This window comes from Spermophilus citellus (assembly GCF_964194105.1).
Source record: "Spermophilus citellus genome assembly, chromosome: 4".
NCBI classification, from domain to species: domain Eukaryota; kingdom Metazoa; phylum Chordata; class Mammalia; order Rodentia; family Sciuridae; genus Spermophilus; species Spermophilus citellus.
In genome coordinates, this window is record NC_138185.1 from 48,554,271 (window position 1) to 48,626,359 (window position 72,089).

Below are 72,089 nucleotides of genomic sequence, written 5' to 3' on the forward strand. Positions count from 1 at the left end.
AAACACACTTGCAATTCCATTCAATGTCCATTCATTTTCCTTCCTTCCATCTATGCATCTAACTTCCTTCCTTTCACCCAATCCATCTATCTCGGTTTCCTTAATTTGTCCATCCATCCATCTATGCATATCGTTATTTTCTCCTTGCTTTCTTTTTATCGTTTCCCAAGTTTCTCTTATTTTTTACTCCATTTTTATTCCATAATGAAAATCAATATTTTAAATATATTTTGCATATGATTGATTATTATTTTTTGGGAGGTCTGATTCTGTTTTTCCTGCTTTTCACTTGGAAGCCTAGATGTAAAGGGTGAGGCTTACTTTTACATTTTTCTTAAAATAGAACTCAGCATACTAACTCCACCAATTCAGTCTCTCTAGTAAGAAAGTTTAATTTTTAAAAATTTGACTTTACTGTTAGATTAAGTTATTCTTTACAGAAATTTTATGATCTTCCCTGGGGAAGAACCAAAGAAGACTTCCTTGCTAGATTTTGAAGAATTATACATGTAGAGCATGAGAAGGGAATCCAGGGATGGACACATTTCTGTGTTGAGAAACTTCAGACTATTATAACTAGGGTGACCACATAATTTATGAATCAAGCAAGGCCATGATATAAGCAAAAGGATATGCTATTAAATGATTATATTAAAAAGTTGTCATAAGTCAGGACTCTTCTAGGCAAAGAGGGATATACAATTATCCTAGATTTAATTCTTTTGGATGAGTAAGAGATCTGGAAGACTACTGAGACAACCTTCCAGGTCTTTCTGTACAGAGAACTGACCCTAACTCTGCACACAGTAGTGATGGTGTGGGCCAGTGTCTGCCCAGCCTCCTTCAGGTAAACAGTGCTAAGCAGGAATGAAGCATGCTGATGACTGAGCAGACTTTGGGGCAGGAGGCCACTCAGCATATCATACACACATGGGCTCATTCTCCCCAACCCAGCTCTGCCACTGGCCGAATTATTTTCAACTTGTTTTTTGGTCTTATGCTTGCCAAACACTGTTGGTTGAAAGGAAGAAGGACAGGAGCTCAGGAATTGCACATTCTTGGTGTGCTGATGTTCAGATATTCAGCAAGCGCTGGGTCCCTCTGGCTGCTAGAGTTTTACTAATAATTTGACTGTTTCCTGTTCCCCTGCAATTTAGCCATCTCTATGGCTCCTCTGGACCACTTCAGCCTCTTTATAATCCTTTCAGCAACCAAAGAGTGATACCTTGGTCATTCCCATCTTTGCCTTTTCTCTCTGAGAGAGAAGGTATCATTCATGCATTCTTTTCAAGCAAGCTTGAATGAATTTTTTATATATTTATTTTTTAGCTTTAAGTGGACACAATATTTTTACTTTATTTTTATGTGGTGCTGAGGATCGAACCCAGTGCCTCACGCATGCCAGGCTAGCGTGCTACTACTTGAGCCATATCTCCAGCCCCTCAAGCAAGCTTGAATGAATCCTAAATAGTTCTGCCCCAACCTCATCATACAGAAAAAAATAACCTACTGAAAATGAATTCTCTCTAAGTGAATGCGTTTTACCAAGTACCTTGTAAAGTTTCCCATTTTGAATTTCACAGTTGCCCATCTTTGGCTTCAGGCAGACAGTTCTCTGCATCTCCACATGTGCAAGGATCTCCATATGGTCGGTTATCTGTGGGCATCAAGAGACAAGGAGATGCAGAGCAACCTCTTCTCCCTTCTCTGCTGTTTCTGCATACAGACATTCATTTATACTTTGTCCTAGACTGATTGGTGGTCTCTTCTTGTGTGATGCCTTGCCTCTTTTTGTCATTCAAAGAGAATACACCAGAAGCCACAAGAAACACTATGTTTCTTGCTTCATAAGCAAAGTTCCCCATTGTATAATAGAAGTGATGCAAAGGGTTTAAGGCAGAAATCTGTAAAGTTTTTCTGGTAATGGATAGATTGTAAACATTTTAGGCTTTGTGAGCTATCTAGTCTCTGCTACAACTTGTCAGTTGTGCCATGGAAGCATTACCACAGCCAGGTGGTATATATGTGTAGGTTTGGCTGGGCTTCAAAGCAACTCTATTTACAAATGCAGGCAGCAGGAGATTTGGCCCTTGGTGTATAAATTGTTGACCATTGATCATTTTTTTAGTATCTTTAAAGAACAACTTCATTCATTCTAGAGAATGTATATTTCTTTTAAAATGCCTGCTTCACGTGAATATACTGCACATACAACCAGAGATATGAAAAATTGTGTTCTATCAGTGTAATAAGAATTGTAATGCATTCTGCTGTTATTTATAAATAAAAATTAAAAGATTAATATGGATGAGGATTGAAACATTAGAATTATTCTGAAAGAACAAGCAATAATTGTTTTGCATTATCAAGTACCATCTATTGGCCCCACTTATACCTAAATTTGGAGAAGGATCTCAGTGAGAAATAAAAAATTATATTGAAAAAAAAAAGCCTGCTTCATGTGGCACTAGATTTCACTGGAGTAGGACACACCCTGTAGTATCAGTGGGTCCCTGGAGGTTGGGTGTGGTGAGGAGAGGACGGAAGCCACTCACTGACCTTCTTCTGGATCTTTAGGACTCGAAGGATCCTGAAGTTGTATGTGTCATCACTTTGCTTGTTGTATTCATTGTTGATGTACTTTAAGGTGTCTTCTACGAAGTTTTCCACTGCAGATGCTTCGTAGATACTTATCAAGGATTTCTTTACTTGGTAGGTGAAGGCCACCAGGGACATTAGAATGGCCACCAGGAGCTGCGGAGACTGCCAGAGTCTGGTCATCCTCCTTTAGCTAGATAGGAACAGGAAAATCCCACTCCTATCCCTCCCAGGAGCCAGCTATATCAGACTGGCAGCCCCATCTGCCCTGGCTGGATTTAAAAGCAACCCATGGTGAACACCCACACTTCACCTCTCCTCCTCTTTTCTCTTGCCTGCTCTGGGAAGAGTGCAATGATTGGCAAGCTCACTCCAATTTCCGTCATTCTTTTCTTATAAGCTCTTGTTTTACACACACACACACACACACACACACACACATACACACACACACTCACACACACCCCTTCTCTTTTGCAGCTGCTTCCTCAGCAATACACACTCTTCTGTGGACTTAGTACAATCTTAAAGGAAGCCAGGCCAGGAGCCTTTGTCCCCTGAGCTCACTTGAGCATGTTCTGTAGGAAGTCTGGAGTACAGGAAATTATGAAAACATGAGGGTATTGGATTCCAGGAAGCAAGTCAACACCAGGTGGGCCTGGGAAGGAGGAGTCCCTGAAGGTAAGGTCTGTACAGAAAGCATTCTCCAAAGAACAAAGGAATAGGTGACCAGACAAAAGAGTGTGAAGTCAGAAAGGCTCACCTGTGAGGCCAATGGCACCTGTCCCCAAATCCATGTTTTGGAGGAGGATGGGTCGAGAAAGAGACCAAGGGAGAGGTTCTATATTTTCAGGTGGGAGATGCAAAAAGCTTTCTACGTGGAAACTGCTCTCAGCAAGATAAGACCACATGGGAACCCCAAGCTTGGTGTGCAAGTAGAGAAGGAAGAAATCTTGTAGGAGAAGGCTGGCACACATGTCACTGGCCCTCAGTGCAGGTGCCAGCTGGATGCACTGTTAGGTATTACTACTAAGAAAGCCTTTTGAGGTGTTATTTGGAAGGATATAATTCAATGATGTGTAGTGACGTTTCCTTCCTGTGTGTGGGAACCCAGGGGAGAATGTGGGTGAGTACAGGGAAGACCTACCTGGGAGGACAGGATGCCTGTTCCAAGTGTTGTTCTTAATGATCAGCTTGGTTTTCCCGTGGGTGGAAGGCCCCATGACAAGGAAACAGCATCTCTCTCCTAACACCTCCCACCTAGCCTTCCTTGCAGACACATATAGTAATCATCCACTTATCCACATTGATGTTAACACAGACACATGCCTGTCTTCAGGCATGCCACAGACAGGCACATGTGTCTACACTCCTGTTCCACATACACACCTACACTCATACTGACACACACATACAAGTGCATATCTACACACAGACTTGTGCACCTATACCCTTGCTCCACATCCATATCTAAACTCACACTGACACACCCACACAGACATGGCCCATGTACACACCCACACTGACATACACAAGCACAAAAGATACACGGAGACACTCAACCACCTCAATCCCACTGTAATAGGTGAAAGGATCTTTGAATTAAATACAAAGGAGAGATGGTATCTTAGAGTGGTCTTGATTTGCATTTCTCTGACTGCTAGAGATGGTGAGCATTTTTTCATGTACTTGTTGATTGATTGTATGTCCTCCTCTGAGAAGTGTCTGTTCAGGTCCTTGGCCCATTTGTTGATTGGGTTATTTGTTATCTTATTGTCTAATTTTTTGAGTTCTTTGTATACTCTGGATATTAGGGCTCTATCTGAAGTGTGAGGAGTAAAGATTTGTTTCCAGGATGTAGGCTTCCTATTTACCTCTCTTATTGTTTCTCTTGCTGAGAAAAAAGGAGATGGAGAAAGGGCTGAGGACAAGAAATACCCTTCCAGGGTACACCCTCAGTGATCTACTTCCTTCAATTGTGCCACATGCCTACGGTTTCCTTAACCTCCCATTTAGCTCTCAATGGATCAATCCACTGATGAGGTCAGAGCGCTCGTATTCCAATCAATTCCTGAAAGTCCTATCTCTGGACATTGCTGCACTGGGGGACATTCCAGATCCAAACCATGATACCATTTGACCAAGAAATAAGTAAAATGATAGTTAAGACATAGAAGGACTCATTCTATGAAGAGCTGACTTAGTTGGGAAGGGTCACATTTGCCTTATTTGCTATTGGGAATAAGCAAATGATGAGTGGAGCCCCTGCAGCTGTATTGGAAGAAGAAATAAACTAAGGACAAAGACTAGCTCTGAGAATGGAACAGCAGAAAGATGAAAGGAACTTGGTGCCTTGTGCCCTCATCAGTTTTTGGAGTCACCATTCCAAGCCTATATTGCTATCCTAACTTCTTTTATAGAAGAAAATGAACTCTTGTATGTTTAAGTCACTTTATTTTTGGCTTCTGATTCTCATGGCCTCATATGACCAACACATGATGAGATTATTGTAAGGTGTTCTAAACAATATTTATGAAATTTTGTCTTCTGTTCTTTGGTCTAGGGTGACATGGCAGAGACACATTCATTAATTCTCTCTTGCAGAGTTGCTACAAGATCAGAAATAGCATATATAAGCATCCAGCATTGGTATTTCATCATGGTTTTAACATTTGTCTAATTGGTAATGATGTGGAATTTATTCCCTATTAGTCATTGATCACTTTATGATTTTTTTCTATTTATAAATTTTTGTTAAAGTGTCTGTTTTTGCCTTTTGACCATTTATTAATTGTTTTTAAAGTGTTGAGTTTTAAAGATTGTTTATATATTCTCTGGACACAAATTTTCTCTGGGTATGTGATTTGAAAGTGTTTTCTCATGGATGGAACTTGAGAGCATTATATTGAGCAGAATAAACAGACTCAAAGTCAAGGGTTGTATGTGGAAGTAGAAAGAAAATAGAAGAGAGAAAGAGATAGAGATAGAGATAGAGATAGAGATAGATAGAGATAGAGAGAGAGAGAGAGAGAGAGAGAGAGAGAGAAAGAGAGAGAGCTCATGAAAATAGAAGGGAGACCAGTAGAATAGAAGAAGGGGGAAAGGAGAGGGAGGAGGATGAGAAATGGGAGATAAAGGAGAATGAAATTGACCAACTCACATACACACATTACATACAAACATGCAACAATGAACCCCACAAATTATTTATAATTATAAGGCACTAATTAAAAAAGAAAAAGAAAGTATTTTCTCCCAGGTTGTAGCTTGTCTTTTCATTTAGTAGTATTTTTATTAGAGTAAGGATTGTGGTTTTGGGGTCGTGTTTGAAAACTTTTTGCCTAACCTCGATTCATGAATCTTTTGTTCTAAAACTTTTATCATGTACTATTTTTTGCCTCTTACTTCATTTGGTGTTAATTTTTGCATAAGTTTTGAAGTTGAGTTTGCAGCTCATTTCTATTGTGTATGGAAGCTCACTGGTTTCAACATCAGAAAGACTATTCTTTCTGTACTGAATCATTATTTCAATAATGTCAAGTATCAGATGGGTATGCTTTATTTTGTTTTGACTATTCTATTTTGTCCTGATATATGATCTATCATTTTTGTTGTTGGTGTTTTCATGGAAATGTCTAAAAATCTTTCATGTATTTCAATTCAATTTTTCTGATATTGGAAATTGGCCATTAATAATAATTCAACACATCATATATATATATATATATATATACACACACACACACACACACACACACACACCGGGAGAGAGAGAGTGAGAGAGAGAGAGAGATGGAGGGAGGGAGAGAGAGATCATTGCAACATACATTTGCAAAGATTTTGAAATAACATAGATATGTTCAACAACAAGGACATAAAATTGCACATTTTTATGCCTTGATACAATGCAATATTATACAACATAAGATAGAATCATAAATAATTTTCAACTTTAGGAAAATGCTTGTTTCCTAAGGTTAAGTTACGCACAAATCAGAACACAAGTTGGAAAAAATACAGTCCATGAGACGGCACCACACTGAGCTGCTAGGAAGGCCTGCTATCTGTCCCAGTGAGTCATGCCCCAGCCTTAAGAGAGACACCAAGTTCTTGGGCCAGATGCTAACTGCCACCATGCAATACTTATAGCCACCTCAAGGACTGCCTGATGGCACATTGCCAGCTGCCCTGACATTACCACTTTGATCTTCCTGGGAAGCCACCACTGCTCAGAGAATTGCCTCTCAAACTGCTACTAAGGAGGGCTCATACCTTGTCCTGCATGCTGAATAGTTAAATTATTTAAAACTTTTGTTTGATTACCACCCCCCTTTCTCAAAGAGACTTCTAGGATCAATCCCATTATACCTCACACCCCCATTTCCTTTATGACTTACCATGATCTGATGGATGCTCATCCTCTTACACCTTTGTCAAATACCTAATTGCACCCAATTGTCTAATCTCTTCATCTTCTCCAATTCACCATCTTTCATTAGCAAAATCCCTCATTATCTCCACTAGTATTCTGAAAATTCTCTTCCCTTTCTTGATCTAACTGAAACTTGGCTGGCCCTGTAGAACAAGTTTAAACTTTGATAACTAAAATTTTTCCAGAGGCCATTGATTTAGATCAGACTCTTGCACTAAGCACCAACACACCAATCCTATATGGAGTTTTATCACAGATGTGTTTTCTCTTTGTATTGGGTGTGGGGTTGGTTCAGTTGTCCTACTCTGGGGAATTACTATCCTGAGGATAGGCCAAGCCCATAGGTTCAGAGTAGAAAACACTGTAGAGACTCAGCCCTTTGCTGCTCACATCCTTGTTTAATGTTCATGGCAGATCTGTGGGTGCTCCAAAAAGACCGTGACTTTGCTTGAGGCTTTCTCTGGCCACAAGGCTTGTTTGCCCACATGGAATAGGCCAAAGGTGCCAGTAATTTATTTTATATACCTATAAGCATCCTCTAGAGGCAAGAACCAGGCAAGAATCAGGGAATCAGCATCCCAGCCTCTATGCAGTTCAGATGGGCCACCTCCAGAGCAGGTACTCTGCAAGTCTCCTTGGGCTCCCCATTGGGAAAGAGCTCCAGGTGCCCAGAGTCACCTGCTCATTAACACACCCTAAGTGGGTTTTCTTCCTTACCTCTCGTTGTACTTCCTGCGCACTTTCTGTTGACAGAGCATGGAGCCTTCATGGGCCGAATGCTAGGCCAAGCTTTGTGCTCCTTTCTGATGGCCCTGAGGGACTTTGATAAAGGCAGAAGCACCACATGGAGCAATGCCTCTGCATTCTCCTTGTATCTCAGCCTTCTAATCTGCAAAGAAATGACCTTCGTCTGGATTGAAGATATTTGCAGCTGCAGTAATGTGTAATTCTTTCTCTGAAGAAACAAGATATTTTCCTATTGCTGAATGTGCAGAGCTGGGTCACAGTACTACAACCTGGCCATATTTGTGCCTGCATTTGATGTCCTGCTGGATCACCTCTTTGCCTCTCTTACTCAACTCCAAATGCTGAGGAGACTGCTGTGTCCCAGCACTGCAGCATTGCTGATTTTTTTTTTTTTGGACAGTACTGGGGATTGAACTAAGGGGTGCTCTACCACTGAGCTACATCTCAAGATCTTTTTATTTTTTATTTTAAGACAGGCTTTTGCTAAGTTGTGGAGGCTGACCTTGAGCTCATGATCCTCTTGCCTCAGTCACACTTCTTGGGATTCTAAGCACGTGCCTGGAACACTGCTGAGTATTTTTTTTTTAGAGAGAGAGAGAGAGAGAATTTTTAATATTTATTGTTTAGTTTTCGGTGGACACAACATCTTTATTTTTATGTGGTGCTGAGGATCGAACCCAGCGCACCGCGCATGCCAGGCGAGCATGCTACCGCTTGAACCACATCCCCAGCCCCCTGAGTTTTTAAATGTAAGTTTTATTTTAAGAGAATCTCAAACTTGCAGAAAAATAATGACAATGTAAAGAGATTTTCCCTCTTAAACTTCATGGGGAAAGAACCTTTTTCTAGCTTACTAATAAAAGGACACAAAGTTACCTGTTACATTTGGCCTTCTTCCATGAAGAATACCATCTCAGTCTTTCCTTGATACCTTTGAAAGGTTATTATATTCTAGAATCTCCTTGAATTTGTACTTGTCTAATGCACACATGAGGATGGCATCCTGGTACAAGTGATATCCCATAACAGAAGCAGGTTCTTGATTCTCTCTTGGTTTGTGCTCCTTGGCCTCAGTAAGTGACACCTTCCACATCTACTGGAAGCCCAGTTTCAGGTTATTTTTCTCTGCAGACCTCCAACTGCTTTGTTCTCCTGCCTGAGAACAGTTAAGCTTGATAAAAGGAACCTCTGTTTACTGGGTGCTGTGCCAACTGTCTTAGTCCCTCCCAACTTCTCAAGTAGTAACAATTAGAACTTTGAGAACTAAGGGACAGAAGTGTCCCTGAAATGAACACATTTATCCATCAGTTTACCATTCAGGGGCATTGTTGAAAGTGTGGGATGGGGCAGGGGACGAGAGACCCATGAGACTTGATATGAGTTCCTTGGCCATTTGGACTCCAGGAACGACTATAATTGGCAATTCTGTTTCCTAGCACCTACCTTCCCTTCCAGTAAATTTCCTTAAGCCACTCATAAAAGAATTTTGCCAGATTCCAGAAAGAAAATTCCTGTTTTTTTCAAATGATGAAATATGTACATTGATGCTTGATCCTGTTTCTGATTTATGGATGCATTAATTATTTATGGATGAATGATTGAAGAAAAGCCATTTTTTTAAAAAAATCCACAACTTTTCTTCAGAGCACTCAAAAGGAAGAACTATCCTAATACCAGATAGCAACTCTGTTGTGTTCTCCTGGGTTGCAATTCTTCCCTGGCTAAATGATGATGTCAAATGTCACACAAGAATCAGGCACCTGGACAGAGGTGTTCTGAGAAAGCTGAACTCTGCCAAAGCTCAGTGACTAGAGAAACTCCCTCCAGAGTGGCTACCATTAGCCCCCACTGCTCCTGGACAACACAATGCTTCAGAAATATCTAAATATCCCAAACAGCTGGGAGACCAGAGTAGACCAAGAAGGTCAGGAATGGGGCTGTATTTGGTAAAGGACATTTTTTCCTTTGGTCTCTCCTACCCCATCACTGCCAGACTGAGCAGCAGAGGACAATGCCAAAAGATGTTGTAAGTATCAGCTTGCCCTTCAAACAATGGGCTTCTCTGTGGTGATTCTGAATTCTCCTGAGCCCTTTTGTGGTAAAATACAAGTAACATAAAATTTGTCATTTTAATAAATTTTAAGTACAGTTCAGTGGTATTAAACACACTATCATTGTTGTGCAATCACCTCATCATCCAACTCCAGAATTTTTTCATCATCTCCAGTGGAAACTCCATACCCATTAAACTATAACTCGCCATTTCTCTGCCCCCACATTAGCCCTTGGCAGCCACCATTCTACTCTCTGTGTCTGTGAGTTTCACTGCTCTAGGTACTCATATAAGTCAAAGCATTTAGTACTTATCTTTTTGTGACTGACATATTTTACTTAGTATAAATCCTTTAGGTTCATCCACAATGTAGCATGTATCACAGTTTCCTTCCTTTTTAAGTCTGAATGGTATTCCATTAGACATAAATGTCACATTTTATTGATACTTTTATCGATTGATAGACACTTGGGCTGCTTGCAACTCTTGGCTATTGTAAATAATGCTGCTATTAACATAAGTATACAAAATATTTTCAATTATGAGCCTCCCTGACAATGAAGCCAAACCCAGGAGAACTTCTGGGAGTTCCCACAAATCCCTCAGGGACCTTAGCCAGGAAGGCCTCTTCTTTGCCCTGGAATCTCCAGAAGATCTAGCCACATAATCCTGTCCCTGGGGTCCTGGACAGTCATTTGATCGACAAAAAATCTTTTGCCAGGACCAACCTCAGAAACAGCAGCTCAATTCAGCATGCCCTGATCTCCTTGACGCTAAATCCTCTGACCTAAAGTTGAAGGTCAATTTAAGTTGACCTGAGGACCCAGCCTGGTGTCCATGGTGAGAACTCTGGCTGCAGACACTAATCACTGCCCCTGGGAGAGACATCATGGTGATGGACACTTGCCTGATGGGCAACAGTCTTCTCTTTCTCCTGCCTGACTCAGAGAAACTCCTGGAGGGGCATAGAGGAGAGAGTGGGAGGGTATTAGGGGTAATAATGGAGATAAAAGGCTGTGATTTTCATGGCATTTTAATTTTTTGATTTAACTGAGGGGATTAAAAGTAGACAAACTTGCACCTGCCAAGGAAGAAAGGCTGGGGCCAATATCCCATGATTTCAGCTTAAATCATCAAAGGTCAAATCCTAGGAGTAAAAATGAACTAGAAATAGACCACTTTAAGAAGCCCAGTTTTGATGTTTCAAATAACTAAAAGAGAATGATTAAAAAACCTAGAATTCTTTTTTAATTGATTTTTTAAAAATAAATGACAGTGGAACACATTACAATTCATATTACCCATATAGAGCACAATTTTTCATATCTCTGGTTGTATATAAAGTATGTTCACACCAATTCGTATCTTCATACATGTACTTTGGATAATGATGTCCATCACATTCCACCATCATTGCTAACCCCCTGCCCCCTCCCTTCCCCTCCCACCCCTCTGCCCTATCTAGAGTTCATCTATTCTTCCCATGTTCCCCCTCCCTACCCCACTATGAGTCAGCTTCCTTATATCAGAGAAAACATTTGGCATTTGTTTTTTGGGGGGGATTGTCTAACTTCACTTAGACTTATCTTCTCCAACTCCATTCATTTATCTGCAGATGCATGATTTTAATTCTCTTTTATTGCTGAGTAATATTCCATTGTGTATATATGCCACATTTTTTTTATCCATTCATCTACTGAAGGGCATCTAGGTTGGTTCCACAGTTTAGCTATTGTGAATTGTGCTGCTATAAACATTGATGTGGCTGTGTCTTTGTAGTATGCTGTTTAAAAAAAAACAAACCTATAATTCTATAGCCAGCAAAAATATTCTTCAACTTAAGCCAAAATTAAAGCATTTTCAGAAAATCAACAAGGAGAGAAACCTCTCTGATTCAGAGTATGTTTTTTGTTCAGAGTAGACCACTACAATGAAAGTATAACTTGAAAACCTCTAGATACCTGAAAATTTAATAGTACATTTGTGTTTTTAATAGTATATTTCTAAATGACCCATGAATCAAAGAAAAAAGTAATAAAGGAAATAAGAAAATTCTTTGAATTCAAATATAATAAACATACAATATATCAAAATATACAGGATGCAGCCAGAGTAAGGCTTAGAGGACAATTTATAGTCTTAAATTCATTAGCCATGAATGGGGGACACCCAGAAGAGAGAAAAAAGAAATTTGGATAAACATGTCAGACAGGGGCTTTCCTGGTAATATTGTTTAGTGAGAAGACAACTTTAGGAAAAAGCTAAAAGATATATCAACAGGATCCAAACAAAAATAAATACAAAAGAGAGTTCTTTAGAGGGAAAGGGAAATGATCTCAGGAGGAAGCAAAGTAATATTGAAGGAATGTGACAGAAGGTCCATATGTAGGTAAATATGAATGAATGGTGAATGTATAAAATAAAATAATATTGTTTTATTGGCTTTCAAATGCACTCATGCATGCATAACATTTTAGTCCGTGATGGACCACATATGCAATAGTGGTACTTTAAGATTATCTAGCTTAATGAAATTGTAGCCATCTTGTTTTGAGTAAATACAATCTGATGTTCACACAATGATGAAATAACTTAACAATGAATTTCTCAGGATATAAGAATAGTGACGAAATCCCCAATGTTAATTGATGCACAGCTGTATTAAGAATTTAAATGCACCATGGCAATAACATAAACAACTAGAAAAGCACAGTTTTAGTCAGGGTTTTTGCTACTGTGTTTAAAAGACCTGAAAAAAACAGCATAAAGGAGCAAAAGTTTATTTGGGGCGCAGGGTTTCAGAGGTTTCAGTCCATAGATGGCATACTTCATTGCTCTGGGCCCAAGATGAGGCTGATCATCAAGACTGAAAGGTGTGATGGAGGAAAGCAGTCAGATCATGGCAATCAGGAAACTGAGAGAGCTCTGCTCAACAGGGACAAAATATATACCCCAAAGTCATGATGCCAGTAACATACCTCCTCCAGTCACACTCTATCTGCTTATAGTTACCACCAATTAATCCATTTGAGTAAACTAATGTACTAATTAGATTAATGATCCTATCATTTCATCTCTAAATTTTCTTTCATTGTCACACAATGAGCTTTTGGGGAACAACTCATATCTAAATCATAACAAGAGCAAAGGAGGTATAGTGTCCTAAGGGTCCCCCTACATCCTCGAAGAGGTAAAAGTACTTATTAATTGGAGACTCAAGTCAAAGATACTTGTTATGATCACTAGAGTTATGCTCACTAAAGGAAGAGTAAAATTGAGGATGGGGATAATAGACATGAAGGAAGAAGTGGAATTATAAAAAGATCTTGAATAGTTGAAAGCAATATAAGAAAGAAGAAAAGAAGAAATAGTGACAAATAAGATGAATAGAAAACAAATAGTAATATGGTAGATTTGAACCCAAACATTGCAGTAATAGTAATATTAGTCATCATTTATCAGTGACATGAGCAATTGGAAATGGAACAAATGCTCCAAATAAAAAACTCTTAGTGGATTGAAAATGCTTCTGAAAACAAAGACAGATATTAATTAAGATACTATTTAGTAGTAAAAATATAGGTTAAGTCATATCATAAAAATACTAATCAAAGCAATGTAGATATACTTAACTCAGATATCAGACAAAGTAGACCTCAGAGCCAGAAGCTTTACTCCACATTAAAAACATATTTCTCTTTTTTTTCAAACTTTATTTTTATTTATTTGTATGTAGTGTTGAGAATTGAACCCAGTGCCTCATACATGATAGGCAAGCACTCTACCACTGAGCTACAACCCTAGCCCTAAAGATACATAGTGAGATAATGTTCAGCCACCAAGAAGCTGTGACAGTTCTACTTGTATAAGCACTTAGTGACAGAGTATCAAAATATCGAGAGCAAAATTGTCAGAAAAGAAGGAGAGACAAATTCATAACCAAACCCATAGAGATTTTAAGACTCCTTAGTAACTGGCAGAAAGGAGACCAAAACTATACCAAAGCTAAACCCTACCAAACAACTCAATAAAACAAAATAAAAATAAAGGGTGTGTGTGTTGGGGGGGGGGTGGAGGGAGGGAATACACACACACACACATATATGTATATAAAACAAAATGGCTTTTCTATGTAGATATCTAACTGTATACCAAAAAATTCAGAATATACACTGTTTTTGAAAAGCATAGAGAATATTGTTCATATTCCAAACAAAAAAAATTCAAAGAAGAGAAGTTAAAGAATGTTCTTTGGACACAATAGACTTCAGTTAAAAGTTGATAAAAGATAATTAGAAAATCAACTATGGTTGAGAATAAAACAATACAACTATTATAGCCCACAGGTCAAAAAGGATATCTGTGGAAATGTTTAGAAGAAAGGGAAAACTAGGAACTGGCACAACAGATAGGGAGGATGGAGCTATGTGTACCTTCTGGCAGAGGAGAGTCAGGGCATGGGGAAGATGGCCTCTCATAGATCCCCACACCCCCAAGTCTTCATCACTCTTGGCTGCACACCTTGTACTCCTTTGAGCCCAGCTGGTGGTATGGGCTCTAGTCAAGGTCATGAGCAGAACTGACAACCGCTTCAATTCCCCAGGAATGGGCTCATCAGAGTTCCTGGGAGTTCTGTCAAACCCTGGCAATCCTTGCCTGCACTGTGCAAGGGCAAGCAAGGCAGGCACTGGGCCTCCAGGAATGGGGCTGCAGTAGCAGGCAGGAGCTTCCCTAGGAGCTCTCTGGTGGACCTCTTGGGAGCAGTCCTGGAGATATACAGGCCGCAGGCAGGTATTTTGCATGCATGCCCTTGGGTGGGTTCAAGGCTATGAAAAATGTGACCTTGGCTCTGCCTTCTGCTTGGTGACTACAGGAGGGAAAAGCATGGGGGTGAAGATGAGGTGATGGATGGAGGTGCTGATGAGAAGGAGGAGGTCAGAGCCTCTGGTGGGCGGGGCTAATGTGGGCTCCTGAGCTGGGGAGGGCGTCGGCTACAGCTGTCACCTCCTTCTCCACCCATGTATTCCTAGCCTCCAGGGCTGAGGCCGAGGACAGCCATGTTGTGGAAGGTGCCCCTGCTTATGGGACTCATTGTGCTGGGGACCCATATCTGGACCATGAAAAAAGAATTTGTAGATATTAGTAAGAATCTGGATTATTTTGTGGCATCAGTGGAGTTTGCTGTGGCTCAATTCAATGATGACAACACGGAAGAGAATACATACAGGTTGCTAGAGGTTGGAAGAGCCCAAAAAAAGGTGAGTGGCAGTCACTGTGTCTGTACCCAAAGTATTGTCTCCCATTAAAAAAACCTGACCAGGTGGAATGTCAGCAGGGACTGACAAGGAGGGTTTCACATCTGCAGCACTCTCCTGTAGCCGAAGGTCTGCAGACCCATCCTCCTGCTCAGGGACACACTTTCCCGATCTTTCCTGTTCTCTTGATAATGCCTCCTCCTCGGACTGATTTTTAGCTGTAGGCGCTTGGATCCACAGGAGCCCTCAGCACCAACCACTCTTCAACATCTACTGCTGCTGCCGCTGCTTAGTATTAGAGCTCAAGACGGGCTCAGTGTGTAGAGTCCAAGCAAGGAGGGAGGGGCAGATGTGAGAGAGCCATGTGAGTGCTGTTAGTTTGCACACTAACAGTAACTGGCGGTAACTATTACCGTATTTGGCATGAATGTGTGAGTGTTGTTGATCTGTGTTGGGGCATGAGCATGCGAATGTCTGGTGTGTATTGGGCATGAGTGGATATCCTTGTCATCTACGGGGAATACTGAGTCCCTGACTGAATCAGGTTTTTAGACAATTTCCAAGTCAGTCCAGTGAGATGTATGTTCCACCCTGAGAGGATTTCCTAACTGGATTTGTTTTCTTTCTCTCTTTTAGTAATTTCTGAGTTTTCATGGACTTCTATTTAAGGAATTAAAATTCATTTTACAAAAGCATGGTGCACATATATACTCGCCTCAATGAATGTTTGCAAGAGGAACATTTTTTACGTGGTCAGCCCCGACATGGGAAACAACATTCATGACCTCCAAGACACCCATGCTCCAGTTTAGACTTCCTCCACCAAAGAGAGAGTGCCATTCTGATTTCTAATAGCAGGCTTAGTCTTACCTTTTTTTCTTACTCTATGCCGAACGAGTCACTCAGCAGGCCTTCCCTGTTTCTGGGTGGTGCTTCTTAGTCATACTTTTGAGAATAGTCATATGGTCAGGTATAACTGTAATGCGTGCAGGGCCCTTGTTGTATAGGATTTGATTGTGTGAATGTGCCATACCCTGTATACCTATTTATTGTTGCCCTATGTACTACCACATCTTAGCCATTGGGACAAGTATTAAGGAAAGACTCCAGTCTTAAGTTCACTTAGGACACATTTCTACTGACTTACAGAAATTGCATTTGCCTTCTTTTCTACTTGGTTCTCTTTTTATTTTATATTCACAAAAAGCAAATATTTAGCTGATCATTTTATCATTTCTTCTTGACAGACATGGACAATGATATTTTTAATGGACTTGGATATGGGCCGCACAATTTGTAAAAAGCATGATGAAGACATTGACAATTGTCCTATGCAAGAAGGCGCAGAAGAAAAAAAGGTTTGAGAAAGCATTGTGAATACTCGGGGAATGCAAAGTAATATCAAGAAGGCCTTTGGGTGGAGCCCTAAGGAAAGTTGTTGGGGTAGTCCAGGGACAGAATGAGGGCTCCTGACCCCTCTCCCACCAGCTCTCAGGGCTCCCATACTGGCTGGAAAGGGGGCATCTTAAACAGACAGAGCTTGGTTCCCAGCCCTGGGAGCAGCCCTCTGCTCACAGATTTACTGGCTGACCACAGGCAACCTGCAGACATCTGTGAGGCCTTTGTCACAAGATGGAGCCCTTCCTGTGGTCCCAGCCCCGTACCTTTCTGAAACCCTTGAGGTTCAGACAGATGATGTTCTCCCTGTGGTCCTCACTCTTCTTTTGCTCATGTCTGGGGACTGGAGGACTGTTTAGTTATCTATTCACCCACCTTTCCTACTTGTAACTGGGTTGTAAGGACTATTTCTGGTGGGCTTGAGTTCTGATGTGGCCATCCTATGACTGACATGTGATCCATGGGATGTGGGAGCTTCAGGATGGTTGTCTGTCAGAGGCATGCCATCAGTGGGGCGTCTCCCCCTCCAGCTAGCATCCTTGCAGGCAGCCTCTGGGGTAGGTTTGTGCTGCTACTCTGTTTGGTGGTGGCCAGCAGGACCGTCTTTCAGGTTGGGTCTGTCAGAGCACACAGCATGGGGACAGATCATCTGTCATGATGTGTATTGGAGAGGCTCTGAGTGGACTGGATGCCTCAGGAGGCAAGGTGATGGCCTTCAGGCAGGTGCCCCCTTGGTACCCCTTGTGTTCATGTTGGGTGATAGATTTATCAACTTCTGCCCCTTTTTCTGGTGGATACTTGAGTTTTATGAGCCTTGTACCAGGTGAATGTTTATACTTTTCTTTTTTTTTTAAATTGGCTTTTAATGCATCTCAAGACTCTATACATGCTAAATGATCTCCATGCATTACATTTTTCTGATATATGTTACAATTATTATTTCTTCTAGGTGCGCTGTACTTTTCATGTGGATGCCCGGCCTTGGTTTTCCCAGTTTACTCTTCTGTACAGCACCTGTACAGGTGGGGAAGGGGCCCCTGGCTTTTCACAGCAGAAATCCCCTCTTTCCCTAGACAGTCTGTAGTCCTAGGCTTGTGCAGTGTCAATGCAATTAAAGACATCTTTGAGTACATTATGGGTCCCTGAGCAGTTTTAAGCTCTTTTGTATTGCTTGTTTGCCAAGAATGTCACCATTAGCGATAAGCAATGGAGAATCTATTATAATTATTACATTACCTTGGCTGCAGGTGCCGAGTGTTGAGTAAATCAAACTTCTCAGTTCATATGAAGCAATTCAGGCAGGGGCCCCACTGGTTGGTTTGTGTACCCATACATTCATTCATTCTCCAATTTCTCCATGTTCCTCACCCATCTATTTAAAAGGAATGTAAAAAAATTGCCAGTGAGCAGCCATCTGTGTTCCCTCTGCTTCCATCTCAGGTACCAGGCCTACAGTGGGTGGCTTTTCTGCAGGGAGGCCAGTTCTATGCTTAGAAGTAGAGGGAGGGTATCAACACTGACAGTAGTCTGTCCTTGGGGACATGTCAGGCTTCCTGGCAGGGATAGGAAATAAAACCATTAAATCCAGGATCCTGGTGAGAGGGTTTCAAGCACCTTTCTCAGTAATCAACAGATTGACAGAGTAAAAAAAACAGAAGAGACATAAAAAATTTAAGAATCTATTAAGCAAATTTGATTTCATATTTTGGGACAACTTAGAAAACCTATTTATTTATTTATTATTGCATTATAATTATACATAGTAGTGAGATTTGTTGTTACATAGTCATACATGCACACAATATAGCAAAAAGTTTGGTTTATATTTGATTTTGTATTACACAGACCATTTACCCAACAACTGCAGAGTATGAACCTATAGAAGTTTATCAAAACTGAACATCTTCTGGTTCATATACCACATCTTGATAAATTTCAAAGAACACTCTCTGGCCACAGTAAAAATAAGGTAGACATTAGGGAGAGAAATATTTGATAACTTTAACTGCACATCTCTATGTAATATAAGGGCTAGAGAAGCAATCCCCTTGCAGACTAAGCTATACATATTAAAACCTTCTGAAGTAACAAACGTGTGGATGTTTGTTGATATTGGGCTTTGAGGGACACGTAATAGGTCTGGAAATGCACATGCTGGAGGGTGGACAAGGCAGCCATCAATGACTTCGGTTTCCATTGCAAGAACCAAAGAATTCCTAGTTAAACCTGGAGAAAAATAGAAGGAAGGAATTATAATAAGAATGCATGAAAGAGGAAACAAAGGTGGATAGAAAGGATCAAGAATTCCAAGTCAGTTCTTCATAAGGTCTAATGAAATGATTAACTCTTGGCAAGAGAGATCTAGAATTGGAGAAAACTACCATAATCTACTCCTGCAATGAAGAAGGGGCCTCTTACAGATCAGGCAGACCTCAGAAAAAGGGATGGTGAAGATAAATAAGAATTGGAAAGTTGCAGCATCTTGGGTGGGAGGAAGCAAGGGGGTTCACACATGCTTTGAAGCATGGTTGTCCAAGCAGAGACCCACTGCATTCCCCAGGCCCCCAGGCTGTTAGTCATCCATTGATGTGTCAGGCCATCTTGGAAGATTATTTCCTCCCACCCATAAGTGTAGGAAGTTGTTCATGATTGTGGCCATCATTCTATCCACACTCCCATCTCTTCCTGTGTCAGCTCCAGTCCTTTTCTTACAATATGTTTCCAAAGCTGGGGCCCTGGTAAGGATTATCAAGGTTCAGGTGTCCTGATACCACAAGGCAGGGAAGATTGTTTCATTGCTCAGCATCCTCACTCTTATTGACAGCCTTCTTATCTTCCCAGCCTGTTTCATTGTTTCCTCCCAGAAGTCTTCCCAGGAGGAAGGAAGGGCATGGGTCAGTTCCTTTGAGAAGAGCCTGATACAGTGACACATGAAGGCCATGGGACCGCAAAGAGGCAGAGCTGGGTGAGGATACATGTCAGTCTATATAAAACAGAGTTGCCCCTTCCCCAGTTTCTGCCTCTTTCTTAGGCCCATGGCTGGTTATCCATGTACATCCTTGCAGAGCTACTACATTGAACTTGGCTTCCCTTTTGCCCTGGGAGTCTTACAGCCCACTGCCTTTGCTAAACAAAAACATGGACAGACCTTAGATAAGGAAAGGGAGGGGCTAGGTGACCAGCAGGGACCTGAAATTGTGGAGGAAATGATTCTCCTAGCCCTGATGCTGGCTTCCTGCTTTGTACCCTTCCGAGGCTCCCTGAGGGCATGGACTGTAGTCTGGGTCATAGACAAATCTGGTGCTTACCTCAACTCACTTATACCCAGGATCCACCTTTACTCCTAAGAGTTTCATGGCTCTGCCAATCCTGGGATTCAGGGCTGGGCTGTGGCTGAAGGAGTTGTGCAGGCAAGGTATATGTTATGTGCATGCCCACAGGTTGTTTTAGGGCTTATGTCACCATGGAGCAGAAAATATGACCTCTTGCTCTGCCTTCTTTCTGCTTAGAGATGATGGGAGGAGCAAGGTTGGGGAGTGGAGATGAAGCACTGGACAGAAACACTGGACAAAGGGAGGCAGTCAGCAGCACAGGATCTCTGGTGGGCAGGGCTATGTGGGATCAGAGTTGGCAAGGGAGTCACTAACTGTAGCTGCCACCACCCCCTGCACCGTGCCCCTAGTACTGACGCCGGCAGCCATGTTGTGGAAGGTGCTCCTGTTTGTGGGGCTTGTGGTGCTGGGAGCCCACCTCTGCAGTAACAGATTTGTAGACATTGACAAGACCAAAGAGTATTTTGCTCTTTCTTTGGAGTATGCTATATTTTGGTTTAATGAAGCCCTGGAAGATAAGTTTGCCTACAAATTTCTGCGGGTCCGAAGAAGCCAGCATGAGGTGAGTGGCCAAGTTTCCCCTGTAGTGCCCACTTTTTCTCTTGAGACCAGGAGCAGGGTGGGGTGAGAATCCTAGGTCTGAGAAAAGAGCAACTGATTTTTTAATTTGGTAAATGTTTAAAAAAATAAATAATAAGGTATAATTAAAGGACTCCAACATGTGTATGTGTGCGTATGTGTATGTGTGGCCCCTGAAAAGAAGGGCAGAAGGAAGGAAGACAGACTAAAAGAAATGTATTAATGTCTGAAACTGAGCTCAGGAGGACTGATTGGATGGGCACTGTCCCATTGCTCAGCAAGGCTGAAATGCCCTATGCTAGGTAATTGGTGACTTGAATGAAATAACATTCATGCAAGAAATCAGTTGTGTTTCACCACAGACTCCCACCTTCTTGTACCCTACACACCCCAATCATACACTTACACACTAATTTCTCCCATCAACAACACCTCATGCACATGTGCCAATCATACCAATTGCACTCTCGCATGTATCCATGCCTGACACAATTACCAACACTCATACACGCAAGAAGTCAGTTGGGAAATCGGTAACGGAGATGGAGACAGACAACAACTTATCTTCATGGGACTGCTATGCTGGGTAAAGACAGTGGAAATATAGCACCCCCAAATCCATGAGTGAGATAGTGGGAAATAGGGCAAAATGGGTCAGTGTAATGATACAGGGTTATGGGAGGTCAGGAAGGTTGGAAGGTGGTAACTATTTGGATGGATGGTCAGGGAAGACCCCTCTTCTATGGGCAGGACTAGTCATGTGGAGTATAGGGCAATAGAAGTGCTCACAGTCTCAGGGATATTCCTGGGAGAGGATGAACCAGACGTACTCAGGAGGATGCCTGAAATTCCATGGACCTTTGTCTCTGGGAAGGAATGCTGAAATGCAAGTGTGCAGGGGGATCAGGGTGCTGAGGAGTTAGGATGCTGAACTTGGAGTACAGGAATCCACTGGATGTTACCTTCCAATGAACTAGCAAGCTTCTTTTAGATGCTAATTGTGTGTCAGTGGCCTGCAGTGCTCTCAGGCAAGCTTGAAGCAAGTATGAGCCCCTGGTCACCAGGAGGTAGGCAAGGGGTAGATGTGGAGTATGCTGATGTGAGTGGAAGATCTGAGTGAAGTCAAGGAGGGACCCTACAAGTTTGTCTTAAATACAAGGGATGGGACTTTACCAACTGAAAGCCCAAGCAAGAAGATGGGCGGAGGGAGACGGAGAGATCTGGGTAGGTTACAGCACATTGAAGAGTCCTAACACAACCCTGTGGAATGGTCATAAAGGTGGTAGGTTTCGGGGGACAGATTGGCCCTGATATTTAGGTGGCATCAGCATTTGGTGATCGTAGGCTTTCCCAGCAAGATCTGTTTTTGTCCCTTACTGCTTTCTTTGAATAAAATAGTGACAATGCCCAATAGTAAGAGTACCCATGCTCAGAGCATTGTCCCCACATAAAGAGCCCTGAGCTAGTGGCACATCGTCAGGGACTGATGAGGAGGGTTCTAAACCTGCAGCATACTCTTGCAGCCTTAAGCCTGTGGACCTTCCCACTTGCCCAGGTACACACTTTCCTCAGCTTTTCGTATTCCCTTGGGATGCCTCATCCTTGGGTGATCTCAGCCCTCAGCCCTGGGGACCACAGGAGCCTTCAGCACCAATCTCTTCACTGCCTCTGCTGCTGCTGCCCAGCTGTAGAGCCCCAGAACTCAGTTTGTGGGGGCTGTGCAAGAAGGGAGGGGCATAGATGAGGCAGCGTGTATGAGTGTGGTAATGTGTGTCAGGCATGGATACATGTGAGAGTGTAATTGGTTTGATTGGCATGTGTGCATGAGGTGTTGTTGGTGTGAGAAATGAGTGTGTAAGTGTATGTTTGGGGTGTATAGGGTACAAGAATCTGGGAGTCTGTGGTGAAATACAACTGGCAAGGATGTTCCAAAGGCAGGTTCCCACTTAATTCACAGAGAAAGACTTGGAAATTGTCTCTCATTGCAGCACCAGGTTAGCATTTTTCATATTGGACCATTAGAGTGAGTGCTTGTTACATGCAAATTTGTGCAAGTTGAAAATGGCTAGTAGGGGCAGCAGGGAAATGAGAGTGGCAGGGAGTTTCCAAAGACAAGCAAATTCCTGCTTAATTCACAGAGAGGGCATTGGGAATTGTCCCCAGTAATTCTGACCCTAATGTGTTGGGCCTGAGTGTGCGTGTGACAGGCATGAGTGTGTATCGTTGTCACCTGCCCCTATTCTTAAGTTCCCGAGTTATCACCTTTCTAAGAAGCAATTTCAAGGTCAGTCGAGTGAAATGCATGCTGCACCCTGGGAGGATTTCCTGTTTAGTTTTGCTTTTCCTTCCTGTTTGGGTGCTTCCTGAATTATTATTGACCTCTAGTTATGGAAATGAAAATAACTTTAAATAAATTATTTTTTGTAAGACCACAATATTCTTTTTGTAAGACCACAATAAATATTTAGAACAGCATGGGGCAATTAATATATACTTCCACAAATGTATGCCAGCTGTTTCTGTGCATTTAGTACCCACCTGAAAGACAACTTCCCAGCTCCCCATCATCACCCATAATTATGATTTTTTCCCTTTTTACTGGTGTATTGTAATTATACACGGCACTGGGAGTTGTTGTTACATATTCATACATGCACACAATGTAACAGTATCATTTGGTCAGTTTCATTCCCCAGTACTTCCTCTGCTGCTCTATGTAAAATTAGTCATTCAGCATTCCTTCTCTGTGTCTGGCTGATGCTGCTTAGGCACAAATTTGAGAGTAGTCATTTTGTCCGTCATGGTTGTAGCATATGAAGAAGGGTCGTTGCTCTATAAGATTTGATTGTGCAACGTGTTACACCCTGCATATTCATCACCCTGACCATGGGAAGCCAGGGGAAGAGTGCTGACAGAGGACTCTCATGTCTTCTTTAGGTGTATTTAGTATTTAATGGGCATTTTTTTTTTGGTGCTGGAAGCAAAGCCCAATGCCTTGTGTATGCTAAGCATATCCTCTACCACTGAGCCATACTTTCAGCTTAATGGACATCTTTTTGTAGGGAAATGGAGAATTAAGAAGAAAAATTGAAATAAAAAAGAGATTATGTATATCTTTATTGACATGCATATGAATATTCACATCTTTTGTTCCTTTTTCTATTTTTTCTCATTGTTTACTCATTACAACAAGGTATTTCATAATAGTTTCTGCAATTTCTTCTTGACAGCTATTTAATTGGACATATTTAATAGACGTGGAGATGGGTCGTACGATTTGCAAAAAACATGATGAAGACATTGACAATTGCCCGTTACAAAAAGGCGCAGGAGAGAAAAAGGTTTGAGAAAACATTGTGAATCCTCGGGGAATGCAAAGTAATATCAAGAAGGCCTTTGGGTGGAGCCCTAAGGAAAATTGTTGGGGTAGTCCAGGGACAGTATAAGGGCTCCTGACCCTTCTCCCACCAGCTCTCAGGGCTCCAACACTGGCTGGAAAGGGGGCATCTTAAACAGACAGAGCCTGCTTCCCATCCCTGGGAGCAGCCCTCTGCTCACAGATTTACTGGCTGACCACAGGCAACCTGCAGACATCCATGTGGCCTTGGTCATGAGATGGAGCCCTTCCTGTGGTCCCAGCCCCGTACCTTTCTGAAACCCTTGAGGTTCAGACAGATGATGTTCTCCCTGTGGTCCTCACTCTTTTTTTGCTCATGTCTGGGGACTGGAGGACTGTTTAGTTATCTATTCACCCACCTTTCCTTCTTGTAACTGGGTTGTAAGGACTATTCCTGGTGGGCTTGAGTTCTGATGTGGCCATCCTATGACTGACATGTGATCCATAGGATGTGGGAGCTTCAGGATGGTTGTCTGTCAGAGGCATGCCATCAGTAGGGTGTCTCCCTCTCCAACCAGCATCCTTGCAGGCAGCCTCTGGGGTAGGTTTGTGCTGCTACTCTGTTTGGTGGTGGCCAGCAGGACCATCTTTCAGGTTGGGTCTGTCAGAGCACACAGCATGGGGACAGATCATCTGTCATGATGTGTATTGGAGAGGCTCTGAGTGGATGGATACCTCAGGGTGATGGCTTCTAGGCAGATGCCCTCTAGTGAGCCCTAGCATTCAGGTTGGGGAATTCAGTAATTTCTGCCCATTATCCTGGTGAATCCTTGAGCCTTATGAGCTCTGCTTCAGGTGAATGTTTTTGCTTTTATGTTCTCTTTTTCTTTTGTTTTTCATGCATATTGAGCCTCTACTTACTACATGTTAAATGATATCAATGCGTTTAACAATTTATGCATTGCAATTTTTTTTTTCAGGTGCGCTGTACTTTTATTGTATTTTCCTTAGCATGGATGACCAAGTTCAACATCCTGAACAGCACCTGTTTGCAGACATAGACAGGGAAGAGATCCTTGGCTATCCACAGCAGAGGTCCTTTCTTTCTCTGGAGTTTGACAGCCTTTCGTCCTGGGTCTGCGCAGCACCAGCACAATTAAAAGTATCTCTCACCGCACCTTCTGGGTCCTTGAGCTGTTTTGTACCTTCCTGTATTATTTCTTTGCTATGGATGTCACTGTCTAGTGACAAACAATGGAGAATTTATTATTGTTATCATTATTACCTTGGCTCCAGGCACAGACTGGTAAGTTCTGTGAAGTAGTTCATCCTTCATTTGATGGTTCCATTCATTTATTCTTCCATCACTTCATTCATTCATTTATTCATTCTCCAATTTCTCCATGCCCCCATCCATGCACTCAGAAAAAAATGTAGAAAAAATTTTCAGGTAGCAGCAACTTACATCCCCTCTGCTTCCATCTCAGTGATGAGGCTTACAGTGGGCAGCATTTCTGCCAGTCCCAGGCCAAAAAAAATGGGGGAGGGTAACTGAGACTCACCAGAGCTTCTGCCCTCATAGATATCACAGATAGCCTGACTAACAAGAACATCTTCTCCAGTGCTTGAAAGACAGTGGCTTTTAGCCTCCAAGTCCACACTTGCTCTCCAATGCCTGGGGTCACCCTCTGGGGCCATCCTAACTTCCACAACTGTCAGCATCACCTGCCTCAGAATGGAATGGCTGGGTGGTCTTCCCTCTTTTGCCCTAGGTCTCTGGAATTTCAAGTTGGCAGAAAGCCTGCCTCTTCCTGAATGACCCATTCCCATGAATTGTCATAGTGTTGCCAGGACAGAATTTTCAGAAGAATCTCTGGAGAGTGTGACCTGGGAAGGGAGGACGGGAAGGCCAACTTTAGGCCCTGGGCTATGGGCTTTCATCCTTTCCCCAAGGAAAATGGGTCCCGGGAGAGAAAAGTTAAGCAAATAGTCTCTGGGCTTTAGATTTTTGTCCCTATAACAGCGAGTTTTGAGCTTTTAGAGCTATTTTCCTGAGTTAGATTTTCACCCGCACAACTAGTTTCCTGACTGGCCAACCCCAGGTCTGCAGTCTCTAATGATTAAGTCACACTAAATGTTCTGCTATTATTACCTCTCATTAAGACCTATAAAAAGTAGACCCCACTTGTAACCAGTTGCCGTTTTCTACCCTGCAAATGTGCCATGTGCCTTTCCACCAACACTTAATAAAGACAGCTTGCCGATCTGTTTGAGTTATTTGTGCTTATAAAGGATTCCCTGTCCTTCCAAAGCCCATTTGATTTCTTGTGAGGAAAGACAGAAAATATATAAATTCACCAATAAGTAACTGCAGGCTTTGATAAATGATAGGAAAGTAATGAACAGCATGAATGAATGAAAACAAGAGTAACTGGGGGAACTTTAGATGGGGGGGTGTCTCTGTGGAAATGGAATGTGTGTTGAGACTCCCAGGGTGGGCGGGTCTGTTCACGGGGCTGGGGAGACACTTCTAGCAGAGGCCAGGCCAATTCTCCAGGAGGAGCTTGGTTAGCTAGTTGTGGAAAAGCTGTCAAAGATAGGATTGAAGAGGCCAGCACACACAATACAAGCATGGTAATTTTACAAATTACAAAAAATATAAATAAAATGAGTCAGTTAAAAAGTTTAAGTCAAGAAGTCCTTTTAATAAAAAGCATAAAATCTAGTAATGATAAAAGCTTTTGATAAATTTGGGTACCTCAAAAATTTAAATACTCATAAAAAATATTAAAAACAAAAATCCAGTCTGAATAAATTCAGAAGATGGAAGATGCATTGAAGAACAGTCTTGTTGCACACATACAAAAATATAAATTACTTTAAGATTCCTCCAAAGCTTTTGAAATTATTTTTAGAATGGGCAAATATTACACTAGGAAAAATGGGTAAAAAAAGTGAGAAATTACGAGAAGAATTACTGAGGAAATGGTTATCCTCATACAATAATACAAATAGTGCAAATAAAATCAATGCAACACAACTATTTTTCTATCCATTTGAGAAAGAATAACTAGGATGAAGGCAAAGATGTGGAAAAAAAAGAATTGTCACAATTCAGTACCTCTCTGCTCAAATCATAATGCTAAAACCAGATCATCCATATCAACCGGTTACTGGTTAGAAATGCAGACTGTCGTGCCCTGCCCCAGAACAACTGAATCAGCACTCACACTCTTTTTCTTTTTTGTGGTGCTGGGGATTGAACCCAAGGCCTGTGCATACATGGCAAGCACTCTACCAACTGAGCTATATCACCAATCCAGCACTCACATTTTAACAAGATTCCCAGGTGCTTCCTGTGCACATTAATATTCAAGATATATATTTGTCAGTAAATAATAAATTTGAAAGTATATGAAGCTTTTGCAGTAATTCCTCATCTAGATTTTTGTGTAATTTCTCAAAGATAATAAAGTTTTCATAGTAGTATTGTTGCCCACAACTGAAAATGAGAAGTAACCAGTCTATTGATATGGAGATTTAAATATGTGGTGTATTCACAATCTGTAATGTTTTACAACCTGCCTGGCAGATTTATGCCTATATGTGGTTACTATATGTTGCCCTTCCTCATGGTCAAAAGAGCATCAATCTGGGCTGGGGATGTGGCTCAAGCGGTAGCGCGCTCGCCTGGCATGCGTGCGGCCCGGGTTCGATCCTCAGCACCACATACAAACAAAGATGTTGTGTCCGCCGAGAACTAAAAAATAAATATTAAAAAATTTAAAAAAAGCATCAATCTTTGCAGCTTGGGATGAAGGCCTACCTCTGTGTCTCTCCAGGAACCTTGCTGGGCACTGATTTACTGGGCACAGAAAAACAGAATCTCTGGCAGTTTGAGAGATGCTGCCTACCTCCTCCCTCTAAGACCTAGGCCTCAGCATCAGGGTGAGCTATGTACCCCTAATTTTGGCAGGATAGGGAAGGGAGGTGCAAGACAAATGGAGTCCAGAGGCCAAGCATTTAGAAGGCTGGGGTTATTGCACAGGTGGGCAGAAGACCCCCAAGGGGCCCTCTACTTTGTGGGAAGTACTTGCCTGCTGTCTGTATCCCTCTAACTGCTGGTTGGATCCGAAGGCCGCAGGTGGGAAGGTAAGGGGTGCCCTCCCTAAGGCAAGGTCACAAATGCTGGATCGCATCACAAAGTGTGGCTCTCGTGCAGGGCCTGGGCTCAGAAAGCAAAGACAGACCCACAGAGCCCCTTGACCAGGGCACAGGAACACAGTGACAGTGCTGGAGACTCAGAAGAACTACAAGCTGGCTCAGTCCATCAGAGTCCAATTCCACAAGGACGAAGAAGGAGCCTCACAGGTGAAGCAGGTTGGAGGGTCAGAGGGCTGGGCCAGGAAACCTTAAGCTAACAATTTCATAGTCCTGTCCTACAGCACTGAGATATAGGTAACTGGTGGCAAGCATGGGATAGGTGTAGACACATCAGCGTCTATCTGGAGGAAGTTCTCCTTAGAAACACAGACCACACCTAAGATAGAAGGAGAAGGGGAAGACTTGTGTCAGAGACTGGGGTGCCATTAGTGCCATTCGTGAGTTTTCTTGCACAAGGAAAGGGATAGTTCTAAGGATGACCCTAATGGTTCACTGACTAGGAAAGAAAACCCCTTGTTTTGGTGAGATCCTTGAACTATAAAAGTTATCAGAATCAAAATAGAGTTGCTTTTGTCAGACACTAACCAAAACACATGCATAGATACATACATACATCCATACATCCATAAAGCTGGGGGGAGGTTTACGAAGGATCTCATGTTTGTGTGCCTGGTAACAAAACTATTCAACAAGACTCTGCAAGAACCACAATCTTTCACAGAGCTCACCACAACCTTATGCAGAAAATATTTCTGGAAGATCATGTGTCCCATGACAGTCTAACCTTGGACTGATGTCACTTGTTATTGATTTTTGTAGCTCAGGTTTTTTTTCGAATTTTCTTTTTTTTAATTGGTTGTTTAAAACATTACAAAGCTCTTGACATATCATATTTCATACATAAGCTTCAAGTGAGTTATGAACTCCCAATTTTACCCCAAACACAGGTTGCAGAATCACGTCGGTTACACATCCACAATTTTACATAATGCCCTATTAGTAACTGTTGTATTCTGCTACCTTTTCTATCCTCTACTATCCCCCCTCCCCTCCCCTCCCATCTTCTCTCTCTACCCCATCTACTGTAATTCATTTCTCTCCTTGTTTATTTTCCCATTCCCCTCACAACCTCTTATATGTAATTTTGTAAAACAATGAGGGTCTCCCTCCATTTCCATGCAATTCCCCTTTTCTCTCCCTTTCCCTCCCATCTCATGTCGCTGTTTAATGTTAATCTTTTCTTTCTGCTCTTCCTCCCTGCTCTATTATTAGTTGCTCTCATTATATCAAAGAAGACATTTGGTATTTGTTTTTTAGGGATTGGCTAGCTTCACTAAGCATAATCTGCTCTAGTGCCATCCATTTCCCTGTGAATTCCATGATTTTGTCATTTTTTAGTGCTGCGTAATACTCCATGGTGTATAGATGCCACATTTTTTTTAATGCATTCATCCATTGAAGGGCATCTGGGTTGGTTCCACAGTCTTCCTATTGTGGATTGTGCTGCTATGAACATTGATGTGGCAGTATCCCTGTGGTATGCTCTTTTAAGGTCTTCAGGGAATAGTCTGAGAAGGGCAATAGCTGGGTCAAATGGTGGTTCCATTCCCAGCTTTCCCAGGAATCTCCATACTGCTTTCGAAAGTGGCCGAACCAATTTGCAGTCCCACCAGCAATGTATAAGAGTACCCTTTTCCCCACATCCTCTCCAGCACTTGTTGTTGTTTGACTTCATAATGGCTGCCAATCTTACTGGAGTGAGATGGTATCTTAGGGTGGTTTTGATTTGCATTTCTCTGACTGCTAGAGATGGTGAGCATTTTTTCATGTACTTGTTGATTGATTGTATGTCCTCCTCTGAGAAGTGTCTGTTCAGGTCCTTGGCCCATTTGTTGATTGGGTTATTTGTTATCTTGTTGTCTAATTTTTTGAGTTCTTTGTATACTCTGGATATTAGGGCTCTATCTGAAGTGTGAGGAGTAAAAATTTGTTCCCATGATGTAGGCTCCCTATTTACCTCTCTTATTGTTTCTCTTGCTGTGAAAAAACTTTTTAGTTTAAGTAAGTCCCATTTGTTGATTCTTGTTATTAACTCTTGTACTATGGGTGTCCTATTAAGGAATTTGGAGCCCGACCCTACAATATGTAGATCGGAGCCAACTTTTTCTTCTATCTGTTTCGAATTTTCTTATGTCCTTCTCATTTTGTTTTTAAACACCTGTCTTTGTCTTAGCCTCCTTGAATACACCCACAGTTTACCATGGCCCAAGCATTCCCATTCCAAGACTCTTTTTATCCCCAAATAAGCTTAATCCATCTTTAGAGAAGCTTTCTCTATGTGATATTTAGGTTAATACAGGCCACTCACAACTCCAGCCCTGAGAGGACGAAGAGAAGACGAATTTGTGCCTTTTGATTGAGGGACCATGAACGGACAGTTGTGGCTTTTCCTGCTCCTTCTCACCATTCATGTGGCCCTTGTGGTCAGTATTGATGAAGCCAAGAATCAGATAAAGGTGTTGAGAGAATTCAAATCTATCAGTAACTCAAATACCAACGTGAGACAGTGCTTGTGGTTTGCCATGCGAGAATACAATGAAGAGAGCGAGGACAACAATATTTTCATCGTGACCAGGATACTGCAATCCTATCTGCAGGTAAGATGCTTTTTTCCAGATAGTATATTTGCATACGGTGGCACAGGCTGAAACCAGACTGAGAGTGGGTATATGAGAAAAATGTTGAGATGTACAAAATTCAAAATATGTGAGTGTTCAACAGTATATACACCAACCTAGTAAACAGTAACAACACAAAGCAGTATCTATATATGTTTGGGATTTTGTTCTAAGTTCTTTGCATATCTTAATTCATTTGACCCCAGAACTTCAAATCAAATGTTAATGTGTTTACTAAGGGTGGGAGATAAATGGAGAACCATGAATATTTTGCAATAATACTACCACAGGCAACTTTTTGAATCTGTCCACATAATGTGAAATATGGACTTGAAGTGAGGTACATGGCACTGTTGAATACATAAGCTAGTAAGTGCCTTTTCTATGTTATTTGATTTTTAATCCAACGTTTATTTATTACAGATAAATACTGGAGTCACATTGATTTTTCTGCTTATAAAAATGTGCCCTTCTTCACAGGGTTATGAGTTGTTCAACTCCAGAAAGCATTGCTTATGTGAATTCCAATAGGTATGGTGCTCCCTGGAGTTTGTAACATGGTAATCACTGCTCTGTCCTATGAAAGACTGTAAGTGTTGGAATGCAGCTGACTGTAAATAGCAACCTCAGTCAGATGGTTGGTGGTCTTGCTTGAAATTACACTGTGAAACTTGTAGGACTCAGTCATAAAGGCATCCAACAGAAAGGTCACTATTGATGGAATTTATGTCTCATGCCTTGGGAAAACACAGCATCAGCACTGTATTTCTAGAACATTATGCTGGTGATGTAGCATCCTTTATTGATCAGGTACACTCCAAAATCTGTCTCTGAATGGATTTGGGAATTCTGGGTGGTCTTTTGGGATAAAGGAATTGATCCTGGTCTTGTCACTTTGCCAGTTTCCTTCACAGTTCACTTTCTTTGGTACTCAAATAGCACGTGATTTCAGCACTTTTCTCAGAAGCCACTTTTGCACCAGCTAATGTAGATGGGGTGGCATCTACATTAATCCCAGTCCTTAGGGAGCCAGCAGTCAAATTGAAAAAAAAAAAAACCTAAACGAGGAATTGGGGTTGTGGTCTCTGTTCCGGTGGTATGGTACACAGGCGTGTAGGGTGTCAGGGGAAGTCTTCTTTAGACAGTGTTTTTCACCCGAAGATCTTATAAACATCCTACTGTGCAGGCCATGCCCTCACCAATAAGAGGAGGATCTCTGGGTGAGACCCAGGTCTCAGTAAGTGTTAAATCCCTCTAGCTGATCCTTGTCATTCCTGAGAAGCAGAATGTTTCTACATGGCTGTTGGTGGGACTGGTAGGAAAGGGAAGGGACAAGACCTGGAGGCAGAGTGAGAGTCAAACAGATGAAGGAGGTTGGTGGGAGGTGATATATTCTGGATTTCCCCAGAAGCACAGCCTAATGGCTAGAATTCAAGGGAAGATTATTTATTTTTTGGGGGGGAGGGAAGTGGTCATCCCAGCAAGTACCAGATTGTTAGAAGGGAAAGCAGACAGGGTAGGGGAAGGTGGCCAATACAAAGGTGAGTTGATGGCTGTATGATCACCATGAGCAACTGGGTTTGGTCTCCCTGGATGATTCAGGAGACATGCAGAACCCACCTCAGAGTTGGACCCATTTATAGGTGAAGAAGCTGGGTTATTTATCCACCAACTCACACCTATCATTTGTTGAGAGCTTCTCCAGGAGCCCTTGTCTTCTGGTGGCAGGAAATCCCAGGCAAGAGCTATAGTAACTGGTGGCATATTTGGAGACAGGATGTGGCATGGAGTACCACTCACCACATCCACTACAGAAGGGGAGCAGGGAGGATCTGCGGGTGCAGGGGTGAGGAAGAGCAGTCATACATTTTAAATGCTTCTATAAGGCTGCTGGTGGGACTGGCCAGAGAGGTAGATGGTGACAACATCACACTGGGTCTTGAAGGCCATGATTAAGATTTTCACTTTATCTTAGCTGCACTGAAAAGTCAGGAAAAAAACCCAACAACAACAACATGAGGTCATGGAGTTCTTAGGATTCGTATGATCTAATTTGAAATTTAAAATGATCACTCTGGTTAGCTCATTTTTAGAAAAGGATTGTGAGGATGTGGTGAGGATATTCACGTGACTAGATGGTCCAGCCTCCTGGCATTAGGTTCGCATTTCCCTGTAGTCAGCATGTGGGAATGCCCTTGGGCTTCTCTGGATTGGCAGAGATGGACAGGCAGTGCAGCCCTTTGGCTAGCAATGCGAGCTGTGGTGCCAGATGGCTTGGTTTGAATTCTGGATCAGCCACTAGTTAGATGTATACTCAACCTCTCTGCACCTGTTTTCCTTACCTGTAAATAAAAAGGAAGTGACATCCTCACCCTAGAAGATTGAAGATTAATTGAGTTATTGTATGCAAATCTCTGAGACCAGTGTCTGGCACAAAGCCAGCTCTTGGTGAAGGTTAGCAAGTATAGTTACAGGTTGAAAAAGTCTTACATGAAATGCTTGGTACCAGAAGTGTTTCAAATTAAAAAAAAATTAATTAATTTATTTTAATTAGGTATATATGACAGCAGAATGCATTTTGTTTCATTGTACACCATTGCAGCACAACTTTTCATTTCTTTTTTTTTTTCTTTTTTTTGGGGTTGTTCAAAACGTTAAAAAGATTGCAGAATCACATCAGTTACACATCCACAATTTTACATAATGCCATATTAGTAACTGTTGTATTCTGCTGCCTTTCCTATCCTCTACTATCCCCCCTCCCCTCCCCTCCCATCTTCTCTCTCTACCCCATCTACTGTAATTCATTTCTCTCCTTTTTTTTTCCCATTCTCCTCACAACCTCTTATATGTAATTTTGTATAACAATGAGGGTCTCCTTCCATTTCCATGCAATTTCCCTTTTCTCTCCCTTTCCCTCCCACTTCATGTCTCCGTTTAATGTTAATCTTTTCTTCTTGCTCTTCCTCCCTGCTCTGTTCATAGTTGCTCTCATTATATCAAAGAAGACATTTGGTATTTGTTTTTTAGGGATTGGCTAGCTTCACTAAGCATAATCTGCTCTAGTGCCATCCATTTCCCTGCAAATTCTATGATTTTGTCATTTTTTATTCCTGCATAGTACTCCATTGAGTATAGATGCCACATTTTTTTATCCATTCATCTATTGAAGGGCATCTGGGTTGGTTCCACAGTCTTGCTATTGTGAATTGTGCTGCTATGAACATCGATGTGGCAGTATTCCTGTAGTATGCTCTTTTAAGGTCTTCAGGGAATAGTCCGAGAAGGGCAATAGCAGGGTCAAATGGTGGTTCCATTCCCAGCTTTCCCAGGAATCTCCATACTGTTTTCCAAATTGGCCGAACCAATTTGCAGTCCCACCGGCAATGTACAAGTGTACACTCTTCTCCACATCCTCGCCAGCACTTGTTGTTGTTTGACTTCATAATGGCTGCCAATCTTACTGGAGTGAGATGGTATCTTAGGGTGGTTTTGATTTGCATTTCTCTGACTGCTAGAGATGGTGAGCATTTTTTCATGTACTTGCAACTTTTCATTTCTCTGGTTGTACATGATGTAGCATTGCACCATATGTACAGTCATACATGTACCTAGGTAATAATGTCCATATCATTCCACCTTCTTTCCTACCCCCATGTCTCCTTCTCACCCCTCCCTCCCCTAGTGTTTCAGATTTTTTAAAAGTATGTTTTAGTTGAGAGATCTTGGGGATAGGATCTAAGTCTAAATATGAAATCCATGTACAACCTATACAAATAGCCTCCTGAAGGTAACTTTTTAAATGATTACTTTAAAAAAATTCTTAGTGCCGAAGGTAACTTTATACACTATTTCTAGTGCACCTAAATTTTGACTGCTACAAATCATGTGAGGTCATACGTAGAATTTTCCACTTGTGGTGTCAGGTTGGTTCTAAAAGGGACTTCTTTTGGATTAGGGATGCTCAACCTGTATCAATAGGGAGTCCTGTCTATGGCAATGTTAACTTATATGAAGAACTTGGCTTGTTCTTGATGTTGTCTAATCAGCTTTTACTCTATAAGGCAGGCTACAGTCACCTTTGCTCATTTTTTGGGGGTTCAGATAAAATTGAACCCAACTTTATTGAGGCTTGGAGACAGCAATAAGGAAAGGTCTGGTAGAGAAAGGTCCAGACACCCCTTCCTCTCCTGCTTGTAACATTTTAAATCAGGTAGAAGGAGATTCAAATGTACATCTAGAGTAGACTTTACCTTATACAATTATTAATTAAATCAGTAAATAACGATTTCTTATTATAAACCAACTGTTGCTCCACATTAAGGACCATGTGCTAAGCTAGAGGAAGGAGCATTGGGTGGAAGATTTCATAGGAATCTGAGGAGGGTATGGGGAAGGGAGGGGGGCCCAACGTGGCTGAGGAGGCTGTTCTTCATAGGGCCCAGGAGAGTTTATGGTTCTGGAGTTCATTCCCTTCTTCCCTTGCCCTTCACAAAACTTTGGGACCAAAAATAAAATCAGAAGGTCTTTTCTTCAAGGAGGCCCCAAATTGGAAAAGGAGTCTTTCCCTGCAAACTAATCCAAACAGTGGATATTGTCCTTTCCCTAAAGACAGGTTTGGGGGGTGGTGGTGGTGTGGAGGGTTGGGAGGAGCAAAAAGTGACAGGAATTTTTGTGTTTGCTAAAACTTAAAACAATTAAAAATTTTTTGAATAAAATTACATCATTGCTAATTGACAGATCACAGATCGTATGGAATACTTAATTGAAGTTGAAATTGCCCGTAGCACTTGCAAAAAGCCTTTAAACAATGAAGAAGATTGTGTAATTCAGGAAGACTCTGACCTGAAAAAGGTAGGTGTCAAAGCAACCATCTGTGAAAGTCCTGGAGATTTCAAGTCCCATCTGGGTTTATCAAGGCCTCCAGGTGATCAGAAAAACTTGAGGTGCCCAGACTCTCTCTTGGAGGTCTGAATAGCTCCTGGTATTCATCCCCAGATGGCTAACCCTGTGACTTTTAAGGTAAAGGGTGAAGGACCCTGGACACGGTCTTCTCCTTGATTCTCCCCTAAAAGACAGCAGGTCATCAAATTCCACTCTAAAGAAAGACATCCACACACTCATCTATCATATAACTTAATATACTAAGATGTCCTTGGCTGCTGTCTATCCATCTCTCCATCCATTCACCCATCATCCATCATATCATTTATCCATTATATATGTGTGAAATGAAGAGGAGGGCTCTTTGGAACAAAAGATACATTAGACTCTAGAATCTTCTAAATTTTTCTTTGATTTTTTTAATTAATTTTTTTTAGTTGTAGATGGAAACAATACCCTTGTTTTATTTTTATTTATTTTTATGTGGTGTTGAGGATCTAACCCAGTGCCTCACATGTAGTGGCTGTACCATGAATCCCACAACCTCAGCCCCTCTAAATTGTTCTTTTCCAATGAGTTGTTATTAGATAAAATTTATAATTTTTTAATGATTATTATTTAATCATTAAAATAGCATACATTAGTTTATATATAATATGGAATTATTTCATTTACATTGTAGGAAGTGTTCAAGAGAATTGAAAATAGCCAACTTTTCATCTAATCTTCCACCAAAATGTTATTAGTGTTAGCGTTTATTGTCTACCTGTGGTCAGCATGGACCAACAATCTATCTGGGGAACTGCTGATGGTAGAAGTCTGCAGCCTCCAGCTTTGCAGTTTCCTGCGGGACCCATCTTTTAGGGTATTCCTAATCTGACATCCAGCAACAGGACAAATTTTTTTCTTCTTATTTTGGCATGTTACTGATTTTTGTTGTTGCTGTCTTTTTTTTTTTTTAGGCAGAAATATGCAGCTTTTTGGTAGCAGCACTTCCCTGGAATGGAGAATTCATTGTGCTAAAAAAACAATGCGAAGATTACTGAGGGTGTTTTGGAACATCCATTCCACCACTGCCTGTACCTTCTCTCAGTAATAAAGGAGCAATGGCAGGATAATATTGTCATCAGTACTATAGGAGATAAACATAGCTGTAATGATAAGAACATTAGCACAATGTAAACCCAAGACACTAATTTTAAAAAAAATTTAAATCTATAAATAAGTTGCAGAAAGATCAGTGGAGTAGAGGGATGGGGAGGGAGAAGGGCTGGGGACTGAATTATAGCAAATTATATTCCTTGCTTTTATGATTTTGTCAAAATGTATCTAATGTTTTATATAACTAAAAAAGAATCAATTAAAAAAGCAACATGAAGTTGAGGGTATACTGTGTTGGATCCCCAGTTGCTTTCTTTTCAAAAGAAATTTACATAGAGGCATAATTGCTCTGGCTTCAGTCAATAGAATATATTATCTTTTAAACCAAACAACCTGTTATCTGTTGTCCCCCTACAAACTTCCTTGTAGGGGGAAATTTTATCACCTTTATATACAAGAAGATTCCAGGACTCAGGCCAATTGGAATCTGTTAATATGGGCCAAGATGACCTAGAGTTGGCTTTTGGCATGTCATTATGATGGTAAAAATTTAGCCCGTGGGTTTTGCTTGGATACTTGTAAGACCATCACAGTGTAGACTTGAGTCTGAGGCAATCCTGTTGTCAGTCAAAAGTCAAGAGGTGCACCTGAGTGTGACTATAAGGAAACTTCCCTGGGACCTCCAATAAATCTGGAAGATGGTGGTGGCGGGGCTGTCTCTCTCCTCTCCGAGGGCCTATTCTTACTCTTTCTCCCTTGACAGTGTCCCTTTTCCTTTTCCTTTTTCTCTAATAAACTTCTTTCTGCTACGATGTGTGACTCTCTTGAAATTCTTCCTGCAGGGTCACAAGCACCCATGACTTGCACCTCTGTGGGTTTCCTCCTCTATATCAAACTCTTCTTATGCATATCCCTTGGCTTGCCATTTTGTTTTTTAGTTTCTTATTGTGTGGGAGGTGAAAGATGAGTGGTCACTCACCTTTAGACGGCTTGGTGGTTCACCACTATGGTTAAGTTTGCCACTCAGGAGCCAAGAACAGAGTGAGATCTGCTTCCATTCCCCATAGAAAATTGGAGAAGGAGACTCTTTTTGATTGAAAAAGATTATTACAGAGTTCTGAACCCAGAGAGTGCTGACTCAATAGATTTCTTCTAGGTACCTCCTTGGGCCTGAGGCTACTTCTTGTCTGATAGCTTTGAGTAGAGAAGTTTGTTGGGGGGATCCTTGAGACCCAGTGGACCAGTAGCCTTCTCCTCGAGGTTCTCAGGGGATCTGTGTGACTTGGGGGAATTTTATTTCTTCTGTGGATGTCAATAATGGTCACAAAGAGATGGCAGAAGAGGGTGAGCTGTATATTGTTCAAATGTGACTGTGGGGATCGGGAGGGAGGAGAAAAAGGAAGCGGGCAAATAGGAAAACTAGCAGGAGATAAAATTCCTTTGAAGAAAGTAATCATAAAACATTGATGTCTCTAATGGGGAATTGTTTAATAGTAGTTTGTTTTGCAAGATGAGAAAAGTTTTGAAGATGGGTTGCATAACAATGTGAATGTACTTAACCACTACTAGAGTGTACACTTGAAATGGTTAAGATGGCAAACTTATGTTGTATGTAATTTGCTACAATTAAAAAAAAAACTAAAATAATGTATTTTATTTCACAGTGCTACAGATTGAACCTAGAGCCTTGTGTGACTACTTAAACATAATGTTGACTATGATTTCAGGTGGCCAAGTATATTTCTTTTTTTTAATTTAATTTTTTTATTGGTTGTTCACAACATTACAAAGCTCTTGACATATCATATTTCATACATTAGATTGAAGTGGGTTATGAACCCCCAATTTTACCCCAAATGCAGTTTGCAGAATCACGTCGGTTACACATCCACAATTTTACATAATGCCCTATTAGTAATTGTTGTATTCTGCTACCTTTCCTATCCCCTACTATCCCCCTCCCCTCCCCTCCCATCTTCTCTCTCTACCCCATCTACTGTAATTCATTTCTCTCCTTGTTTATTTTCCCATTCCCCTCACAACCTCTTATATGTAATTTTGTATAGCAATGAGGGTCTCCCTTCATTTCCATGCAATTTCCCTTTTCTCTCCCTTTCCCTCCCATCTCATGTCTCTGTTTAATGTTAATCTTTTCTTCCTGCTCTTCCTCCCTGCTCTGTTCATAGTTGCTCTCATTATATCAAAGAAGACATTTGGTATTTGTTTTTTAGGGATTGGCTAGCTTCACTAAGCATAATCTGCTCTAGTGCCATCCATTTCCCTGAAAATTCTATGATTTTGTCATTTTTTATTGCTGCATAGTACTCCATTGTGTATAGATGCCACATTTTTATTTATTTTTTTATTGGATGTTCATAACATTACAAAGCTCTTGACAAATCATATTTCATACATTAGAATCAAGTGAGTTATGAACTCCCATTTTTACCCCAAATACAGATTGCAGAATCACATCGGTTACACATCACATTTTTACATACTGCCATATTAGTGACTGTTGTATTCTGCTACCTTTCCTATCCTCTACTATCCCCCCTCCCCTCCCCTCCCATCTTCTCTCTCTACCCCATCTACTGTAATTCATTTCCCTCCATGTTTGTTATCCCATTCCCCTCATAACCTCTTATATGTAATTTTGTATAACAATGAGGGTCTCCCTCCATTTCCATGTGATTTCCCTTTTTTTCTCCCTTTCCCTCCCGCCTCATGTCTCTGTTTAATGTTAATCTTTTCTTCCTGCTCTTCCTCCCTGTTCTGTTCTTAGTTGCTCTCATTATATCAAAGAAGACATTTGGTATTTGTTTTTTAGGGATTGGCTAGCTTCACTTAGCATAATCTGCTCTAGTGCCATCCATTTCCCTGCAAATTCCGTGATTTTGTCATTTTTTAGTGCTGCGTAATACTCCATGGTGTATAAATGCCACATTTTTTTATCCATTCATCTATTGAAGGGCATCTGGGTTGGTTCCACAGTCTAGCTATTGTGAATTGTGCTGCTATGAACATCGATGTGGCAGTATCCCTGTAGCATGCTCTTTTAAGGTCTTCAGGGAATAGTACGAGAAGGGCAATAGCTGGGTCAAATGGTGGTTCCATTCCCAGCTTTCCCAGGAATCTCCAAACTGCTTTCCAAATTGGCCACACCAATTTGCAGTCCCACCAGCAATGTACAAGTGTACCCTTTTCTCCACATCCTCGCCAGCACTTGTTGTTGTTTGACTTCATAGTGGCTGCCAATCTTACTGGAGTGAGATGGTATCTTAGGGTGGTTTTGATTTGCATTTCTCTGACTGCTAGAGATGGTGAGCATTTTTTCATGTACTTGTTGATTGATTGTATATCCTCCTCTGAGAAGTGTCTGTTCAGGTCCTTGGCCCATTTGTTGATTGGGTTATTTGTTATCTTATTGTCTAATTTTTTGAGTTCTTTGTATACTCTGGATATTAGGGCTCTATCTGTGCCCTCCTGGATGAGTTTTGCCCTCAGTGTGTCAACAGCAATCCCTGTAAGGCGGTTCCTGGGAGTCTCTCAATTCTGTTGGTCCAGAGCCGTTTCACTTCTACGGCCCCTCCTCCCCTTCCTCCTGCCAGCCAGCCAGGTCCTGCTCACCTGAGGCGGTTCCCCAAGGATTTGGTTACACTTTCAGCCCCACCGAGTGCTCTATTTCCCTAACTACTGAGCACTCTCACTGTCATTCATCTAAGCCCCAGTGCTGTGGAGCTGTGGTCTGGGAGTCAATTGTTTAATTTTTCCGGACCCCTTTGGTGGGCACACCTTCGGAGTCTGGCAGCTAAGACCATTGGTGTCGCTGCTGGTGGTAATAGGAGTTGGGGGTCGAGGATCCCCTCTACTTCCCTCAGCCCCTACAGTCACAACCACACTGCTGGCAGTAGGAGGAGTTGGGGGTCTGGAGTGTCCTCTGTTTCCCTCCACCCCTACCGTCACACCCTCTCAGTTCGTGGTTGGGGGATTTGGGAGTGGGGAGTCTTCTCTGCTTCCCTCTGCCCCTACAGTCACGCCCACGTCACTGGCAGTAGGGGGAGTTGGGGGTCGAGAGTCCTTTGGCCCTTACGGTCACGCCCACGGAGAGATTTTGAAGTTTCCAGGCTGTTTGTATCTGGTGTGGGTGGGAGTCACACACCTGCTAAAGTAGATTCCGCTGGGAAGGAATCTCTTTGGCCGAACTTTGGTGACTTCCCCTCTCTGCTATGGCAGGCCCCTGGCTCCTTGCCGGAGTGTCCGAAGGGAGGGGTGGAACTGGCTTGTCTCTGGTCTTACACAATCTCTGGTTTTAGTTCCCAGTTCGATATTTCGTAAAGGGTTGGTTAGATTCCCTTCACGCTGTCTCAGGGGGGGGGAGACGTTCGCCGGGTGGGCGGGGCTGTTAGTAGAGCCGGGAGGGCACGGGCTGTCTGATGGGCCAGGCGGGGACATTTCTCACTGCGCCGGGCCGCCGGGGGCTGCCTGTAGAGCCGGGCAGCTGCGGCCGCATGGCTAAGATCCGGGCGGGTGGGGTGGCCGTTCGCTGAGCGAGAGCGGGGCCTCCCGGGATGGCGAGATGGCGGGTGCCGTCTGCAGGTTCGGGCGGGCCGCGCCGCTCGGGGCCGCCGGCCGCTTTCTGAAGCGGCTGGTGGCCGCGGATTGTACCTCTGCACCCGCCGGGGGCCGCTTGTAGAGTCGGGCAGCTGCGGCCGCGTGGCTACGAGCCTGGCAGGCGTGGTGGCCGTTCGCAGAGCGAGAGCAGGGCCTCCCCGGGATGGTGGGATGGCGGGTGCCGTCTGCGGGTTCGGGCGGGCCGCGCCGCTCTGGGCTGCTGGCCGCTTGCAGAAGCGGCTGGTGGCTGCGGGACTGGACCTCCGCGCCCGCGTGGCCGGCCAAGATCCACTTGTCTGGGACAAACTGACACTTCTAATAAACCTACCAATTCCCGGCAGGTCCCCTCTTAACGGAATTTTGCTAGACGTTCCTCAGTAGGTAGAGTGCAGCTGTTCCAATGGGTCTTTCTGATCCCGTTAATGTGGAGACATTGGAATCGCTGCTTCCTCGCCGGCGGCCATGTTGGATCAGCCCCGGCTAGACTGTTTTCAAGATGATATATTTTGTCTTCATTATCTGACGTTCTGGCTTCTACTTGCTCCACTCTGTTAGTGATACTCTCAATTGAGTTTTTAATTTGGTTTATCATTTCCTTCATTTCTAGAATTATTGTTTGATTATTTTTTATAATCTCTATCTCCTGATAAAGATGCTTAACTTCTTCTTTTATCTGTTTATGTAATTCATTCTCGATGTGTTCTTTCGCTACTTGAATTTGCTGTCTTGTATCCTGTTTAAGGTTCCATTCCATCTGTCTAAGGTGTTCCTTGAGTTCTTTATATGACCATTTTTCTGATGACTCTAGGTCCTCCTGAATATTTAGGCTGTCCTGCATTGTTTGTACTCCTTTTCTTCCTTGCTTTTTAAAGCTGCTCATGTTACTTCTTGTTCTGTTTGACTGATGAGTTACTCTTTACTCCTATAAATTTATTAGATGCTTGGGAGGAAAGGTATTAGAAGGGAAGGGAAGAAGTCACTAAAGAGAATGAGAGTAAGCAGGTAGAATTCAAGGAAGGGGGAATAAGAAAATTGAAAAGAAATGAAAAGACAAAAGAAGAAAAAAAAATTAAAAAAAAAATTAAAAAAATTAAAATTAAAATTAGAAGAAAAAAATTTAAAAAAAAATTGTAAAAAAAATTTAAAAAAACAAGAAAGAAAAATGAAAATGAAAGAAAAACCCAAATCAAAAAAAAAAAAAAAAGAAAAAAAATCTAATAAATGCAGTCTCACAGTTTGATTAACTTCTCTTCCAGTAGGTGGCGCTGTGCCCACCAGGCCAAGTTTCTCCTGTCAATACGCGGGAACCAATCACTGTGCAGCAGCTCCTCCCAGACTGGGCGAGTCTCCAATCCTGAGTGCCTAGGGCCTCCTCTTGTGTCTAGTCACTTCCCCACTTTTCCTCTAGCCAGGCCCCTCTCACGGGTGCCGCTCACCACAATACTGGCTACACGCCAGGTCTGCTGCTCCCGGGAGCCCTGTTTTCATGAACGACTGGGCACACTCTCCCTGTTTGCCATTCCCTCAGACCCTAAGTTTGTAGAGCTTGGGGCTGAGAATCCTCAGCGAATTTTACTTGCCCTCCGGTAGCCACGCCCCCGGTAGCTGGTGCAAGAGACCTCAGCTGTCAGCACTGGTGGGAGCAGTAGTTCCGTGCCACCTCTGATTCCCTGGGTCTGGCTATTGTGCTCACGGGAGAGCTGGGAGGGGCCCTTAAGGTTTTCCCGATGTGTGGAGAGGGAAGGCTAGGGAATTACACACCTGTAGCCGCAGGTTTCAATGAAGTTATCTCCTCCGCTGCAGTCTGGTGACGTCAGTTCTCTGCCATGGTGGTGTCTCTTTCAAATGGCGACAGTTCGTTTCCCTTTGCTGGGCAACCAATGCAACGGGTGGGTCCTTACTGTCTCTCCCAAGCCCCGTTTCAAACCTGTGGCCACTACCTATGAAGGCTCGGTAGGCATTTACCTCCGTAGGATGAGAAGGGCTGACCAGTTGTTTCAGCCGGATGGATTAGTGCTGAGTCACAGCTGTTTGTCTGCGGGAAGCAGGCGAACGGGAGCTTGAATTCAGCCGATCCGGGCTCAGTGTGTGTTCTGAGAGGCCCAGACTGTTCGCCCCAGATCCACGTCAGCTCAGCATTGCCTAGTGATCCTGAGCAAACAGATTTAGGTTGTTTACGACTCCCTATGCCTGCACAGCTGAAGAGGTCAGAGACTTGATCTCTCTGTGCCCGCCGCCATGTTGGAATCGGCCAAGTATATTTCAAATGCACACAAGCATGACCAGGTTTTACCTCTCTGGCCTAGTGAGTGATGAATATGTAATGAAGAGTGTAATATTATTCTGCTCCAGACAGAACAATTTGGGGAGGCCTTAAAACCAAACAAAACCAACCAACCAAACAAAAAAAAAACCCAACAAATACAAACCCCAAAGCATTTCCTTAAAAAGATGTTTTCTTAAAACTATTTCTTTCTCCTCTCCTAGCTATTTCTCCAATCTGTTTCTCTTTCTAACATCCTTTGTTTTGGTATTCATAATTTCAAAGACAGCTCTCTGTAATGCCTTCCCTCTCCCTTTGAAATAAAACCTGTTTATCCAAAAAGGAGATGCAGATGCTGGAACAATGTTTTAGTCAGCTTTTTCATTGCTGTGACCAAAAGACCTGACAAGAACAATTAGAAGAGGAAAAGTTTATTTGGGCTCACAGTTTCTGAGGTCTCAGTCCCTAGATGGCTGACTCTATAGCTCTGGACCTGTGGAGAGACAGAATATCATGGTGGAAGGGCATGACGGAGGAAAACAGCTCGGGACAGGCAATCAGGAAGCAGAGAGAACTCTGCTCATAAGGGACAAATTATAAATCCCTCAGGCAGGACTCCAGTGACCTACTTCCTCCAGTCACTTCCTACCTGCCTGTAGTTACTGCACTGTTAATCCCTGACAGTGGATTAATGCACGAATCATAACCCAATCATTCACCTCTGAGAATTTTGGCTTACACGTGAGCATTGGGGGATATCTCATATCTAAATATAATACTCCAGGAAGTCCGGGTTCTTTTTGCTGTAATAAAGAGGCAATAGGAAAGTAGCAAATCTGTAAGATTCCTGTCTTTTGTTCTAATGTACCCCTTTCCACTCTTTGCTTTCCTCATCCCAGAGCCTTCAAATTTTTTGTTTCAAAAATTTCTTTTCCCTTCCTCCAAAGCTGGCTTTGAATAAAATCTATTTTCCCACCAATTCGACTTTGTAGTTGGAGCAGCAAGTAGTGTAGCCTACCATTTTCTGCCCTGGGAGTTATTAACACCATCCAGTTATAAGGCCATGAAACTGAAAAGTATGGGGTCTAGGCACAGGGCCTTCACCACCTAACACCTCTCTGTGATAGGGAACAGAGAGACATGAGTGGGGGGAATGTGAGATTAAGAGGATAATTCCATAAAGAGGGTCTACTGTGCTCACCCCCATATGTTTTAATTTAAAAAGCAATTTACCTGCAGTGCTGGCTGGCATACATCAATAGGATATGTCACATTGTTCAGCAGACCACCTGTTATCTGCAGGTGATATGCAGGCCCCTGAAAAATTCCTCTCTCTTCCAATAAGAATAACAAAGTTTACCATGATGGAGAACTTTTGTGGACTTTATACCAACTAGATTCCCAAAATCAAAGAGGATAATTAGTAACAAAACTTCTTAAATTCATAAGAACAATCCCAATTAGAAACAGACAACATGGGCCAAAGTGACCCAGAGTTCTTGGGCCACTAGCATTATCAAATCTTCCTGCCATGGGATAAGACCACGCAGGTGTAGTAGGGACTTGGAAGTTTGATGCAATCCTGCTATCAGTCAAAATCAAGAGGTGGACCTGGTGGGTAACTTTCCTGGGACCCTTAATGAAACAGAAGGGCAGGAAGGGCACACCTTGGCTTTCCTCTCTGAGAGGACCCACTCTCTCCCTTGGGAGTGTCCCCCTTTCACTTTCCTAGCCCTTCAATAAACTTGTGCCTGCTACTCTGAGTGCTATGTCTGAAATCTTTCTGATGTGATCTCAAAAACTGGTAACACAGGACCTCTGCCCCTGCTCAGACTCCATAATGTCTCTTTGCCCTGTAACATCTGCTCTCCTATGACCAGGTGCGCATTAGGACCTCTTGCTTCCTGGGGGACTGGGAGAGGTGGAAGCAATGAGGTGGGCCTGCATGGATATCCTAGGAGGGGGATTTCCTCGTCTATGTTGCTGATACATTTAGACCCATTAGATAATATTTGTTTTGTCTGCAAAGGAGTCAGGGACAATCATCAAGACCTGGGGACAGATTGCAATGTCGAAGAGTTGGGGAGAGTGAGGAATGGCCCCAACTTCATGATACCCTCCATTATGACTCTGTGGGACTCTGTGTGGTAGAGGCTGGGCAAAGGATGACATGGTGCGGTCAGATTCTAGGACCAAACTGTAGCTCAGTGAAGGGGAAAATTCCATCCCCGGCCCCCATGCTATGTGTATTTCTTGCTCTCTGTTACTCTGAAGAAAAAATCATTGGAAAAACAAAAATCAGCCTGTGTTTTTTTTTTTTTTTTTGGGGGGGGGAGTGGGGAGGGGGTTGTGCCGGGGATTGAGACAAGGGTCACTTTACCATTGAACTACATCTCCAGTCCTTTTTATTTTTTTGAGACAAATCTCACTAAATTGTTGAAGCTGACCTCAATCTTGTGATCCTCCTGTCTTTGCCTCCAGAGTCACTGGGATTATGTATGTCCTTTCACCGGGCAAGCATGAGCTTTTTTTCTTTTTCTTTCCTCCACATTTTTTAATTGGTGCATTATAGTTGTACATGATTAATGGTGGAATTTATCACTACATTTTAGTACAGGCACACAATATAGCATTATAATTTGGCCAATATCCTTCCCAGGCACTTTCCCCCTCCCTCCCCTCCTTTCACTCCCTGGTCTGTTTATTCTCTTGATCCTCCTTTGCTTTTCATACAATCACAGCATATACTTTTAATGTCATTTTTTTCCCCTTTGAATATATTACACTCTTGTGTCGGAAACTCACAGTTGGTATTTCTACCTCTGTATCTTCAGGTGAATTTAAAATCTTATTTTTATAATGGATATTTTGTTAGCGCTAGATCCTTCTGAATTCTAGAATAATATCTATCTGCATATGTATTACATATAATTCACACACGTATTACAAACATTACCTGAATATTAACTGAACTATAGATAGCATTTACTTACACCTCGGTGTTGGGTTGCATGGGTCTCGTGATTCTTATTGCACAGCAACTCTCAGTTCCAGGAGTCTGCCATGGAGGGACCCCCTCAACAAGCTTCTGAGCCTCTTGGCCCTTATTTGGGTTTGGCTAATGTAGGGCATGGGAGCAGCAGGGGATCAGAAGGCATCTGGAGCAAGGACTGGGTATTTCTTCCTGACTCTGGTATCTGCCAGGTGGCCTCTCCTGCAGCTACCACAATTTCCAGTGAGTGCAAGAGGCAGAAAAATGGCCCTAAATACGTCCACATTCCAATCCCTGAAATCTGTGAATATGTTCTGTTACATGGTGAGGAGAACTTAAGGTTGCAGATGAAATTAAGATTGTTAATGGGCTGATCTTAACATAAAGAAAGATGGGAGAAGGAGGCAGGAGAGTCAGGGTTGAAGTGACTGGGGTCAGAAAGACTGCCCTTTTTATGGCATTAAAGACGGAAGGAGACCACAAGCCAAGAAATGAGGTCAGACTAGTATTGCTGTATGTATATACGTGACTATATAACCAATGTGATTCTGCAAACTGTATACTCAGAAAAATGAGAAATTATACCCCATTTGATTCACATGTATGATATGTCAAGATCATTGTACTGTTATGTTCAAAACACTAGAAAAACTAGGGATAACAGGAACTTACCTCAACATTGTAAAAGCTATATATGCTAAGCCTCAGGCTAGCATCATTCTAAATGGAGAAAAACTGAAGGCATTCCCTCTAAAATCTGGAACTAGATAGGGATGCCCTCTCTTATCACTTCTATTCAATTTAGTTCTTGAAATACTAGCCAGAGCAATTAGACAGACAAAAGAAATTAAAGGCATAAAAATAGGAAAAGAATAAATTAAATTATCACTATTTGCAGATGATACGATAATATATCTAACAGACCCAAAAGGGTCTACAAAGAAACTGCTAGAGTTAATAAATGAATTCAGCAAAGTGGCAGGATATAAAATCAACACGCATAAATCAAAGGCATTCCTGTATATCAGCAACAAAATTTCTGAAATGGAAATGAGGAAAACCACCCCATTCACAATATCCTCAAAAAAAATAAAATACTTGGGAATCAACTTAACAAAAGAGGTGAAAGATTTATACAATGAAAACTACAGAACCCTAAAGAGAGAGATAGAAGAAGATCTTAGAAGATGGAAAAATGTACCCTGTTCATGGATAGGCAGAACTAACATCATCAAAATGGCGATATTACCCAAAGTTCTCTACAGGTTTAATGCGATGCCAATCAAAATCCCAATGGCATTTCTTGTAGAAATTGATAAAGCAATCATGAAATTCATATGGAAAAACAAAAGACCCAGAATAGCAAAAGCAATTCTAAGCAGGAAGTGTGAATCTGGAGGTATAGCGATACCAGAGTTCAAACTGTACTACAAAGTAATAGTAACAAAAACAGCATGGTACTGGTACCAAAACAGGCAGGTGGACCAATGGTACAGAATAGAGGACACAGAGACCAATCCACAAAATTACAACTTTCTTATATTTGATAAAGGGGCTAAAAGCATGCAATGGAGGAAGGATAGCATCTTCAACAAATGGTGCTGGGAAAATTGGAAATCCATATGCAACAAAATGAAGCTGAACCCCTTTCTCTCGCCATGCGCAAAAGTTAACTCAAAATGGATCAAAGAGCTTGATATCAAATCAGAGACTCTGCGCCTGGTAGAAGAAAAAGTTGGCTCTGATCTACATATTGTGGGGTCAAGCTCCAAATTCCTTATCAGGACGCCCATAGCCCAAGAGTTAATAACAAGAATAAACAAATGGGACTTACTTAAACTAAAAAGTTTTTTCTCAGCAAGAGAAACAATAAGAGAAGTAAATAGGGAGCCAACATCCTGGGAACAAATCTTTACTCCTCACACTTCAGATAGAGCCCTAATTTCCAGAATATACAAAGAACTCAAAAAATTAAACAATAAGATAACAAATAACCCAATCAACAAATGGGCCAAGGACCTGAACAGACACTTCTCAGAGGAGGATATACAATCAATCAACAAGTACATGAAAAAATGCTCACCATCTCTAGCAGTCAGAGAAATGCAAATCAAAACCACCCTAAGATACCATCTCACTCCAGTAAGATTGGCAGCCACTATGAAGTCAAACAACAACAAGTGCTGGAGAGGATGTGGAGAAAAGGGTACACTTGTACATTGCTGGTGGGACTGCAAATTGGTGCGGCCAATTTGGAAAGCAGTTTGGAGATTCCTGGGAAAGCTGGGAATGGAACCACCATTTGACCCTGCTATTGCCCTTCTTGGACTTTTCCCTCAAGACCTTAAAAGAGCATGCTACAGGGACACTGCCACATCGATGTTCATAGCAGCACAATTCACAATAGCTAGACTGTGGAACCAACCCAGATGCCCTTCAATAGATGAATGGATAAAAAAAATGTGGCATCTATACACAATGGAGTACTATGCAGCAATAAAAATGACAAAATCATAGAATTTTCAGGGAAATGGATGGCACTAGAGCAGATTATGCTTAGTGAAGCTAGCCAAACCCTAAAAAACAAATACCAAATGTCTTCTTTGATATAATGAGAGCAACTATAAACAGAGCAGGGAGGAAGAGTAGGAAGAAAAGATTAACATTAAACAGAGACTTGAGATGAGAGGGAAAGGGAGAGAAAAGGGAAATTGCATGGAAATGAAGGGAGACCCTCATTGCTAAACAAAATTACATATAAGAGGTGTGAGGGGAATGGGAAAATAAACAAAGAGAGAAATGAATTACAGTAGATGGGGTAGAGAGAGAAGTTGGGAGGGGAGGGAGGGGAGGGGGGATAGTAGGGGATAGGAAAGGTAGCAGAATACAAAAATTACTATTAGGGCATTATGTAAAATTGTGGATGTGTAACTGACGTGATTCTGCAATCTGCATTTGGGGTAAAATTGGGGGTTCATAACCCACTTCAATCTAATGTATGAAATATAATATGTCAAGAGCTTTGTAATGTTGTGAACAACCAATAAAAAAAATAAATAAATAAAAAATAAAATTAAAAAAAAAAGATAACAAATAACCCAATCAACAAATGGGCCAAGGACATGAACAGACACTTCTCAGAGGAGGACATACAATCAATCAATAAGTACATGAAAAAATGCTCACCATCTCTAGCAGTCAGAGAAATGCAAATCAAAACCACCCTAAGATACCATCTCACTCCAGTAAGATTGGTAGCCATTATGAAGTCAAACAATAAGTGCTGTCGAGGATGTGGGGAAAAGGGTACACTTGTACATTGCTGGTGGGACTGCAAATTGGTGCAGTATGGAGATTCCTGGGAAAGCTGGGAATGGAACCACCATTTGACCCAGCTATCACCCTTCTCGGACTATTCCCTGAGGACCTTAAAAGAGCACACTACAGGGATACTGCCACATCGATGTTCATAGCAGCACAATTCACAATAGCTAGACTGTGGAACCAACCCAGATGCCCTTCAATAGATGAATAGATAAAAAAATGTGGCATTTATACACAATGGAGTACTACGCAGTTTAATGACAAAAAATGACAAAATTATGGAATTCGCAGGGAAATGGATGGCACTAGAGCAGATTATGCTTAGTGAAGCTAGCCAATCCCTAAAAAACAAATACCAAATGTCTTCTTTGATATAATGAGAGCAACTAAGAATAGAGCAGGGAGGAAGAGCAGGAAGAAAAGATTAACATTAAACAGAGACATGAAGTGGGAGGGAAAGGGAGAGAAAAGGGGAATTGCATGGAAATGGAGGGAGACCCTCATTGTTATGCAAAATTACATATAAGAGGTTGTGAGGGGAATGGGAAAATAAACAAGGAGAGAAATGAATTACAGTAGATGGGGTAGAGAGAGAAGATGGGAGGGGAGGGGAGGGGGGATAGTAGAGGATAGGAAAGGCAGCAGAATACAACAGTTACTAATATGGCATTATGTAAAAATGTGAATGTGTAACTGATGTGATTCTGCAATTTGTATTTGGGGTAAAAATGGGAGTTCATAACTCACTTGAATCAAATGTATGAAAGATGATATGTCATGAGCTTTGTAATGTTTTGAACAACTAATAAAAAAAATCATTGTACTGTCATGTGTAACTAAAAAAAGATGTAATTGGCATCATCAATAATTTAAAGAAGCATAAAATGTTATGTTATAAAAGAGGAGTGGAGCTGTAGAAGATCTTTTATGTTTGAAGTTTAGTTGGAATGAAATTTAAATAAATTATTATAACTTAAAAAAAAAGAAATGAGGTCAGTCTCTAGAAGCTGGGAAAGGCGTGGAAATGAATTCTTTCCCAGAGCTTCCAGAAGGAATGACATCTTACCCACACATTGATTTTAGTGAGCAAGGCCATTTATTTTTTTCTGATTGTCAAAACTGTGAGACAATAAATTTGTGTTGTAAGCTGCCAAGTCTTTAGCATTTGTTCAGCAGCCAGAGGAAACTAATTCTCTGGGCTTTGTGACCACAGCTCCCCATCACACTGGTGGTAAATATGCCTCTTAGCTTGCTGACTGTGGGTCTTTTCCCTTTTTAGTTGGTTTTCCTTAGCAAATATCCCTTCATTTAACACTTCTCGGGTATTCTGGGGGGCTGGAATGAGAGAAGCAGTTCACAATGAGGAGTTTGAAATGGTCCCTTTACTTCCTGAGCCCTTGCATCCTCTATCCCCAGCCAGTGCCAATCATCTTAGTATTGTTGCAAAATCATGGCCACCAGCATCTTTGAATCTCCAGTCCTTGAACTCCCCCAAACGCAGAAGATACAGCAATAGGGTAGTTCACAAGATGAGATTCAATTCTGCCATTTTCAAATTTTAAGGTCTTTGCCATGTAGCTTAACACACCATTGCTCACCTACTTCTTGAGGGAACAAGGTGCCCGCCTACCTTAGACAAGGGTGGCTATGGTTCAGGGAAGAGTGGAGGTGGATATGGTGAAAGATTCAATGCTGTTTGTGTGGGAAGCAGTGTTTTTTCTCCCAGTCTGAGCTACTGATATATTTGGATACTTGCATTCATAAGTCACTGATGGCATTGGGCCAGGGCAATGGAGACAGATGGCAGAGTGGGTAGGAGAAGAGTCCTGGCCTTTACTACCTCCTTTCACTACCCACAGTAGACCTTGTCCCACCAAAGAGTTGAAACATATTAATTCTATGGTTACATTTTTCCTGAGTGGACACAGTTTGATTGTTGCAACTTCTAAATAAGCCAAGGACAGAAGAGACTGCATTGTTCCTGCCGAAAGAACCGAGGGCTCTCAGGATGAAGGATGGAGAGGGCTTGAGTGTGGGGGTCCCACGTCCTATCTCAGCATAGGGGAGCATGTGCAACATGCACTTTCCCACCATTGTCACCAGGAATGTGAATCTGGGTCTAGTCTCAAAAAGGCAGCCACTAGATGCTAACAATGCCATTTCCTTTTCTCCTCATGGCCTTTGTCCTCTGCCCCAGAGTGTCCCCTCAAGGGACATTGCCCCCAAGCTTTCCAACATAGTGGGGTTACCCCATGCATCCCCTATGCTGAGATAGGACCTGGGGCCCCCACACTTAAGCCCTCTCTATCCTCTATTCGGAGAGCCCTCTGTTCTTTGGGCAGGAACAATGCAGTCTGTTTTGTCCTTGGCTTATTTAGAAGTTGCAACAATCAAACTGTGTCCACTCAGGAAAGAAGTTACCAAAGAATTGATATGTTTCAGCTCTTTGGTGGGACAAGGTCTACTGTGGGTAGTGAAAGGAGGTGATAGAGACCAGGACTCTTCTACCCAGTCTGCCATCTGTCTTCATTGCCCTGGTCCAATGCCATCAGTGACTTACGAATGCAAGTTTCCAAATATATCAGTAGCTCAGAGTTGGTGGAAAACACTGCTTTCCACACAAACAGCATTGAATCTTTCAGCATATCCACCCCCCAGCCTTCCCTGAACCCCCGATTCAGAACCCTCCCTGTTTCTTCTGGCCAGAAAATTCAGGGTGTGCCCTATGCTTGAAGAAGCTACTAGAAGCCCCTCTGTAACCACTCACTCAGCCTCACCTTGTTGGTGGAAAGAGAGGGGCACTGAGATTTTGTCCATTGTGAAGGTGAAGTACTTGACCCAATCAGGGAATCAGCTCCAACTTGCTAAATGTGACAGCAAACGTCACCCTTAAGATGAAACCCAATGCCATAATTCAGATCAGAAGAATACTCAAAGTTTTGGGGCATGGGACCTTATGCTCTCTTTTGACAAAGGGAATTTGTGATGTGTGGGGACAAGTGCATGGAGTACTGCATACATGGCATACATTAAGGGCGCCTGAGTGGCAGGCCACTCCCCTTGTGCTAGATGCGGGAGCCCCGTAGGCACAGCTCTGGGTGTAGGACCATGTGTTGCAGGCACAGGGCTTGCTCCACTGCCCGCTCTTCAGTTGGTTGCTACAAGAACAATTGGCAAAGATTGTACTGGTGGCTGCCTATAATCTGCTTAGCTCCTACCAGAGTATATATACATGGTAACTACACAATAAAATCAGACCTACTTCCACCTTGATGTCAAGATTGGGACTCTGCAGCCACATTCTCCTCTACCCTGTTCCGTGGACCTCCTTGCTGGAAGAGAGAGAGCCCATGCAGTGACAAAGTAAAAATTTCTGAAGATTTTTTTCCCCTCAATCAATAATCCCTGGAATAAGACTTGAGGGCCCTGATAGAAATAGAATCAATGGATCAGACTGTAGTCATGCACTATATAACAATGTTCAGGTCAATGATGGACCACTTATAAGACTGTAGTCTCAAAATTATAATGGAGCTGAAAAATTCCTGTCAGTGACGTAGCCATTGTGATACTCTAGTGCTACATTTCGCTCTTATGTTTGTGGTGTTGTTGTTATAAACAACCTACTGTGCTGTTGGTAATATAAAACTAGAGCAAAAACAGTTATGTATAGCATAAAAAACAATACTCGATATTGATAAGTAAATGATGGTTAGTGGTTTATGTATTTATATGCTGTAGTTTTTAATCATTATTTTAGTATATACTCTTTGGCTTACTAAAACAAACTTCACTATAAAACAGAATGCCATGTTAAGCCAGAAAATCTTGTGTTTACCATGTCTCTTATTTGCATCAAGAATCTACGTGGAAGCCAGGTATGGTGGTGCACTCCTGTAATTCCAGCAACTGGGGAGGCTGAGGTAGGAGGATTGCAAGTTTGAGGCCAGTCTGGGGAATTTAGCATGAACTTGTCTCAAAAATATAGGGCATAATGCCATATTAGTGACTGTTGTATTCTGAATATGTAACAGATGTGATTCTGCAATCTGTATTTGGGGTGAAAATGGGAGTTCAAAACACAATTTGAGTCAAATGTATGAAAGATGATATATCATGAACTATGTAATGCTTTAAATAATCAATAAAAAAAATATAGGGCATTCCAAGCTTTTCAAGGACTCTCCATACTGCTTTCCAGATTGGCTGCACTAATTTGCCATCCCACCAGCAATGTATGAGTGTGCCTTTTCCCCCACATCCTCGCCAACACTTATTGTTGTTTGTATTCTTGATTGCTGCCATTCTGCCTGGAGTGAGATGAAATCTTAGAGTAGTTTTGATTTGCATTTCTCTAATTGCTAGAGATGATGAACATTTTTCATATATTTATTGATTGATTTAATATCCTCTTCTGAGAAGTGTCTGTTTAGTTCCTTGGCCCATTTATTTATTGGGTTATTTGTTTTCTTTTGGTGTTAAAGTTTTTGAATGCTTTATATATCTTAGAGATTAATGCTCTATCTGATGTGTGTGTGGTAAAGATTTGCTCCCAAGATGTAGGCTCTCTATTCACCTCACTGATTGTTTCTTTTTCGGAGAAGCAGCTTTTTAGTTTGAATCCATCCCATTTATTTATTATTGATTTGAATTCTTACGCTATAGGCATCTTATTAAGGAAGTTGGGGCCTAATCTGACATAATGGAGATTTGGGCCTATTTTTTCTTCTATTAGGCGCAAGGTCTCTGGTTTAATTCCTAGAGCCTTGATCCATTTTGAGTTGAATTTTGTGCATGATGAGAGATAGAGATTTAATTTCATTTTGTTACATGTGGATTTCCAGTTTTCCCAGCACCATTTGTTGAAGATGTTATCTTTTCTACAATATATATTTTGGCATCTTTGTTTAATATGAGATAACTGTAATTACATGAGTTTGTCTCTGTACCCTCTATTCTGTACCATTGGTCTACAGGTCTATTTTGGTGCCAATATCATGCTGTTCTTGGTCCTACTACTCAGTAGTATAATTTAAGGTCTGGAATAGTAATGCCGCCAGCTTCACTCTTCCTGCTAAGGATTGCTTTGGCTATTCTGGATCTCTTATTTTTGCAGATGAATTTCATGATTGTTTTTTTCTGTTTCTATGAGGAATGTCATTGGGATTTTGATTGGGAATGACTTTAATCTGTATAGTGCTTTTTTTTAATTGTTGGTCGTTCAAAACATTACATAGTTCTTAATATATCATATTTCACAGTTTGATTCAAGTGGGTTATGAACTCCCATTTTTACCCCGTATACAGATTGCTGTATCACATCAGTTACACTTCCATCGATTTACATATTGCCATTCTAGTGTCTGATGTATTCTGCTGTCTATCCTATTCTCTACTATCCCCCCTCCCCTCCCTTCCCCTCCACTCCCCATTTCTCTCTCTACCCCCTCTACTGTAAATCATTTCTTCCACTTGTATTATTCTTCTCTTACCCCTCATTTCCTCTTATATGTTGTATAGTGCTTTTGGTAGCATATTCATTTTGATAATATTAATTCTGCCTATCCAAGAACAAGGTAGATCTTTCCATCTTTTAAGGTCTTCTTTAATTTCTTTCTTTAGTGTTCTGTAGTTTTCATTGTAGAGGTCTCTCACCTCTTTTGTTGATTCCCAAGTATTTTTTTTTTTTTGAGGCTATTGTAAATGGGTTGGTTTCCCTAGTTTCTCTTTCTGAGGATTTGTTACTGATGTACATAAATGCCTTTGATTTATGGGTGTTGATTTTATATCCTGGTACTTTGCTGAATTAGTTCTAGAAGATTTCTGGTGGAATCTTTTGGGTCTTCCAGGTATAGAAGCATATTATCGGCATATAGTGCTAATTTGAGTTCTTCTTTTCCTGTGTGTATCCCTTTAATTTCTTTCACCTGTCTAATTGTTTTGGCTAGAGTTTCAAAGAACAATGTTAAGTAGAAGTGCTAAAAGAGGGCATCACTGTCTTGTTCCATTTTTTTGGAGGAAATGCTTTAAATTTTTCTTCATTTAGAATGATTCTGGACTGAGGCTTAGCATAGATAGCTTTCACAATGTTGAGATATGTTCCTGTTATCCCTAGTTTTTCTAGTGTTTTGAACATGAAGGGGGGCTGTATTTTGTCAAATGCTTTCTCTGCATCTATTGAAATGATCATATGATTTTTATCTTTGAGTCTATTGATGTGATGAATTACATTTATTGATTTCCATATGTTTAACCAACCTTGCCTCCCTGGGATGAACCTTACCTATCATGGTGCACTACCTTTTTGATATGTTTTTGTATTCAATGTGCCAGAATTTTATTGAGAATTTTTGCATCTATATTCATTAGAAATATTGGTCTGAAGTTTTCTTTCTTTGATGAGTCTTTGGTTTTGGATTCAGGGTGATATTGTCCTCATAGAATGTGTTTGGAAGTGTTCCCTTTTTTCCTAGTTCATGAAATAGTTTGAGGAGTATTGGTCTTCATTCTTCTTTAAAGGTCTTATAGAACTCAGCTGTGTATCTACCCAGTCCTGGGCCTTTCTTGGTTGGTAATCTTCTGATGGTTTTCTCTATTTCCTTGCTTGAAATTTATCTGCTTAAATTGTGTATATCATCCTAATTTGGAATGGAACCACCATTTGACCCAGCTATCCTACTCCTCAGTTTATACCCAAAGGACTTAAAAATAGCATACTACAGGACCACAGTCACATCAATGTTTATAGCAGTATAACTCACGATAGCTAAAATGTGGAACCAATCTAGATGCCCTTTAGTAAATGATTGAACAGGGAAACTTTGGTATGTATACACAATGGAATATTACTCAGCATTAAAATAGAATAAAATCATGGCATTTGCAGGTAAATGGATAGAGTTAGAGAATATGATGCTAAGTGAAGTAAGTCAATCCCCCAAACTAAAGGTCAAATGTTTTCTTTGTTATGAGGATGCTGACTCATAATGGTGATGGTAGGGGAGCATGGGAGGAATGGAGGAACTTTAGATAGGACAAAGAGGAGGGAGAGGAAGGGAAGGGGTATAGCGGTAGAAAAGATGGTGGAATGAGTTAGACATCATTACCCTAAATATACGTATAAAGACACGAATGGTGAGAAAATACTTTGTGTACAACCAGTGACTTGAAAAACTGAGCTCTATGTGTGTAATATGAAATGAATTGCATTCTGCCATCATATATAACAAATTATAATAAATAATTAATTTAATAAAAAAAATAGTGAGGGCAGGCAATGTAGCTCAGTGGTAGAGAATTCCTGAATTCAATCCCCAGTACTGGGTTGGGGCAAGAGGCCACGTGGAGTGAATGACTTATACTATCTAGGCTTGTGTAAAAACACTCTAGTGTGTTTACACAATGGTGAAATCACTTAAAGATACTTTTCTCAGAATGTGTCACCATTGTTAAATGGTGCTTGACTGTTCCTAGCTGGAATCACAAACCACTTAATCCTATTTCTTAGAGACAGCTGAGTGCTGGAAGGATTAGGCAGCTTTTCTAAATGGGAACTACAACCCAACAGTCTTAAGTCCATATTCAAAGTGAGTCTGGCTGGACTGGACACCTTTCCTATCTGTAGCTGCCCTTGTAGCTCAATGTCTGCCTTAGAAAGTGGTCAGTAAATAATGGATCCATAAAAGAATGAGTGATGGGTGATGGAGACATTGTTTTCCCCAAACTGCCATGCTTTTAAAGGAGATTAAGGGTAACAGAGCTCCTTAGGACAGACTTTTTGGCTACAGCAGTGCAATCTTTCATGGGGACCTGTATCTGGGAAACAGTGAAGCATCCCTGCCTCTGGGCAGATCCTTCGTTCTACAGATAGAGAAGAGCTGCAAGAGAGCTTCAGGGGGGGTCAGAGGGGAGTGACAGAGACTGGGGAGAAAGCAAGAAACAAACTGCTCAACAATTTTACTTTAGTAACTTTATCTGGGCCCTGCAGCATGAGGAGTCTCCAGAATTTCTTCAAAGGAGGGGTTCGCTTACAGCAATCTGGTTGCAAGAGATGTTGAAGGTCTTGTTTTGATGAGTTCTTCCACGTTTTATATAAAAATGAGAAAGACTCAATCGTTCATATTAAGAAGTGGAGGGGCAGCTGATGGATATAAATTTGAAAGCGTGAGCACTAGGGCCATGACTACATATCCCAGACCCACCACAATACTGACTTCCACTATGTGCCTCCTCTCTCGAAGCATAATCTTTGCCACATTAAAATTTCCCAACCTCAAATACCCATTGGATGTCACACTCTCCTCAGCCAAATCATGCACAGTAAGTCAAAATTTGATGTGTTGAGACAACCTTGAGGGTAGTGTCTGCCATTTTATAAAAGGTCCTCTTGTTCTTGGCTCTAACAGATGCTTGCTCTTTCTAGTAAAAAATCCAGCACAGAGCAATGTCTTTCATCCCCGAGCTAGCAGTGTGGCATCCTTGTCTCTCAGTCTCTCTCTTTCATCTGCTGCTGGCACACTTACTCTGACGTTCTTACCATCCTCTTTCCTTTATTAGGACTTTTTAATTTATATTGGACCTGTCTGAGTAATTCAGGATTATCTCCCCATTTCACCACCCTTAAAAATTTAATAATGCACAAGAGTTAAGCTAGTAAAAAATAAGTATAATGAAAAACTTCCAAGTCACTAGAAAAGGAAAAAGAACCTCAACTCTGTAAACATCAGCAAAGAGAAAAAGAAACAATAGAAATAATGATTAAAAGGAAAGATTAAAAGGAAAGAATATAAACTAGCCTTGTATAGAGGACAGAACAAAATACTAGTGATCACAAAAATGTGAATGGATCAAATTTCCCTGCACAAAGATTGAGAATTTCTTTTTTCTCCTCCTCCTCTTCCTCCTCCTTCTCCTCCTCCTCCTCCTCCTCTTCCTTCCCTTCCTCCTCTTCCTCCTCCTCCTTCTCCTTCTTCATGGGGGGAACCAAAGCCCAATAATATAAATTTCATAAAACATAACTAAAACAAAATGACTAAGAAGGATTATATGTGAATAGATGGATAAAAATAAGTCTCAGGGGTTAAAAAAAGATGCCATTCTAGGATGTTTTAGAAAATTCAATGGGGCTAAAAAATGAAATCTTTTTAATCTTTATTTATTTATTTTTTTAAAGAGAGAGTGAGAGAGAGGGGGACAGAGAGAGAGAGAATTTTAACATTTATTTATTTTTTCTTAGTTCTTGGCGGACACAATATCTTCGTTGGTATGTGGTGCTGAGGATCGAACCCGGGCCGCACGCATGCCAGGCGAGCGCGCTACCGCTTGAGCCACATCCCCAGCCCCCTTTTTAATCTTTAGAAGAGAGAAAATAAACACAAATTAAACTATACTGGGATTCCATCTCACTCCAGTCAGAATGGCAATTATCAAGAATACAAGTACCAATAAATGTTGGTGAGGACGTGGGGGGAAATGTTCACTCCAACACTGCTGACGGGACTGCAAATTGATACAGCCCATATGGAAAGCAGTAAGGAGATTTTTTTAGAAAACTTGGAATGGAACCACCATTTGAACCAGTTATCCCACTCCTCAGTTTATACCCAAAGGTCTTAAAATAGTATACTATACTGGTCAAGCCACATCAATATTTATAGCAGCTCAATTCACAATAGCCAAGCTATGGAATCAACGTAAGTGCCCTTCAATAGATGAATGGATAAAGAAAATGTGGTATATATACAAAAAGGAATATCACTCAGCCATAAAAAGAATGAAATTATGGCATTTGCTGGTAAATGGATGGAGCTAGAGAATAGCACACTAAACAAGCCAATACCCACAAACCAAAAGCCAAATGTTCTCTCTGATATGTGGATGCTAACCCATAATAAGGAGGGAAGGGAGGCAGAGTATAGAATTTCATCAGATCAGACAAAAAGGAATGAAGGGAAGGGAGGAGAGATGGGAATAGGAAAGATAGTAGAATGAATTGGACATAAATTTTCTATGTTCATATATGAATACATGACCAGTGTAACTCCACATCACGTACAACCACATGAATGGGATCCTAATTAGAATGAGTTGCACTCCATGTATGTATAATATGTTGAAAATATTTCCTATTTTTCTGTATATCTAAAAAGTACCAATAAAAATGGGAAAAAAGAAAATAATATGATAATTACTAAAAAATTTCATTTACCTTTTCTGTTCTGTAGTCTTGTGAGGAGACAGATTGAACTTTGAACTGGGAAACAACTCCTTATAGCAACAATGTCCAATGAAAACAATATGTGAGTCATGAAGGTAATCAAAAACTTTCTAGTATTCACATTAAAAATTAAAAGAAACCATTGAAATAAAAAAGAAGAAGGGAGATAAAGCCTCATATTTTGTGTTATAGCTCACCTGGAGAACCCAGGATATTCTGGTCAAAATGGTTACTTCGTCAAGGGGACCTACACAAGTTACCTGAATAGGTAAAGCTATTCTTTCCTTCTCTGTGGACCTTTCCCCTTTTCACTATGTGAGCCACGCAGAAGATCCCAGAAAATACCTCTTTGCCACACAAATATATCCCTATTTAATGTCATAAAGAATGATTCATTTGGAAGATATAATAGTTCTGAACCTGAATGCACCCCAAATTATATCAATGTCTGAAGATAGAGAGAGGCACTGATATGACTGGAGACAGAATTACCAGATGACAGGATGCATCTCCAGCAATAGTAGCATCTTCACATATATCCATTATAGTTAAATGAGAGCTTGTCTGCCCAAAGCAGAAGGGGCCAGAGAGGCATGCTCACTGGAGAGATACCTATGGAGCTCAGCCCCAGCTCCCATGCCCAAAATTGGTTTGAAAGACAAGGACAAATACCTTGGGAGACTTGGGGCTGTAACTGGGAACTGATCATTCAGGGAAGAAATCCTCCTCATCAGGGGAGTGGGGGAAAGGTGAAGGAAGAGTGAAGCCCAGCCTCCAGGTCCCCAGCTGAGGGAGGAGGAACATCCAGAGCCCCAGGAGTACAGATGTGGGAGGGGAGTGAAGGAGGTATCAATGGTAGGTTGCTCTTTACTTCTTTGTCCTCCATGGGCCTTGCCTGACCCTTTGTCTTACCTCAATCACCTTTGTTCCTGGTTATCTACTTTGCATTCCCTCATCCCTCTTTACATTTTTTCCCTCTTATTCTTCATCTCCTTTCCTGCATTCCTCTTACCTCACTTCACTGGAAATGGCCTATATGTCAATCATTATATCTATACACAGCAGCCCAGCAACTTTGCTTCAGAGGGCCAGAGGAGATGCAGCTTGTTACATTTTTATGTTTGCTGACTAGATGCTTTCTTTGAAAATTGTCCTAAGCATGAAATTGGGTAAGTACGGCAGGTATATACTGAATGATCGTTATATTGTTGATGATAATGGCAAATAATGCAAATAACACATGTATTCAGAAGAGGGGTTAGACTTAATCAGTCATGGGCCATTATTCAGTCATTGTAGATGGAAAATGTCCTTTCTATATGATATCGGGCAATGGCAAGGTAGACAGCTGACCAGTGAGAAATTAAATAAGATAATTTCTTATAAGTGTTAATGAAGTATAAAATGGGACAGTTGGCTGGATATGGATTGGCAAGGGCAAGTAGGATGAGGACCACCTGAAACGGTTGCATCTTGCTGGTACCTGATATTCCACTTGCTCCAAATCCAACTTTTCATGTTTCCTGCCCAAACCTGCCTTTTCTCTGTTACCCACAGCAGTCTATACCACCCACGCCTTTTGCCAGGATCACCTTTGACTCCTTCTTTTTGGTTTTTAATTTTTATTTATTTACTTTTTACATGAGCTCTATTATTATTATTATTATTATTATTGTTATTATTATTAATATTATTTTTGCATTACAATTCTTAATACACCTTTATACCACAATTTATCATATCTCTGTATATAAGGTATGTTGACACCAAATTCACATCTTCATACATGTATTTTGAATAATGATGAGGGTCTCCTTCCACCAGGATGTATTATTTCAACCAGTTTCAGAGCTCTGAACTAATTCACCTTTCTTCTTTCTGTTTATTCCCAACTCCACCATGTTGCCCAACTCCACCATGACTAAAGTGATAATCTACCATCACACAAAGAATCTTACTTAAAAATGAGAAATCTTACTATGCCTCTTGTTTAAGCATCTGTTTTTTAAAATTTTCAATGTGTTAGGTTATGTGATGGGCAAACTCAGTTATGAGAAGGGGAAAAATGAGGATAATTGACAGGAGACGATGATGCAAAGGCAGGATTACCAACACTCTTCCTTATCCTGCAGAGAAAGTTTCCAAAGGGGCTCCTGGGAGTTGATTAGTCAAAAGAAGAGGTTTGATTACATTTTAAACATAATAGTAGCTGGTAGAGGTTTGATTACATTTTAAACATAATGTATCTGTCTATGCATCTTCTTTTTTTTTTTTAAATTTTTTTTTTGAGAGAGTGAGAGAGGAGAGAGAGAGAGAGAGAGAATTTTTAATATTTATTTTTTAGTATTTGGTGGACACAACATCTTTGTTGGTATGTGGTGCTGAGGATCGAACCCTGGCGGCACGCATGCCAGGCGAGCACGCTACCGCCTGAGCCACATCCCCAGCCCCTGTCTATGCATCTTCATCCATCCATTCTACTATCCATTTATGGAAACAGTGAGAGGAAGAGGGAAGAATAAAGGGGAAGTGGTGAATTGCCCCTTCACAGTTCATATCCAGGAGTCACAATATCCTTTATGCATCCCAGGAAATGGAACTGGGAGGTAAGGAGCATCGTGAGGACTTGTTTTTCATCATTTTATGGCCTACCTATATTTACTTTTTACATTGAAAATTGACCTATTAAGTAAAATTATGTTTAGGAAGAGAGCCAGCATTATGTGTTTATGTAATTCATTTTTTTAGAGAGAGTGAGAGAGGAGAGAGAGAGAGAGAGAGAGAGAGAGAGAGAATTTTTAATATTTATTTTTTAGTTCTCGGTGGACACAACATCCTTGGTGGTATGTGGTGCTGAGGATGGAACCCGGGCCGCACGCATGCCAGGTGAGCGCGCTACTGCTTGAGCCACATCCCCAGCCCTGTAATTCATTTTCAATGTATTCTTTCACTGTTTGAATTTGCTGTCTCATATCCTCTTTAAGGTTCCATTCCATCTGTCTAAGGTGTTCCTTGAGTTCTTTATATGACCATTTTTCTGATGACTCTAGGTCCTCCTGAATATTTAGGCTGTCCTGCATTGTTTGCACTCCTTTTCTTCCTTGCTTTTTCATGCTACTCATGTTACTTCTTGTTCTGTTTGACTGCTGAGTTACTGTTTATTCCAATAAATTTATTTGATGCTTGGGAGGAAAGGTATTAAAAGGGAAGGGAAGAAGTCACTAAAGAGAATGAGAGTAAGCAGGTAGAATTCAAGGAAGGGGGAATAAGAAAATTGAAAAGAAATGAAAAGACAAAATAAAAAAATAGAAAATAAAAAAAGAAAAATAAAATAAAAAAGTAATAATAATAAAAAAATTAAAATTAAAATAAAAAATAGAAAAAAATTAAAAAAAATTTAAAAAACAGCAACAAAAAAATGAAAATAAAAAAAGAACCCAAATTAAAAAAAAATTAATAAATGCAGTCTTAGAGTTTGATTAACTTCTCTTCCAGTAGGTGGAGCTGTGCCCACTGGGCCAAGCTTCTCCTCTCAATACACGGGAACCAATCACTGTGCAGCAGCTCTTCCTCCCAGACTGGGTGGGTCTCCAATCCTGAGTGCCTAGGGCCTTCTCTTGTGTCTAGTCACTTCCCCACTTTTCCTCAAGCCAGGCCCCGCTCACCTGTGATGCTCACCACAATACTGGCTACACGCCAGGTCTGCTGCTTCCAGGAGCCCTGTTTTCATGAACGACTGGGCACACTCTCCCTGTTTGCCATTCCCTCAGACCCTAAGTTTGTAGAGCTTGGGGCTGAGAACCCCCAGTGAATTTGCTTGCCCTCCGGTAGCCACGCCCCCGGTAGCTGGTGCAAGAGACCTCAGTTGTCAGCACTGGTGAGAGCGGTAGCTGGGAGTTCCGTGCCGCGGGTCCCGCGCCACTCCTGATTCCCTTGGTCTGGCTATCGCGCTCACGGGAGAGCTGGGAGGGACCCTTAAGGTTTCCCCGATGTGTGGAGAGGGAAGGCTAGGGAATTACACACCTGTAGCTGCTGGTTTCAATGAAGTTATCTCCTCCGCCGCATTCTGGTGACATCAGTCCTCTGCCATGGTGGAATCCCATGCAAACGGTGACAGTTCGTTTCCCTTTGCCGGGTGACCAATGCAACGGGTGGGTCCTGACTGTCTCTCCCAAGCCCCGTTTCAATCCTGTGGCCACTGCCTATGAAGGCTGGGTTGGCATTTACCTCCGTAGGATCAGAAGGGCGGACCAGTTGTTTCAGCGGGATCGTTTAGTGCTGAGTCACAGCAGTTTGTCTGCGGGAAGCAGGCGAACGGGAGCTTGAATTCAGCCGATCCGGGATCGGTGTGTGTTCTGAGAGGCCCACACTGTTTGCCCCAGATCCACGTCAGCTCAGCATTGCCTAGTCGAGAGCCAGCATTATGGAAATAATTAACTTCAAAAGTGAAATCACATTGTATCCTATCCCTCAGGTACAGTCTGTAAATGGTTCAAAATAATCAGATTTCCTTTCCTTTGAGCTAAACAAATCATTATTCTTAACATATCCAGATTCTTCTTTGCTTAGTGTTTTACAACCTTTTTATAAACATATATGTATGATAGATCTCTTTCACTACATGCATGCATTTTGATTGATTTTTTTGAAGATTCCACTTCATACTATGCATTTTATTTAGTAGTCTACTATTGATAGAGAGTTGGATTATTTTCTTTCTTTCTTCTTTTTTTTTAACTATTAGAAACTGTTTTGTAGTGAGTAATTTTTTTTCTACAATTTTGTGCAGGAAGACAAATATTTTCATGGGACCAAGTCCTAAGCGCAAGACTGCATTGATGAATATGTAACCTCTAAATGTTTAACAGAGATTGTTAAATCAATGGCTATTAACAAAGACTCTTGGATCTCTACTCTGCCATGGTGCATGAAGGTGATTTATCAGTTTGGCTTTGTCATTTCAATTAGCCCAGTCTTGTCATGTTTAAATTTTCTCCCAATGTATAGGTAAATAATAACACTATTTTGTTGATTAATTTGAACCTTCATTGTAGAGATTGAAAATATTCTCTTTTTTTCTGTAACTTTTGTGTTTATGACTCTTCCCCAAGTTTTCTATTGGATGTTATGTCTTTTAAAAAATTATAAGACCTCTTTGAGATTGAAATTAAAAATTCCAGAGACACATTTGTCAAACCTTGCCATTTGTTTGACTTCCCACCCTCTATGATGGCTATAATCAACAAGATGGATAACAAATCTTGGCAAAGATGTGGAGAATTGGACACACCTACATTGCTGGTGGGGATGTAAATGGTGTCTCCACTCTGGGGAAACTTCTGGCATTTCCTCAAAAAGTTAAGCACACTGATCATGTGATCCAGTAATTCTACTTCTAAATACATGCCCAAGAGAAATAAAAATATGTCCACACGAAAGCTTGAATAAGAATGAGCAAATTAAATTCCATGCTTGTATAATTATGTCAAATGAACCCAAATTATGTATAACTATAGTGCATTAATAAAAAATTTAAAAAGTATTACATTTTCAAAAAAGAATGATCAGAGCAATATTAGTCATATAATCAAAAGTAGAAATATCACAAATGCTCATCAACTGATAAATAGATAATAAAATGTGTGATATCCATACAATGGACTATTATTTGGCAATGAAAAGAAAGTAGCAACAGAGGCCACAACATGGATGAAATATGAAAACATAATAAAGAAAAAAATATAAACACTGAGGTTCATGTATAGCATGATTCCATTTATAGGAAGTGACCAGAATGGGCATATCTATAGAGAAAGAAAATAGATCTGTGGTTTCCTAGGGTTAGAAGGGAATAGGAAAACAGAGAGGGGATGGCTAAGGAGTGTGGGGTTTATTTTTTTAAGGTAGTGAAAATGTTCTAACATTGATTGTGGTTTGGATATAAAATTCTGTGAATATACTAAAGTCATTGAATCATGTGCTTCAGAGGATGAATCATATGGTATGTGAATTATATTTTAATAAAGTTATTACAAATCCCCATACTATGGGACAGTCTTGGCCACTTCTTGACTGGGCCTCATGAGACACCCTCAGTGAGGACCACTTAGCTGGGTCCTTCCTAAATCTTTATAATTCCTATAATCATGAGCAAAATAAAATGCTTCTTATATGACAATGGTAGCTGGAACAATAAGTATCTATTGCTCCTTATGACTCCACAGAGCAGAGTGTATTTGTGAGGTGAGAGGGAGTTCAGCTTTGCCAAGAGAATAAGGAGAGCTCTCTATTATCCCCACTTATGAGAGGAGGCAAAAGGACCTCTGCTAGGGTCCTTGTCTTCCCTGAGGGAGCTGATAACTGTTCTCATCCCCCTTCAGGCTGGGGTTCACACTCCACACAGAAGTCAGCAAACACCACCTACCACCTTTGCCTTTTACCAGGACTGCCATACGCAGGAGGAGGCATGGGGTTACAATGCATGGTTTCCTGTCCAGATCTGTAGGATTCACAGTGAAGCATGTGGGTGTCTCTCTGTTCTTTTTTATTTGACTTCCTCTGGACCTTTGTGTTCTGTTTTGGATGCAAGACATCAGGTTCCTACTTGATGGTAGAACAATTGAGGTAGATCAATGGGGGCAGTTGGAAAGGTCTTACTTACCACAGGCCAATTATCTTTAATTGATGTGTGGCCAAGAAGGGAAATAGATTCTTTTGGGGTGTGTTATCTGCTCAAATTAAGCCAAGAAAATTAAGAAATTTTTTTTCTTTTGGATTTTAAAGAGTTTTTTAAAAAATTATTTTAAAGAGATTTTAAAGAGAATTTAGCCTTTTGCCAAATATGTTTCAAATACCTTATGCTGTATCTCTTTCATCTCTTGACTTTGTGGGGTGTGTGCATGTGTGTGTGTGTGTGTGTGTGTGTGTGTGTGTGTGTTTGCTGATGCACAAAGTGTGACTGAATTTATTATTATTTTCCCTTGGTTTCTACATTTTTGTACTTGTTTAGAAAGGGCTACCTAGTTTAAAAAATGCAATTTGTTTCAAACATTTTAACCTTTGACAGGATAATTCTCAGGTCTGACTTTCTATTTGGGATTTTATCTCAGATATGATTTGCTTTGTGCTGATCTGTATTTCATCTTTAAAAGAGAAATGTTAATGTCCAAGTTTCTGAGTTCTTGGGTGCTCCCTCACTATCACCCTGGTGGACCTCAGTGCAGAGTGGGGTGAGCTCTGCTTCTCAGTGGAGCCTGGCTTGGGCAGACAGGTGTTAGAATCGCAGATCACAAACATGAGAGGAAGTGCTAGCCAAGGGGAGGTAAGCAAAATTAGGAATGCTTACCTGGGACAGATTTAAAAACTCTGGAGAAGATGTGGCTGACAGGTCACCAGGATCTGTGCTGGCTCTTACATTCAGCCATTTGTCCACTCGTTCACCCCAAGGTGTTTCAGGTCAGCATGGCCATTGCCAGCTGGTGCTGGCAATGTATTTCTGGTGACAGTTCCCGCCAGTGGTTAGCACTCTAGTTCCTAGCCCAGGTATCATCCTTGGCCTCCCCTCCCCTAGGGCTTCTCCATCCCAAAGCCCCTGAGCCTGGCTCTTTGGTTCCTTGTCCTGCTCCTAATCCATTGGGTCATATAGAGGGGACCTGAGAGAAATGACCATGGAACCACGTTCAGCTGGTTCAGCCCAGAGCCCAGAAACAGAACAACATCAGGTATGGAATGAGGACTGAGGTGCTTCTGAAGAAGGCTGTGGCCTCTTGGGGCTGCAGGGACCCCTGCTCAGAGGGGCCCTCACTTGAGCTGACCTCACAAAGGGGCTGCAGGGGTGTTCCTCTGTCTGGGAAGTGGAGTCACAGGGTAGAAGATCCCTGAAGCATAGGCCCCAACTGACTCTTGACCTGAAGCAGGGACATAAACTGAGTGTGCTGGTGGCAGAGAGCAGTTGGGGACAGCAACCAATAAGCTCAAGTCCTCGTCAGAGATACAAATACCACGTGTGGACCAGGGCAGTTGGCTCAAAGGCCAGCACCCAGGAACTTGACCAAGAGCTTGGTTCAGAGGTGGGTCTGTAGTATAGCTGTGTAAGAGGTTCTGAGTTGCCTTTGGGTAAGCTCCAGGAAAGCTATCCTGAGATCAGGGGATAAAAAGACTTACTGCCAGAGCTAGCTGCTTGAATCTCAGCTTTATCAGAGCAGTATTAACCATCAAGCAAGAAGCAAGGCAATGAGATGGGGCAGGTTAATAGCTTACAGCTTAGGGCAAGCAGGGTAGAGGTGGACAGATGACATTGCCTGGAGCCTGAATTGCATCCCCTTCCTCTGTTGCATCTGCTCTCTGATGATGATGGGGTCATGGGGAGCATGATGGGTTTTGAGCCAAGTGGTCCAGTAGCCAGAAGTGCTTTTCAGAAGTCCCCTTATCTGTGGGTGTCTGAATTGTGGATAGTACCATATATTCTTTTCTCTATAAAGAAGTAACCAGAATAAAGTTTAATTTATAAATTAGACACAGTAAGAGATGAGCAACAGTAATAAAATGATAATTACAACAAAATATTCTAATAAAATTATTTAAGTTATGAATTATTTATTTCTGGAATTTTCCATTTAATATTTTCAGGCCAGGTATGGGTAACTTAAACCATTGAAAGTGAAACTGTAGATAAGGGAAGGCTGTTGTATACATTGATTCATTTATAGGACAGATGCAAGCAAGTCTGCCTGTGCGCAGAGTCCCCCTTGATAAGCCTCCTGCACAGACAGTTGATTTGCATTTCTCAGGAAGAGGATACATGGGGCCAGAATGGTGTCACCAGAGGGTAGCTCAATTGAGGTCTTCTGAATATTCCAGCTGCATGTACCACATTTATATTTAGTGCCAGAGGGGTATCAGATGCATCTTGGGGTTTTTCATCACATTGTACATCCAACCTAGAGGTACTCTGCTTTCCACTTAATTTTCATGTATTCTGCCTATGTCTCTTAATATATTAGCTTGCTCATTACTTATATTTAACCTATCTTAACCAGTTTCCCCAGATCTTAGAAACTACATCCTGATTTATCTTCTGTAGTAGAAATGGATATACTCAAAAGCAAATACACATTCCAAGTTGTGATCTACAGATGTATGTCTGCTAGATTGAGGTAGATTTAGCAGTAGGGTGAGAACAGGCAATGAGTCAAGAGTTGATGCTTCCATAAATACAGTAGGGCATTTGCTTGCCCTTTATGAGTTAACGGGGCTACTCATTATACCCTCCGTGGGGATGTGAATGATTAAAAGAGATATAATACACAGGTCCTGGTAAGTTTCTATGATAGTAAATAGATCTGAGTACTACTACCAATTAATTGACAAGAAAAGGGGAATATTTGGGATTCAGTTCTGAGGCCTGTAAAGAGTCAGGTGAGAATTGCAATACATGTCCCTGGGAGAATATAAAGAATTTAGAGACCACATTCTCCTTGTTGGAGTGTTTTTGTGCTATCTGTTCATAAGGCCCTAATATAGATAGGCACCTTCCTTGGATGTAGAGGAACTTTGAAGATGAGGAGATGGGATTGCTCAGCAGAGAAGAAAATGAAGTGGCCGAATGAATGGAGGTATGGATCCTTCCAGAAAGGAAATACAGAAAATGGGAAAAAAAATGTGCTGAATTGAGATTGAAGATTTCTCATTCACCTTCTTTTTTGGAGAAGGAAAGAGAAAAAAAAAATCATAGAAGCCAATTACTACTAGGATCTGTTTTTTTTTTAAACCCACATAGCACTTCTGACACTCAATATGTAGGTTGTCTACACCAAGCAATTCTCCAATTCTCTGTGGGTACCAGCTAGGAGTACAATGATTCAATTTAATCCTGACACGACTCAGAGTTGGTCTAAGACACCACCAACTTAAAAAGCAAGTTCCACGTGACTTCAAATGCCAATCAAAAGCAGAGGGTTCCCAGTTCACCCACATTTCAGTCCAACTTGGTTACAACTCAGGCTAAGTAATGTCTTGGTCCATTTTCTATTGTGGTAACAGAATATCACAGAGTGGGTATGTTGTAGACAATAGAAGTTTATTTGGTTCATAGTTCTAAAGTCTGGGGAGTCCAAGATTGAGGTACTGCATCTTGTGAGGGCCTCTACTGGGTCCTAACATGGAAGAAGTGTTGGCAACCATAAGAGAGAGAGAGAGAGAGAGAGAGAGAGAGAGAGAGAGAGAGAGAGAGAGAGAGAGAACTTCCTTTTATAACAAAACCACTCCTGCAAAACTAATCTGCTGCAGTGATAAGGACATTAATGTATTCATGGAGGGAGAGACCTCACGATCTAATCACCTTGGGAAGGTCTCATCTCTTAAGACTGTTATAATGTCAATTAAATTTCTACATGAGTTCTGAGGGAACTTATTAAAGACAGAAATGAACATGTATGTATCACATTTATATTTAGTGCCAGAGGGGTATCAGATGCATCTTGGAGTTTTTCATCACATCGTACATCCAACCTAGAGGTACTCTGCTTTCCACTTAATCTTCATGTATTCTGCCTATGTCTCTTAATATATTAGCTTGCTCATTATTTATATTTAACATATCTTAACCAGTTTCCCCAGATCTTAGAAACTACATCCTGACTTATCTTCCGAGGTAGAAATGGATATCCTAAGAAAATTCCAGAAATAAATAATTCATAACTTAAATAACTTTATTAGAATATTTTGTTGTAATTATCATTTTATTACTGTTGCTCATCAGATGAAGAGGCACATAGGGCAAGGAAGAGAGGAGTACCTGTTGTTTCAGGCTCTTTCCTAGTGTGCCACCCTTCCAGCTAGATCCTCTGTGTACTGACCAGCCTGGAAACTCTCTGAACCCTATCTTTTTGGGTTTCTATAGAAGCTTAATTTCATAGGCATAATTGATTAAATCACTGATCATTGGTGAGGGATTCAGTCTCCATCCTCTTCCTTACTGGAGGTCAAGGGTGGGACTGAAAATTCCAATCTGTTCATCACATGGTTCCTCTGCCAACTACCCTCCAACCTGAGGTTATCTAGGGACTCGGAAAGAACCATCTCATTAGCATAAACTCAGTTATGGCTAAACAGGGCTTGTTATAGATAAGACATGCACTCCTATTAGAACCCTATGACTTGGGAAATCCCACTGGTTTTAGAGCTGTGTGTCAGAAACTGGGGATGAAGACCAAATGCATAATTATTATTATATTACAGTATCACAATGTTAACATAAGTTCCTTCCTTTTAGCTCATAGCAGTGCCAAGAAGAGTTGGGGTGATTGGATTTCTGGAGACATAAGGCAGTAGCCCACCACCCCCCCACTCTAAGTGCACATCTGACCCAGCCCTTGAAGAACAGAAAGACCTTGGCCTGTGATACCTTGACTGAGGCACCATGGCCAGACTCTGCCAGGCCCTGCTGCTCCTGATGGTCACTGTGGCCCTTTTGTCCAGAAGAATCCAAGCCCGGGACTCACCAAAGATTATAAGAAAATTCCAAAACATCTCTAAATCCTATGTTTACGTGCAACAGGCGCTCTGGTATGCCATGAAAGAATATAACAAGGCCAGCAAAGACTCGTACTACTTCAGGGCGGTGGAGATTCTAAACTCCCAAGAGCAGGTGGGTGAAGCATTTGTTCTTTGCTCTTTCATTCCCTGTCTTCAGCCAGAACCTATTATCCATAGACAGTTATTGCAATGAGAAATAGAATACAACCAAGGGACTAACAAGCTATATTTTCTTCCTTATTATTCTGAGATGGATTTGAAACAAAATATTCATTAAGATAATTTAAAATTGATTATAGTTACATTCCAAAGTAGAGGTCAGAGCCCAGAAGGCAGCTTTATGGGACCAAGTTTGGGACAAGTGGAGCATCAGCAGCATGAGTAACCACAGGGATGCATTATAACAAAGTGAGCAGACTGTGACCTGGAGTCCAACTGATGCCGTAAGAATAAACCTGGAAGGCTCTTTACAGAAAAGCACCCATTCATAGCAGTGACAAAAAAGACATAAGTAGAAAAGTACCTTTTGCAACCATCACAATAATAACCAATTCAGGCAAGATTATCAGTGAATCCTACAACCACTG

The 72,089-nt window shown here is 41.4% G+C and overlaps 5 protein-coding genes across 5 annotated transcripts in view; 4 read left to right on the top strand and 1 right to left on the bottom strand.

The window, feature by feature from the left end:
- CST11 (cystatin 11) overlaps positions 1–2,781 on the bottom strand; it is a gene marked incomplete at both ends in the record, with an annotated part of 3,733 nt that extends 952 nt beyond the window's left edge. Inside the window, 2 exons of the mRNA XM_081292836.1 lie at positions 1,553–1,657; positions 2,560–2,781. Coding sequence (XP_081148962.1) covers positions 1,553–1,657; positions 2,560–2,781 — 327 coding nt within the window. The remainder of the gene's footprint in view (positions 1–1,552; positions 1,658–2,559) is intronic.
- A 12,106-nt stretch (positions 2,782–14,887) lies between these two features.
- LOC308648141 (cystatin-14-like) lies at positions 14,888–17,567 on the top strand (the record flags this gene model as incomplete). The annotated part of the gene is made up of 3 exons (XM_081292837.1): positions 14,888–15,088; positions 16,333–16,443; positions 17,433–17,567. 3 exons carry the CDS (start codon positions 14,888–14,890, stop codon positions 17,565–17,567), a joined length of 447 nt encoding a protein of 148 aa, XP_081148963.1.
- A 2,615-nt stretch (positions 17,568–20,182) lies between these two features.
- Positions 20,183–24,792, top strand: LOC308648142 (cystatin-12-like; the record flags this gene model as incomplete). The annotated part of the gene is made up of 3 exons (XM_081292838.1): positions 20,183–20,377; positions 23,625–23,735; positions 24,718–24,792. The coding sequence occupies 3 exons, from the start codon at positions 20,183–20,185 to the stop codon at positions 24,790–24,792; spliced, it is 381 nt and encodes a 126-aa protein (XP_081148964.1).
- A 5,529-nt stretch (positions 24,793–30,321) lies between these two features.
- CST8 (cystatin 8) lies at positions 30,322–36,503 on the top strand (the record flags this gene model as incomplete). Its single annotated transcript, XM_081292839.1, has 3 exons — positions 30,322–30,552; positions 35,314–35,427; positions 36,420–36,503. 3 exons carry the CDS (start codon positions 30,322–30,324, stop codon positions 36,501–36,503), a joined length of 429 nt encoding a protein of 142 aa, XP_081148965.1.
- A 34,735-nt stretch (positions 36,504–71,238) lies between these two features.
- Positions 71,239–72,089, top strand: part of LOC308648530 (cystatin-13-like) — a gene marked incomplete at its 3' end in the record, with an annotated part of 12,857 nt that continues 12,006 nt past the window's right edge. The window contains exon 1 of the mRNA XM_081293288.1: positions 71,239–71,614. Coding sequence (XP_081149414.1) covers positions 71,387–71,614 — 228 coding nt within the window. The 5' untranslated portion in view covers positions 71,239–71,386. The remainder of the gene's footprint in view (positions 71,615–72,089) is intronic.